The sequence below is a fragment of the Pinus tabuliformis genome, chromosome 9, assembly GCF_031772625.1.
Source record: "Pinus tabuliformis cultivar Carrire ecotype Pingquan chromosome 9, CPIR1, whole genome shotgun sequence".
Taxonomy (NCBI): domain Eukaryota; kingdom Viridiplantae; phylum Streptophyta; class Pinopsida; order Pinales; family Pinaceae; genus Pinus; species Pinus tabuliformis.
The window spans coordinates 1,590,837,027-1,590,909,115 of NC_142307.1; positions in this window are offsets into that span (position 1 = coordinate 1,590,837,027).

The following is a 72,089-nucleotide window of genomic DNA, read 5'->3' on the forward strand; positions in this document are numbered from 1 at the left end:
TGTATGGATATGGGGAATCATACTTATGGATCAAAGGAGTCCAGAAAATCACTAACCTAAGATGACCTTTAGGATCAAGCTTTTGGAGAGTAAAGGAGAACTTGTCAGATTGGTAATATAGGAAAAGGTGGTAAAAAACTAAAGAATACTTGAATACTCTCTCATTACTCATTCTAAGGAATTGTTCATGCATCTTATTAGCTATGAACTTGGCATAATCATACATGACAGCAGGGGGCTGTCCTGGAGTGAAATGGACATGAAGGCTAAGATGATTTCATCTATGTACTCACTGGTGGTATAACCTAAAATACTAGATATCATTGCTACAATGTCCTTGCCAAATTGAGAAAATATGGTATATATGTATGGGGGACGATATTGTGGGATATGTTTTTCCTCTACAATAAAGTTTGGAACATTTCAGCAAGCTTTGTAGTGGTTAGCTTGGGGAATCTGTCTAGTAGGTCTCCAATTGAAATAGGGGTTAAGTTTTTCCTTGGTTGTAGTTGCAGCATTTCATTGATTGACTCAACAGTGATGGTGAAAAGTATGGTTTGGTTAGGGGACATCACTGCTCTTTGACTGGGAATATAGTTTGCATGGAGATAATGGAAAATTTCTGGGAATATGTGTACCTCCGGAAAGTGATACTTGGGAAAATTAGACTCCTAAAGACCTATTTTGTCAGCATGGTTTAGGTATTGGTCTCTGTATTATGATGAAAAAGATGATACACATGCTTTTGTCTAATCAATCATCAAAATTCTGCAACCTTTCTTCTACTTACCCATCTACTAATCCTACCATTTTTACTTCTCTTTACTTGGGTGCATTTGAGCTAGCAAACCCTTATCAAACATTTTTCTTTTTCTTTACAATAGTAAACTAACTAAATCTAACCTTATTACATCCAAGGGCTCAGATTAAACAGTTGAGCTCCTTTTATTTACTTTACCTAATCTACTTATCTGCCAAGATTAAATAGTTTGGTGAGATTTTATTCTCTATATATGGACATGGAATTTAAAACATGAAATAGCCAAGTTTAAATATTTTGACTATCATGGATTGTGGAAAAGATTACAAGCTACACACTATCATTTATTTTGCACAAAATGTAAATAGTAGTGGATTAGTAGTTGCACACTTTCATGGTCTTTTCTTTTCTTGGGGTTCATATTTTTCATCTTTTTTGACATTTTTATTCTTTTTTGTCCTTTGATTATTCTTTTAGGACATACCCTCTTTACATTTTTAAATTTTTTGAATATGCAAAACATTTGCAAAAATCAAAGGTATGTACATATTACAAGTTTATTCTCAGTCATTCAAAAATTATGACTCCTTTTGGTATAGGAACCTAATACATAGAGCATACTTTTATCTCTTTTTCGAGCTCTGTTAAACATCGAAAAAGGAACCCCCTAGAGTCCTCTTTCAGCTCTTTTCAGACTCTCAAAATATGAAAATATTGTCGGGCGCTTGTCCTTTTCAACTCGTAAACGGATTGGAAACGACATCTAATCAGTATAAGTTTAACCCTTTTCTGGACTGAGATAGATTACTTACAAAAAAGGAATACATTGATCGAACATGGTCAATAGGTTCTCTCTTATATTATCTTACGCTTTTTCAGACTTGAGAGACAAATTTACGAAAAAGAACTTGTGGAGTTTTCTTTTTGTCCCTTTTCAAACTCTCTTAAAATGAAAAGGACCGAGTTCTCATTGTTGTTAAACTCGTTAAAGCCTCAAATAGTGACAAACTTTTCCATCATGAAAAGATTGAGTTTCAACTTCTCTAGACTCGTTAAAACATCACATAGCGATGGATTCACTCGAAGGGTAGAATTATACATCAAGCATATGTTATCCTCCTCAAGCTTGTTAAAAAATAAAGAGGTACTAGTCAACAATGACTAGGAAAAATGGGAAAGGGAGAAATCAATTTATGGTAGCAAGTTGCCCTCAAACATGACACTTTCACTTCATCTCTGTGACTATTTGGGTTGGGTTATCTGCTTGATGGTTATCATACCTATGGTCTATCACACCATCCATCACTTTGGTTTTGGGTCAATGTTTCCAATTCATTTAGTGTCGCCGACATGTTCAAGAGAAGTCACTCAGTAAACTTCATCCTTTGCAATACTCATAAAACTTCATTTTCATGACCTCCATTCCTAAACATTGTGTCATTAGCCACATTTTGTCTTCAAAATCATTACACTCATTTTTTGTCATTGATGGGGGATACATCAAGGCCCTCCTGCGACAAGTCGCTTCTTGTCGACATTAGCACATTATCCAAGAAGTTGACTTAGAAACACCCTTCCAATACCTTGAGGCTTGCATACATCAATGGCAAGTTTCTCGCTTCCAGTGACAGGTTGAAATTATAGGCCTTCGACCCCAATACTTTGTATGGTGTTCAACATCAAAACATCTATTCACGCCTCGCAGAATGTACTGTAGTACCTTGAGAATCATTATCATTATTTGTGATTTCTCTCGCATCTGTTAACAACTTACATCATTGGCTGGTAATCAGACGGTGTCTTTCCATGTTCGACATCAAATCACATTTTCACATGGTTAGACTCGTACTTGAGCAAATTATTGGATGAGATAGAAGACCTCAGATCTAGTTTCATCTATCCGGGCTGAAATTTCAGGAGAGTACTAAATCATCTGTACGATGGCTTTACACAGATGGTCATCTTATCATGGGTCTATATCTGTATATGACTATCTGAATTATGTACATGTAATGAAAATTTTATATGTTGAATTCCCTTATAAATTCATGAAAAATTCAAATATATCATGATATTATGCATTGTAATTGATGTATGTCACCATCTGCTTTAGATCCTCCTCATCACATCATAAAGCATATCACTCAACATTATCATTTTTCACTTCATGCTTTAGGGGGCAGCTATTACAGGTCTATTTGGGCACATCACTCCCAACGATCAGATCAATGTAAACAAGTTCTATCAAACCCTAATTCAGTTGCTACATGCCCTGTACATGCCACCTCATTGAGTGCTTTCATCCATGAGATTTTCCTAACTTCAAACCTTGCTGAAGTGCTTCTTGGGGTCACTAGCACACCCCTCAGCAGGTGTAAGTTCTCTAAAGAGTAGGTAGTCCCATTCAAGGCTGCATTACAGAGCACCTAAGCCCACTCAAGCCTGCGGTGGGTGAGAATCCTCGAAATGTTCATTGGATATTCCTCCTTTCTAGAGCCTTCTAGAAGGAACCCAACTCCTATCCTATCAAGATGAGCCCAACCTAGGATAGCCTTGGATCATCTAATCCTCTATCCTCTTATCAATTTGAAAATGGAAACTAATCATCCAATTATGGAAAACCATTAAATGCCATATTAATCACAAAATCACTTGCATTCATCTATAAATTGGCCTCCCATTATAGAGCCAAGAGAGCTTGGATATTATACAGAAATACTATTGGTTTAGAGACTTGAAATCATTTTCAAGTAATGTTATGTTGCTGGATTGATGTTGCTATTGGTGTGATGAGGGCTTGGACTAAGCTGGATGAGTGACACGAGATCTAACCACATTGGGTGTAACTTCTCCTTCTATCAATCAATAAAGTTGTTTGTTCCTTTTCCAATACTTTTGTCTATATCTATGATGAATGTATGTTCAAATGTTGTCGATTCCAGTTGTTTACAATAAATAGATCATATGCTTTGATTATTTCCATCTTCTGTTTATGTTTGTAGGTACCAATTGAGTAAATTCAGTTTGAGCGGGAGTGACGAGAGCAACTCAAAGGAGATCAAAAGAAGTGAAGGATCACAAGTAGGTTCTTTTATCTTATCTGTTTATTGTAGGAAAAGTTTAAACATCTTTACTTTAGTTGTTCTAAGTGTAACTACCCACTTAGGGAAGATATACTTATTTGTAGGTGTAAATTCCATATAACAACATAGTATAGTTGAAATAAGATACATAAGAATACCAACTAGTTTCTTTAATAAAGTTGGATCTACATTGGATCCTATATCAACATTGTTGAGCTTTGTTCCTATTGCAATTGAAGTTGGAAATGGTTTATAATTCATCATCTTGAACCTCTTCAACACATATATGGTATACCTTGCTTGAAACACAAAAATACCTTAATCTAAATAAGTGACTTCAATACCAAGAAAGAATCTCATTAACCCAAAATCAGTTATTTCAAACTCTTTCTTCAAAGTTGATTTAAACTCATCCACTAATAGATTCCTTATGAACATCATATCATCAACATATAAACAAATAATTATAATTTATCCTTGCTCATTCACCTTTGTATACAATGTAGGTTCACTACTACTTCTACTAAATACTTTATTGATCTTATACAAATCAATATTTCTATACCAAGATCTGGGAGCTTTCTTAAGTCCATAGAGAGCTTTTTTCAATTTGTAAACCTTATTTTCATAACATTTTATCTCATATCCTGGTGGCTACTCCACATATACTTCTTCTTCCAAAATTTCATTCAAGAACGTTGACTTTACATCCATCTAGTAAAGTTTCCATTTGTTTTATATTGTTATGGCTAATATGTCTCTAAATATATCTAGCCTCACAACTAGTGGAAAGGTCTCACCATAATCCACTCTTGGCTGTTTCGGAAATTTAGTTTCAACCAATCTATCTTTGTACTATCTATTTCTCCTTTCTCATTGAGATTTATTTTGTAAACCCATTTAACACCTATGTGATCTTTATCTTTTGGTAATTCTGCTAGATCCCATGCATAATTTTTCTCTATGGATTTCATCTCTTCATCCATTTCTTTGACCCAATTTTCATCTATCATTGTATCTTTAAAACACATCAGTGGAAAAGTAAATAATGAAAAAATTTAATTCACATTTAGCTCTTTATAGATATCTCCCAAACTTCTAGTCCTTCTAGACCTTATGGAATTATGTTCACTACTTGATTTAGTATTAGGAGTAGATGGAGTTGCTAGAAAAGATGACTCACATTGAATAGAATATACTAGAGTTCTTGTTAGAGGTTTTCTAATTGATTTTTGGCTTTGCAAATATTCTTGTACAACATTTTCCTCTACACCATCATCTACTTGAGGTACCATTGCTCAAAATATTATGGATTTATCAATGCTTCCATCCCATGCTTCATTTTCTTTGAATTCAACATCTCTTATAACTATCAACTTCTTTGTTATTGGATTGTACAACTTATATGCCTTGGAATAATAACTATACCCAATAAAAAATCATTTCTCACTTTTATCGTCTAGTTTTTTTCTCAACTTCTTAGGCACAAGAGCATATTCCACACAGCTAAATACCCTACAGTGTGCTACACTGAAACTTATACCTATCCATGCTTCCCATGGAACTTTGTTATTCACACTTTTAGTGGTAGATTTGTTCAAAACATAAATTAAGTTATCGCTTCCCCCCAAAAATCATTTGATAGACGTTTTTCCTTCAACATTCTTCTATCTGTATTCATGATGGTTTTGTTATTCCTTTCAACTACACCATTTTTTTTGTGATATATACGTTGTTGTAAATTGTCTTTTGATCCCATGATACTTGCAGAACTTATGAAAATAGTTTGAATCATACTCACCTCCTATGCGTGATATGACGAACACTTTGCTTCTATGCCATTTCCTTGAATTTTGAAACTTATCAAACATTTCAAACTTCTTCGTGAGTACAAAAAATTATTTATGTTGTAATCATCTATGAATGTTAGGAAGTAATAACTTTCTCCAAGCGACTGCAACTGCATTGGACCACATAAATATATATGAACCAACTCCAAAGGTTCCCTATGCTCCATAAGGCACTCCCCTAGGAAAACATTCTATGTGTTTCTCTTTTAGAATGCAACTCTCACATAAATTAGTTAGCTCTTGAATGAAAGGAAACCCCTCAACCATCTACTGTTGTTGTAATAATTTAAGGCCACCAAAATGTACATGACCAAAACTAAAGTTCCATAACCAAAAATCATCCAAGCAGGTTTCCTTTTTAGCAAATGAGTAGTCATTTATATCATACTTCATGGCAAGGGGAAACATCTTTTTCTTTGTCATATTTACTTTGGCAATCAACATCTTACTATGATATGTATCATATATGAAGTAATCATCTCCTTTAAAGGCTACAATATACCCTTTTTGAGTAAGTTGGCCAACACTAAGAAGATTATGTTTCAAACTCAGAGCATAAAGGTTCTTGGTATGTGTATTTTCTAACCTTGTTTAGTGAGGATGGTAACTGTTTCTTTTGACACAACTTTTACAATATTATTTGACTCTAGATATTAGCTTTGACTAAATGATCCATATCTATAATTACACTTATGTTTGTTAGCATATGATTTCTACATCCACTATATATAAGCCATATGTCATAAGATAATCCTTGAGTGGCATTATATGTAAGAAATAGTGATCATTCACACTTCTAAAAAGAATTGTTTGCACCTTTTATGTTAAGATCAATTTTATTCTTTCTGCATTCATGTGCTTAACTTCGACCCATATTATTACAATAATAGAACTTAATTTTTCATTTGTCATCCATCTAATTTGATTGCAAACTTTTGTTGCTAGTCCCCCTTGAATTGTAAGGATTTTGATATGATCTCCTTTCTTGTTATGAATCTTCTCCTTGATTATTACTTCTATTATTCTTGTCTCTACCTATTGATCTTGATACCCCTCTTCCTTGTGAGTTAGAAACGTATGATTTGAATGCATTTTCCAAGGATCTATCATGCATCGTTATTCAAGATTCAAGGGATAGCTATGATCCCAATATCTCATCTACTAATAGTTGTGACAAGCCTTTAGACTCTTTAATGGATGAAACCACCACATCAAATTTCTTAGGAAAGGTTCTAAGAACCTTCTCTACCACTTTCTAATCTGAAATCTCTTCACCATTCATCCTTAGTTTATTAACTATGTTTATAACTTGGGTCAGGTACTTGTCCATGGACTTAGAATCTTTCATCTTCAAATTCTAAAAATTTATCCTTAACATCTACAATTTCATTCTCTTTACCTTCATAAGTCCTTGATAATTAGTTTCTAAGATGTTCAACACTATCTTGGAGGTCTTTGGTGTAGAGATCTTGGGAAAGAGAGTCACATCCATGACATTTTGGATGACAACAAGCACTCTCACATAATGTTTTCTATTGATTCTAATTTGATCTTTCTATGTGTGCGTCAAATTTTTTTTATTACCTCATAATTGGCTCTGTCTATGCTTGGACTACAAGTTCTGTTGGGACAGGGTCCCCTAGGGCCAATTTTGGGGCAAAAGCCCAAGTTTTGGGGTAGAAATCCCAAGTTTTTGTTATGTAAAGTGTAAAGTCTCCTTAAATTGTGGTCGCGGAGCACGTAGATAGTAAGTGTCATAAAGGGATTTTCCCTTCTTTAATGTAAGTTGTGTCAGATTTAGTAGATCTATCCATGGTCCACGAACCATGGGGTTGTATAAAAAGGAGAGACTTATAGAGCCTAAGGGGATAAGAAGGGAGAGATCGATGAATATAATGGGTCATTATAAGTGAAGAGTGAAGAATATGAGAGTAGAAGAGAGGCTTTTCAACTGCGTGCGCAGAGGCCTGGAGTAGAGTCTGTAGCTCAGTGCGCGAACCCCTGTAGCTAAGTGTGCAGGGTTGTCTTGAGTCTGTAAGAAAATTTGAAGTATCAATAAAGAGATTATTCTGGAAATATCTGTGTTTTGACCATTTACTTCTGTTATGAATGAATGTGTTTATGTTATGATGAATTATGGGTTTATGATTTAACACTGTATTGATGCACGATTTTTCATGGTTTACATTGTTATATGAATGCAAGTACTAATATCTATTTACGCGAAGAATATCTTAATGCATGTTAAAGATATTAGATAATTAGGTAGATCTGGGTAAATATAGAGCTAAGGGTAATTACAGAGGCACGTAAGTAGTTGATTCACTTGTTTAGGGTCTGCGAAACATAGTCGTAGACCTTCGCGAAGGTATACAAGTTGATAAGAGGAAGTTATATCGATAAGCCTTAAGGGCTTATCAATCTATGCACAAGCAGGTTTAGGGCACAAAATGACTTCACAATCATCTCTGGGTGCAGAAACTTGGTTCCAGCATCCCCCCATACTCCTTCGGGTGAGACTTCAGTCCGCACTCCATGGGTTGATGCTGAAAGGGCCAATAGGATTTGTTAGGAAAACTTAACTCTGAACCTAGTTCAGGACCCACTAAGACAAAAAATGGTTATGTTGCCAGGATTGGGATATGCATAAAGAGATGTGTGATGTCGCATCACTGGAATCCAACAAAGAAAGAAATTGAAGATTGGTTGGGTAGAAAGATCCACGAATTCGTGACGCAAGAAAATATAAATCCACGATTGATGAAAGAACAATGGTTGGACAAGCATCTGTACACAGAGATACATGAAATTTTCTTTCATTATTTTGCGATTGAGCTATATGAGTGGATCGCTAAATTAGTGAACGGATAGGGAAGGTGGAGTCTTGACAGTCCAATGGTGTGGACCCCGAAGTTAGTGTGAAGAATGGAAGTCTCTAAAGATATGATCGCGCACACTGTCGATCACTCGCTTGATCATGTCATCGGAGTGTTTGTTACAAAGTTCATGGTTGATACCTCGGTCAGCTACAATGAAGCAGAGCGACGCTTATTCAAAGGACCACAAGGTAAGTATTTGAGATCTTTGAATACTTAGATTATAATTATCTTGTGTGAAAAGCAGGTTATGAAATTACCTTGATGTTTGGAGCTACACAAAGTAGAAATTTATTCAGGGATAAGTGGAGAACATGCCCTGAGTATAGCCCGTTGATTAAGCCTCCTCTGAGTGATGATGAAGGAGCGACACAGGCTTCACCGTAGAGCATTGTCCAGTTAATAAGGTAAGGGTTCCCATGAATACCCTGTCCACCCACACCACCTCCATCTTCACCACCACCGCATACACCTTCACCCACACCACAACCACCTCCACCATTGTTCAATATGGAGAATACAGTGAAGTTTCTCATTTTCAAGGGCTTGGGAAATGAGGACCCAGACCAATTTTGGTTCATTTTGAAGGTTGTATTGCAGGAGCAGAACATTACAGATGATTAGATGAAGAGAGCAATGTTGGTTACTGCTTTATAGGATTGCACGCTCACGTGGTACATCAAGTACTGTACCGATAACCCGACATCTGAGTTGGCAGGCATTCAAACTATGTTGAAAAAGGAATTCAGTAGGCCCAAATCTGAAGCGCATTCAATCATTGGATTCAAGGAAATCATGATGAAGCCAAGAAAGACAACCTGGGAGATAGATCAAAGATTGAAATGCAAGATCCACGAAGCTAACATGAATCCTATGGATGGGAAGCACCGCGAATGGTTTGTGGCTTCGCTCTTGCCTCATCTAAGGGTTTCTTTATCACAATAAAAGATTGGGACCCACGTGGAAGCCCTGGAGATTGTGATGAGATTACATGAGACACCGATTCAAGATGTTGCTTTCAGAGTGCAGCAAATTCACGCGGAGTTGTAGAACATTTGCCTAGAATTCCAAAGTCTAAAAAGGGATATAGAGGCTTGGCTAGAGGTGCATGAATAAGTTTGGTGTTTGAAATGTAAGAGTCAAGGGCATGATAAACATCATTTCCCTGTCTTCGCGAATTATGTTGCAAGAGGAGGCCCGATGCCTCTGAGACCAGAAGCTCAAGAAGGGCCAAGTACAGGGCCACCGCTATGGTGTGTTATCTATCAGGTAGCTGGAAAACATGTGAGAGACAATTGTCACTTGCTGTAGAAATTTGTACATATACCACAATAGCTCTTCTGTAACTTTTGTAAATCTATAGGTCACGATAAGGGCAATTGCCATAGCTATGAGTTAATGATGGAAAGAACTCTTGCGTATCAGATGAAAAAAGAAACACAGCCTTTGGATCAAGGCGTTGGGGGGTTCAAGGAGGATATCAAGGGTGAAAACAAGGCCGAGGCGGAGGAGGACCTGCGGGAGGTCGAGGACAAGTTATTTGCTATAATTGTGGAGGGCCAAGACACTACGCGCGAGAATGTACAAACCCGACGCTCTTGTCATGCCAATACTGTACTCAGTTTGACCATGCGGCAGAAGACTTCCCTGTGTTAATAGATAAGATGCACGAAAAGGGGATGCAACCTACCCAAAACCTGCAGATGATGAGGGCTAAATCCTGTGAAGAGGATCCTAATGTGAAAATAGTGCTTCGAAGTGGAATGAAGACTGGCAAAGATAAGGGAAAGCATCCTAAAGAAAGTGAATGGGTCTACAAAGCTCCAGAGGAGGAGGTTCGCTTTGACCTAGAACGCACAAAAGAAACCTTTATGGAAGTAAAGAAAATCTTCGCTGAGGATTCTACCTCAAGAAGTCAGGATAAGAAGTTTGAAGAAATGGACCCATCCATGCTTACTACCTTTTTGGAGACCTGTATGAAGCTTCTACGTGATAGCAAGGTCATGAAAGAATTACAAGTGTTTATCAATAAATGCGCTGGAAAAGAAAATGCTCCTAAGGGACCGTACGTGGTCAGGAAAATTGGTAAGCATAAGGCAAGAATAAGGCATGAGATGAGGATCACCGTGAAAATAGGAGAGTATGAAATGTACCAAGTTATTCTGGATCTTGGGTCAGATGCGAATGTTTTACTAAAAAAACATGGGAGAGGATGGGGAGATTTGCACTGCAGTGGTCTCCTATTCAATTGAGGATGGCGAATCAACAAAAGATTATCCCCATGGGAAGATTGCAGGGAATGACAGTAGATATTGAAGGCGCGAGCGCGCTCACTGATTTCGAAGTAATAGAAATTGTTAATGAAAGCAATCCCTACCCTGCGTTCCTTAGGATTGATTGGGCTATTGACATGAATGGGGTGATCAATTTGAAGAAGTGGACAATGTCATTTGAGAAGAAATCACTATGCGTAGTAGTACCTTTGGACCCTGCAGAAGCACCACGCTATACTAAACCGTCTGTGATTATGAAAGTGATGATGATTTGGACCAGATTTAGAAGATAACAATGCGAGATCAAGATTGGGTGAATCCGATAGTTGATGGATGTATTACATGGGACCGCGAAAGCTCCTACACATCAAATTCAGATGAGGAATTGGAACACTAATAGAATCGATTGCAAAAAGTATATATGCTATGTTGTAACATGATGACTAAATCACTGTGCTACGTATCGTCAGAGGTAAGAAGTTTGCCTTATTATTATGGTTTAACTGATGTTTATAAAGTTTTGGATGCATTTGAAAGGGAAGTGCCAGAGAAGCATCACTTCCAAGCCTTGGACTTGGTTCTTTGTGCTACACCCGCAAGATGGTGGGGTATGCATAAAGACAATTTTGATGGATAGCCCGAATACAAAAGGATGATGCGGGTGCAGTTTGGTCGCCCAAAGGTGCGATTAACAGACAAATACGATGGGAGGAGTGATCTGTACAATCACTTAGAAAAATGGGCTGATGGTTATGGAACAGAACCGCAACTGGAGTGGGTGCATCTGTTTTGTCACACTTTTCACGTAATACCAATGAATTGGTACTTGGAAACAGATCTCCGCCATGGCATGGAAAAATGGGATATTTTGAGACAGGGATTCATCATGACATTCATTTTTGAGGATGGATTCGAGTGAATCAATGAAGCACTGCAGGAGGTCAAGGAAGCAATCTTCAAAATCCTATAGGAACCCTTGGATTTGATTCAACCTGATTGGACCAGCCAGCTGCGCCATGTGCTAGAATGCTACAATGTGACAACTGAAAAAGAAGAGGATGATCCAAGGAAAATTAATATCCTAGAGGTAGAAGGTCACTGCGAAGTTGAGTGGCATAAATAGAGAATCCAAGTATCACCGCGCCACTGAAAGCAAGACAAGTGAACATTGGAACAGAGGCAAAGCCAAAGTTTGCAATGATAGGGGACTACTGGGATGATGCTACGGTGGATAAGGTCATTGAGTTGCTTTGCGAGTACCAGGATTTGTTCCCTACAAGGTTTTCAGACTTGAAAGGGATAATATGCAATTTAGGAGTGATGAAGATAACGTTGAAACCAGATGCAAAGCCCGTCAAGCTGAGGCCATATCGCCTTAATCCTAACTATAAGGAAAAGGTCTTGTTGACACCTAATCCTCACGATTGGGTGAATTTATGTAAATAGTTAAATTAGGAATGTGAACAGTCATCAGGAGATGAACTGAGCAGTCACACCCTTTGTATATAACAATAGCATACCTAATGAAATAAATGGAATCAGTTTTACTGCCTTTGGAGAGTTACTGCCTGGCCTGACATGGTATCAGAGCCAGTTCTCAAAATAAGTTGTAACTCCCTTCATTTTTTGCTACTGTGGGCTGTACGCTGGTCTGAGCACTGTCCACTGAGCGCTGTCCTCTGTCGTTCTGACCTGAGCACTATCCTCAACGCCTCTGTCCTCTGCGTTGTGATTCATTGCCTCAACGCCTGACCGCTCCTCCTTGTTGCTTGGTTAACGCTTGAATTGACTGTGTTACATTGAACGCTTGAATTGAACGCTGTTTCATATACGTTTGCTGTTGTTTCAAATGTGTTTGCTGCTTTTCGGTGAACTGTTATACTACCCTCCACGGACTAAACTCTGTTGAATCGACATACCACCATTAATGCTGCCTGAATGCGTGATGAGCCCAGCGGCAGAAGCGTGATTGTGAGCGCAGCGGAAGCGTTGATGAGCCCAGGTCTCTTCCCTTGTTCGTGGTGCTTTCAACGAATGCTGCTGTTTTCAAATAAATGCTGCCTGACATGGTTTTGAAGCTGTTGTTTTTAAATAAGTTCGAATGGTTTCAAATACATTTTAATAAGTTCGAATGCTACTATTGATTTCAAATACGCTTCGAATAATGTCATTTCAAATATGTTCGAATGTGGATCAGAACGTGTTAGTATGCTTGTGAGGTTTGAAATTGGTTCGTGCGTGATTCAAACCCGTGACCCACACGGTAACAATACTATATATGTCGTCCGCCATCCAATCTGAAATCGGTTTGTGCAGTGTTCTATCCCCAGAAATCACATGCTGTTAAGTTGGAAGAACTTGAATCCTTTTCGGGTAACCCGAATATTTTGTTTCTCTTTCTGCAATTCGGACCAGTGTTGAATGGTATGGCGCCCTATGTACATCTATAAATATCTATTTCTGTATCAAAGTTTTGTTAGTGCTTATACCTTCTTATTGGGTGGCGCATATCATGAATATTGTTTCATTGAACGAGTATAATATGGAGTGTTGAATGGTAACATTTCAAATGCGCAGTTTTTAAATCATTTGAATGGTATCGCAGTTTTTTAAATTACTGCTCAGTTCAGTTTGGTGCGGTGACCAACATATGTTCATGTCTGTAAGAATAATAATATATTATATGGAGTGATAATATATTATTTTGAATGAAGTGGAAGGTATAACATATATACTGTTTTCTATCAGCAGAAGTAATTTTTTTTCTTACAGAATGCATTCAATCATCTCCATGGTAGGAATAGTTCTCACTGGCAAGGAGAACTATCCTGAATGGTCCCGGATGATAAAACACACCCTCATCTTCAATGAGTTGTGGAAAGGAGTGTGTGTCGGAGAAGGAGACAATGACCCAGTACAGCCTACCTCAGACAAAGAGCTCGTCATTTGGGAAAACAAGAACAACAAAGCTTATGCATTAATCGCAGCATCTGTAAATGAAGAGGTGAGTCGCCATATTTTGTCATATTCAACTGCCTTTGAAGCCCTACAAAAGCTGAAAGAGCTCTATGACTCACATTCTGCACTTGAAGTTGTCCAACTCATGATTAAACTCTTCACTCTTGAACTGCAAAATAATGATCCTCTTGCTCTTGCATCTGAAGTAAAGTCTATAATGCATGATATCAAATCCACTAAGGTTGAATTGGATATTCCTCTTATTGCTTTTCTCAAGGCACTTTATCCTACTTACTCCAATTATCTTGAGTCATTGCAAGCAAATGGAAATCTTAAAGATATAACCTTTGACTCTCTTGTGAAAAAGTTTGCTGAAAGAGAGAAAGCTTTCGGAAAGAAGACAACCCCTGAATCTTCTAAAGAGACTGTGTGCCTTGTTCATAAAGAAAAGCATCTTGCTCAAGATTCTACAAGAGGAAGAGGTGGACGAAGAGGAAGAGGAAGATATTTCAAAGGTAGGGGGGGGCACACATTCTCAAGGAGAAAAGGCAGATTTACACTGTATTTGGTGCAAAAGAAATGGATCACATGATGCCTCTACATGCAAGCTACCATGGGAAAAAATTGAGCAGAAAAGAAACCAATAGAAAGGTAAAACTGATGATACAGACAAAGGTAAAGCACCTGAATCCACTCACCATGTTGAGGCACAATGTAACATTGGAGTAAATGAAGATTTGTTTAATGCTTCACTTGCTTCATGGAAAAATGATTGGTTGCTTGATTCAGGAGCAACCTGTCACATGACTAATAGAAAAGATTTTTTTGAAGATTTCACTGACAATGTTGATGGAGCAGTATACTTTGCAAATCAATCAAAAATCAAGCCATCAAGGCTTGGCACAATCAGGCTTAAACTGCCTGGTCTTCCAGACTTTCTTCTGGATCATGTTCTATATCTCCCACAGCTCAAGAGAAACTTGCTGTCCTTGGTCCACATCCGCTAGCAAGGTCACTCCATTCATATGTTTGATGGCAAGCTTGAGGTAAGAAAAGCATCTGACCACTCACTTGTCATGAGGGGAATAGAAGAAGAAAGGCTTCTCAAACTGCAAGGAACCTCTGCTCATGCACAACATTTCTCATATATTTCTCATCATGAAGAAGGTACACTTCCATCAAGTTTATTATGGCATGCTAGATTTGGACATTTAAACTATGACAGTCTCTGCTTATTGAAGAAAAATGGTGTTGCTGGTTTGCCTACAATTCCTAGGAAACATAAGCAATGTGATGCTTGCATTCTAGGAAAGCATAACAAACAATCTTTTCATGATTCACATTCAAGAGCACATAGGAAGCTTGAACTCATTCATTCAAATTTATGTGGTCCAATGCCTGTTCCTTCTGCAAATGGAAATAAATATATCATGACATTTATTGATGACTACACCAGAATGTGTTGGTTTTATTTATTGAAGAACAAATCTGATGCTTTTCAAACATTCAAGAATTTTCATAAATGGATTGAAAATGATGCACAATCTCATATTGGGTCTATTCACACTGATAATGGAAAAGAATATACATCAAATGAATTTGAAAACTATCTTTGCCAACATGGGATCAAACTTCAAACAACTGTGCCTTATAATCCCCAACAGAATGGTGTAGCTGAAAGAATGAATAGAACAATCTTGAATATGGTACGATCCATGCTTTTCTTCAAAAATGTAAAGATAATGTTTTGGGTTGATGCTGTTCTATGTGCTGCATATATAAAGAATAGATGTCCATCTAATGCTATAAGAAACAAGACTCCTTATGAATTGTGGTATGGACATGTTCCTTCGGTAAAACATCTCAGGGTCTTTGGTTCCACCTGTTATGCTTTGATACCAAAGGTACATAGAAACAAACTTGGTGCTAGAAGTCGTAAGTGTTTCTTCCTGGGGTATTCAAACACCTCCAAAGCATACCGCCTCTATGATGAAGTAAATAAAAAGTTTGTTGTATCTAGAGATGTAATTTTTCTTGAATCATCCAAATCTGACAATGTTGTTGAGCGGCAACTTGATCACTTGGATAGATTCACAAAAACAAAATCATTTCAAGAATTTGATAATCAAATTCCACATCTTGAAGGGGGGATTCCTATTCTAGATCAACATGTGGAATCTTCTTCTGAAGAACACTCTCCCCCGAATGAAACTTCAACAACGGATGATGCTTTAAGTGATGTAATTGATAGAATTGGGAGACTCAATCTTGATTCAGTCCCAACTCAATCACCAGAGAATCCTGTACCATCTCAGAAAGGTCCCCCAAAGTGGCTGACAAAGACACTTGAAAGTGTTCATCCTGATGAAATTGGAAAAACAGGAACCAGAAATTCAAACCGGCAAAATGGAGGTGATGTAGATGACTCTAATTCACCTGTTGATATGAATGTTTCTTATGATTGTGAATTGAACTTGTCTACAGATTTTGAACCAACTTCCTTTAAAGAAGCTGCTTCTCATGATGAATGGAAAGAAGCGATGCAAAAGGAGTATGATGCCCTCATAAAGAACGACACTTGGAAGCTAGTTGATCCTCCATTTGGAACCAAACCAATTGGCTGCAAGTGGGTCTACAAAAACAAGTACAAATTTGATGGCTCACTTGACAAGCACAAAGCTAGGCTTGTGGAAAAAGGTTTTGCACAGAAAGAAGGGGTCGATTATGAGGAGACTTTTGCCCCCACAACAAATGGGCCACCATCCAGACACTCTTTTCACTAGCAGCTCAGAACGGTTGGAAAGTCCTTCAAATGGATGTAAAAACTGCTTTCTTGAATGGAGATCTAAAAGAGAATGTTTTTATGTCCCAGCTTGAAGGATTTTCTGTGAAAGTACATGAACATAAAGTATGCAAACTTGTGAAGTCCTTGTATGGCCTCAAACAAGCACCGCGAGCTTGGTATGAAAAACTAACTGAGCATCTTCTAAAACTCAACTTCAATCATTTTGATCTTAATGATGCAACTTTATTTGTCAAGAAAGTTGGCAAAATAGTTGTATATCTTGTGGTATATGTAGATGATCTTTTAATGACAGGGAACAATGAAAGCTATATTGCATCCATAAAGAAGGAATTGGGGAAAAGTTTTGAAATGACTGATTTGGGCTATGTTCATTACTATCTTGGCATTGAAGTAACCCAACATCCAAAGTCCATATTTCTTTCTCAAAAGAAATACATTGGAGATTTGTTAAACATATTTGGCATGACAGAGTGCAATCCTCTTACTACTCCAATGGAACAAAACTTAAAGCTCACATCTATTGAAGGAAAGGAATTTGAGGATGCAACAAATTATAGACAGCTTGTAGGAAGTCTCAACTACCTTACTACTACCAGACCAGACATTTCATTTGCTATTGGAATCCTCTCCAGGTTTATGCAAAAGCCTTGTGAGGGACATTGGTCTGCTGCAAAAAGAGTTCTTAAGTACTTGAAGGGAACTCAAGACTTTGGAATCAAGTACAAACAGGTGGATGACTTCAGTTTGATCGGATACTCTGATTCAGACTTCGATAGAGACAAAGAAACTGGGGTATCTACTTCAGGATATGCTATGAGTCTTGGATCAGGAGCTGTCTCCTGGAGACCACGCAAACAATCAGTTCCAGCAGATTCCACAACAGAAGCAGAATACGTGGCAGCAGCTGAAGCAACAAAAGAAATTGTGTGGCTTAGGAAAATTCTTGAAGATTTGCAGGTAAAACAAGTACAATCAACTCCACTCATGATTGACAACGCCTCTACAATAAAGTTGGCCAAGAACCCAAAGTTCCATGATCGAACAAAGCACATCAATACTAAATATCATCTGATCCGACATCATGTTGAGGCCAAAAAAATCCATCTTCGCCATTGTGCCACAAATGATCAAATTGCAGACATCTTCACCAAAGCGCTTGGAAGAGAAAAGCTTGAAAGATTCAGAACGATGCTTGGACTCACCAACATCCCTTCAGATTAAGGGGGGAATGTTGACACCTAATCCTCACGATTGGGTGAATTTATGTAAATAGTTAAATTAGGAATGTGAACAGTCATCAGGAGATGAACTGAGCAGTCACACCCTTTGTATATAACAATAGCATACCTAATGAAATGAAGGGAATTAGTTTTACTGCCTTTGGAGAGTTACTACCTGGCCTAACAGGTCTGCTTGGAGTTGGACAAAATGTTAGCAACGGTATTATTGAACTAGTGGAGGAGTTCAATTGGATAAGTCCTATGGTACTTCCAGAAAAGAAGTAGAAGAATGAGATAAGGATCTGTGTAGATCTCGAGAAACTGAATGATGCTTGCATTCATGATCCCTTTCCAAATCCATTCACGGATGAGGTATTGGATAATTTTGGCGAATAGGAAGCATATTCATTTACTGATGGGTTCTCTTGATATCATCAGATAAAGATCGCGCCAGAAGATAGGAGTAAGATGACCTTCGCGACTGAGTGGGGATGCTTTTAGTATAATGTAATGCCTTTTGGACTGAAGAATGCACTGGTGATCTTTTCGTGTGTATTCATTACGGCGTTCAAAGAGTTTAGTCACAACTTTTTGGAAGTATACTTTGATGATTGGACAATGTTTGGACTAGTGAAATTGATGGGCCTCTAAATTAGAAATAAATTAAGGCCCATACCTCTAAACTAAACATTAATTTAAGGCCTATGACCATCCTTCAGTACATTAAACCTCTGTCTATGCATTAGATAATGTATTTTTAACTTTGATATATTCATTAGGAAGCTTTATGAATTATTGGATATTTCTGCCTAATATTATTTATTTTTGTGGAATATTATGAGAATATTTGGCAGATTATGAATATTTGGAGGAGGAGATAATTTAGGGACTTTCTCCCTACTACAAGAGGATCATTAATAAATAATAAATCAACAATATATTATGTAATTATGGCACATATTGTGGAACTCCAACGATTGAGAAAATCTAGGAATGTGTTCCCTGCCATTTATTGCAGATTCCTAGTAGTGGGGATGAGATCCACTAATCAAGGGATTTTGGTGGGGAAAGATTCCTCCATTCATGGGGAATGATTCCTAATCATTTTGTATAAATACCAACTCCAATTTTCCTCTAGGGAGGGATTTCCATTATTGTTCTTATGGAGAGAACTCGTATTTCTCCAGCTCCATTGTATTTTCTTGCAGGGATGTAATTGTGTTGATGAAATAATGAAGATCGGTGTCATGTTCAGCTTCTAAATATTTTTCTCCTCCATAGATCTCTGATTTTCCTTGGGCTTGGCCATCTAAGGAGCCTCAAATCCCTTTTGTATCATTTTCTTTCCTTCTTTTCACTTCTTATTCACATGCATCTCTTGTTTTTATTTCTTTCTATTTCTTCATTTAGTATTAATAATTTCTTGTTATGGGATTAAGTTAAATGGTTAATGTAAGTTCTCTTGCAGGATCAAAAGCATCATTTCATCCTTGGAAAATATTTGGAAGGTCTTAATAATCATTGAGCTACTTGGATTAGCTTTTTTACTCTCAAATCTAGATTTCTGGAACTCCTTTGTGGCAAATAACAGTAAATTTATTTTATTTTTTAGAGAATTCTAAAGTGCTTCAATCAAGTTGGTTCTACTTGCATTAGATCAAAAAAAAAATTGGTTCATTACAAAAATTACTCCATTGCATTTTCACTTGATTAGGTTATGCATTTTATAGATTTACTAGCTCACTAGTTCTCGAATTTCTAGATTTTCGACTAGTAGTTTTTTGCTATTTTTAGCATGGGTTAATAGAGGTATTTTTGAGTGATTCCACTTGGAAATGGGACCTAAGACATCATAATTAATAACAAAATTTGTCCCATACAATTTGGATTTAGTTTTCTTGGTCATTCGATGAGTTATAATTTTGTATAGTAAATCTGTAACATCTTGTAGTAAATTAGGGAATCCTATAGGAAATCTTGTAACATCCTGTAGCATATTGTAGGAAAGCCTATTTTGAGCCCGAATTGAGAAAAATCATCATTGAAACTAGGATTAAGCCTCTACTTGAACTCCATGCCATCAAAACCATTTTAACCCTCTTTCTACACACTTGTCTCCACTGCCAAAGATCAAGGAAAGTTTAGCATTTGCATTTATAAAGCAAAAAGATTTAAAAATTAGTTCTTTTATATTGACACATGCACACATCAGTTAGTACTCTGTAGATTATATTTCATGCTCATTTAGTTTAAATCATCACATGTGATAAATAGGGTTAAGGTAGGTTTCTTTTACATTTAGTTCATGATCTTTATGCAATTAGAATAGGTATCTTTTCTTGTACTTTCTTTCTTGCAATAGGTTAAGGTTCCATTTCGAACATTTCATTTTCTACAATTAGTTTAGGATTTGACTTCAATACATGCACTCCATTACATCATGACAGCGAATGTAGGACACATTGTATGCTGCACATATAGTGCCGATACCTCTTAAATTTTTACGAACCCTGGGTTGATAATCAAAGTTGGTAGGCTTGGGAGTTGCAGCATTCTTATTGAAATACCGAGGCTCATCACTTTTTGGCGCCGTTGTCGGGGAGGTGTCAAAGTATGCATCGTTTTCTTCCCTAGTTGATTCATTTGTTTTTACTTTTTGCAAAAACAAAAAATATTTTCATTAGGCATATTTCATTTCAAAAATAGAGAAGTGCATTGCATTAGTGTTTTCATTCAATCATAAAAACAAAAAATCTCCAACACCAACCCACCCCCCCATTTGATCACGTGCAGTAAGAGCCACATCACCATTCACTTTTACAAGTAGAAGAAGAAGATATGACAAAGAATGTAGAAGAAATGGATTTCTCATTCAAGATACTGATATCAATGTGCACATGAAGAACATCCCTCCATCTTTTATTCCAAAATTTCATGGCTATGGTCAGAGGATCTAGAAACCTTTCTTTTTGAATTTGAAATTATTTGTAGATCTTATGGTTACTTATTAAAAACCCAAAAATTGAGATTGTTTCCGGCAACATTGAAGGATAGAGCTCTTAAATGGTTCATGAGTTTAGGGACTAATTCAATAAGGTCATGGAATGATATGCAAAAGATATTTCTAGAAAAATATAAAGATCATGATCTTAAAGAAGAAATCTTTAGAATGAATCAAAGAGAATATGAGAGTCTAGAAGATCTAATAGAGAGTTTCATGTATAATGTTAAGAGGACAAAACTACATCATGTAGGATCTGACACACTAAAAGCCCTCTTACTTAGAACAATTAGGGATGAGTGGATTGATCTCATAAGTAGAGGTGATGTATACCAATTATCATTTGATGAAATTTGTGAAACATGCAAACACATATCAAGAGGAAGGGCAAGATTAAGTCAATCAGCATCAAGATCGGTAAGTCAAGCTAAACTTGGAAATTATTTTGATGACTTTAAAATAAAAATTATTAGCAATCTAACCAAACAAGTTGAAATGTTAAGAATGTAAGATGAAGAAAAAGATGATGCTGATATTTGTGATGTTAAACATTATCCATCACTACCAAGGTTGAATAAATTTTACCAAGAGGATAATGGAGCAATTCAATTGCCAATGTAGCTATTTTATGTCACTGCAAGAGGACCATGGAAGCCTGGTCAACTTAGTATGATGCAAGAGCCTGATTCACAATCTCAAGGTTATGCATATCCACCTCAAAGTAATTGGAACACACCCTTTCCTTAGAAACAATGTCCATCTCAACCCCAAAACCAATCTTGGCAATAAGGTTGGCAAGGAACTCATGGAAGCCATCCACAATATCCTTAGTATTTTCCTCAATATCCTCCATACCCAACTCCATGTTATCTCTACCATTCATCTCCACCACAACCACATCCCCAACCACATCCATCTCAAATATCCACACCCACTCAACTACCTATACTGCGATTTCCAAACCCACACATTGAAGTAGCTCAGTCCACTTACAATGCTGAGGGACAACACTTCCAAACATCTCCTCTTGAGATCAATGGTATTCACCATAGCTAAGGAATAGTATTGCAAAAAAGAGATTATCTTTATATCATTGAAGGACCACATCCAGAAGAACAAAATTCAAATGAGAAGACCACAGAACCATGGGCTGCAATTGATGAAGAACAAACATCAAAATTAGAGATTGAGAAATCTTCCTCATGGTTACCATCAAATCCTCCATGTATTCAAGAGAACAATCAGCAAAAAGAGGATGATTTGAAGGTCATGGTAGAAGAAGATATGAATAATGATCCAGATCAGAAAAGGGGACAGAGACATCACAAATATATTGAAATATGGTTCCAAACAGCCACTAAGTTGCAACAATACTTTCTTCTTCAATTGTGCTTGTATTCATCAAAGTCAAAGCATTTGATAACTCAAATTCAAGTACCTGTCAAAACATACGTTTCAAGCCTACACAATAGTTTTTTATCATCTTGATGTGAACATGGCTCCATTGGAAGTCTTATTATACTTGAAAGAGATTCTATTTTTCATGTAGAGTAGGGTAGAAGAAGAAGAAAAAGTTGAAAAATAAGAGAAAAAAAAAAAGTAAAATCTTAGGGGAAAACCTCCTTTGAGGCATCTGAGATTGGCTCACTGATGGAAAACCTCCATGAAATGGTGAGTGGATTGAAAAAAAAAAAAAAACCTAGGTGAAAACCTCATTTGAGGCGCCTAGGTAGACCTACAAGTTAAAAACCTCATTGAGGAGGCTAGTAGGTGTGGAGCACCTGGAAGGTACACTTTTGACTAGCAATCTAGTGGTTTTTCAATAATAACTGTAACCTTTTTTTCATTATGAGTTCAAAGAAGATAAAGGGTTTTGATAAAATGTGCAACAATCGATAAAGGAAGCTCAAGTGCTAATGATTGACTTTTTCTATGCAGGAAGACGTGGGAACAAAGGATCGGCGATTGAAAGCAAGAAGCAAAGGGAAAATAACTACTGTCCCTCCAACAGGGAACCGGATGCGGACAAGATCAAGTAAAATTAGAGCCAAATAGCCCATAGAAAGAATGCAGGATACTGAGACGGAGAACGCAAGAAGGGAAAGAGAAGAATCGAACGATTAGCGAATCCCTCAGGATCTTTGATCTTGAGGGATCGCTACTTTAACTTATCTTTTGATTATCTAGATACCTCCGTCATTTCTGTTATATAAAGGCACCACGCCATTGAGCGGGGGAGGACTATTTTTGTAATTCTAAGTTTCAGAACCAACTGTAATCATTGAGTCTCGCTGAGACCTGACTTTGTTATACTTTTGTTGATGCGATTAATATAAAAGACTTGGTGTTCATTTCGTCTCTGCATCTGGAGTAACTTAAGGCAGTGTTCCATTGGCAGCCAAGGGCCCAGCTCCGAAGGACACTTGCTTTTGTATTATTATACTGTGTGGTTTGTTTATTTCCATTATTTAAGTAATCTGATACATCTTTTATGTGATATACTATGCTTCATTATAACTGATATCTGAATGAGTTCTTTATCTCATGTCTCTGCATTGTATAAGTGGATCTATTCGAATTGCATCTCTCAGCTATTTCTGTAGCGGAATGTTGGTATGAATGTTATTGTTATCAGATCCATGTGAAATAGTATTTGTAAGACTTGAAAGCAATATTACTTCATTCAGAAACATAGTCATATCATCCATTACTCTCAGATTGCTGTAGTAGTAGAGAACGTGTACATACGGTTGAGGATTGTTGTTCCATTTCTTTACTGTTGTTCCATTTCTTTACTGCTGTTCCATTTCTTTACTGTTGTTCCATTTCTTTACTGTTGTTCCATTTCCAGACTGCTGTTCCATTTTACTTTTCGCTGCTTGATTTACCTGCCTTTGTTGTTCTTAGTGTGAGAGCAGGCCTAAGGCTGTAGTGAGCCTCAGCAAGACGCTGCTTAGCCCCAGACCTATAAGTCCATGCTCTGATTTCCTTTCTTTATCAGTTTCTAAAGGGATGGGTTATTGTTTCCGTACCCTTGACTGATCAACTGCCTTGTGTGATTTTATCTTTTGGGTTAGTTTCGTTATAGCTTAGCATCTGTTTCCTTTCAAATCATTAGGACACTATACTACCGAGCATTACTCGGACAAATAGCCTCGGATTGAGCTACTCCTTGCAATAACAAAACGTTCCCGGATTGACTTATTAATGTGGAATAATTAGCGGTGTGAGGGACCCTAGTTACAGCTCTACATTTTGGCGCCGTTGCCGGGGAGGAGTAATAGCCATTTTCCCTTTACAGAGTAGTGTGCAAATCTGCTAGGGGGGAGTTGGATTTTAAAAACGGAAGGTAAGAACCTGCGTACGGAGCATGTAAAAGCCCTGCTCCACCGTCCGCTCTCTTAGTAGAATTGCTGGTTGATAGGATTTAGTAGTTTTTAGAGTGCATGACTAAGCAGAAAAAGCTAGAAAAGAATACCAAACCCCCAGCCAAACCTGAGAAAGCCAAAGGACCGGTGACCCTTGGCCGAACGACCTTCATAGACGAAATCTACAAGAAAACTGAATCTCAGCCGTCAGTAGGCCTCAGAAAGATTCATTCTAAGCAGCCTACTAGTTCCCTTCAGGCTACAGCATCACCATCTGGAGCCTACACTGAGGTGCATAGTCAGACTGTTGAACAGGACTTCCAAGAAGTTGAAAATCCTGTGTCAGAACGGCTGCAAGAAGGGAACTTAAGCAACCTTTGTGAAGGAGAAGGGGAAACAGGGGAAATAGAGGAACCGAAATCTCCTTCTAGGATAATCCAGCTGTTAAACAGCCCAGATAAGGGAAGCGCAGCCAGAATTAATACTGAAGGCACCCCATTCCTTCAGATAGAAATCCCAGATAAGGGAAGTGTCATTAAGACAGCCCCTGCCAAGGCCGCCCCTTCTCAACCTAGGAACACCCTCCTAGAAATTCCGGAAGGTTATTGGCACATATTCGATCCCATGGCGCAGAATCAGCCAAATACCCAAACTTCTACATTGCAATATCCTATAGTAGATTCTGCTGCAAATGCCCCCATGAAGGCAATTCCTCTTCAACACATCCCAACGTTTCACGGACTCACATCAGAGGACCCTGATGCATTCTTATTTGAATTCGATGTGTTATGTAGAGGGTATGATTACACCACTGACCCCTAGAAATTAAAGTTGTTTCCCTCTACTTTGAAGGGAGCAGCTCTGAGATGGTTTATGGGTCTAGGTGGTGGAGTCATAAACAATTGGGAGCAAATGAAAGAGTCCTTTCTCAAGAAATATCAGGATTACTGTAGGTCAAGAGAACTGAAAGACGAAATCTTCCAAATGACGGCCAGACCAAATGAAACTCTAGAGGAATATGTAGAACGCTTCCAGTATAATTTACAGAGATCCCCCTATGCATCATTACCTCTGCCTGATAATGTGTTGAAAACTGCATTAATTAGAGGTATGAAAGAATAGTGGATTGAAACATTGAATATCATGGGAAAAGGAGATATTTACCAAGAGAATTTTGCTGATATCATTAATTTATGCATTAGGAGTTCAAGAGGTAGCACAAGGATAAAACCAACAGAATATGATAGGTTTGTTAGAGATAACAAAATATCAACAGAAGGGGTAACACGTGTAGAACTTGGGAATTTATTAGAAAATTTTAAAACTGATATCCTAGGGACATTAACTACTCAGCTTGATATTGTGCAGGCTAAACAAAAGCAAATGGAGGCAGAGCAAAATCTGGCAATTTTCTGCCCCCGATGCAGAAGAAAACACAGCCACAAAGAATGTCCGCTAGATACAGTTCAAGCATGTGCTATCTGTACGAAAGACCACCTTACTGAAAGCTGCCCCTCACTTCCTGGATTGAAGGCTGTATACAAGGAAGCAGAAGAAGAATCAGAACCAGCATACTTTGTTAACCAACGTCGCCAATGGCAACCTAGGCAATCAGGTATGTTTTCGGATCCAGCTTCTTCTTTTCAACCTCCACAATACAATGCTCAGCAATATGGTATGTGGCAAAACCAATCTACACCCCCAGTCCTGAATTGGTCATCACAGCCGTTTCCTTCTCCGAATCCATGGATGAATCAGACAAACCAATTCGGATGGCCAAATTTTCCCTACACCCCACCATATTGGCAGAATAACTCATATCCTCCGCAATGGATTCCCCCTACTTCACAAGGTTCACCCTGGCAGACCAATTGGCCAAGATCGACATATCAGTCAACAGGAACTATTCCACTCCCTCAACCAACTCTGCCAGCCTTACAACAAAACCCCCAGTCTAATTTAAGGCCGCAACTCCCAGCCCAACCCAATCCCAATCCTAATAATAGACCAGTCCAATCCATCCAAATCATAGACACATCAGAAACTGGACTTGACCTAAGGGAGTGCAATGACCTTCAGTTACGATCTGGACGTATCATAGAAACAGAGGGAGACAAAACAGTTCACATTGAAAATCAGTTCCCAATAGAACAACCACCACAACAAGAGGGTGTAAATAAGGAACAGACCCATCAACAAACAAATACATCCTCTCCTCCTTTCCCGGAACGATTAGTCATACCACGACCAGTGCAACATCCAGACTTTGACATTCTGGGAGAGTTACAAAACCTGTATATAAAAATTCCATTCCTCCAGGCCATTCAAGATATTCCCATATACGCAAAAACTATAAAAGAACTGTGCATAAAAAAATCAAGGAGGAATATAACTACTAACCCTAGAGTCCAAGTAGTTGGAACTTTATCCGACCTGTTATCAAGAAAAGAGACACCTATCAAATACGAAGATCCCGGGAACCCAATTGTAACTGTCCAAATCTATGGTCAAACCTTGACTAACGCTTTAGTCGACTTCGGAGCTGCAATCAATATTTTGACAACTTCCACCTCCCAAAAGCTTGGCATCACATCAGTAGAACCTACTTCTACTTTGTTAGAATTGGCAGATCGATCTGTAGTTCGACCCGAAGGTACTCTATATGATGTCATGGTTTCCGTAGATTCCTGGGAATATCCAACTGATTTCCTGGTAATTAATCCAAAAACCCGACTAGATGGACATCCACTAATATTAGGAAGACCTTGGCTTGCTACTGTCGATGCCTACATTGGTTTCCGGCAGGGAAACATGACTATAACTAAAGGACCAGATGTTAAAAATCTAGTTCTATATCCTCCAGCACAGCCAAGCCTGCCAATGATCAAAACCAATCAGTATCCTGTGTCATACCTTACTAACAATATCAGAGCCCCATTGACTGTACAGAAGGCTTTAGATTTTAAAGATCAAATAGAAGATGATGCTATCAATAACTTCATCAGTCAAACCGAATCTAGATCTCACACACAGTGTTTTATGATAGAGGCAGCATTTGATAGTGAGCTAGAAGAAGACCCTTTAAAAGATCCACATGACCAAACAATACCAGTAACTGTTGTTGCCAATAGTAAAGTAGTGGAAATTGAACCTGGTAAGACTCTAAATATTAACGTCAACCTTACACCAGATCAAGAAATGAAGCTTGTTAATCTGTTACAAAAATATAAGGGAGCATTTGCGTGGGATTACCCTGACATGAAGGGGATTGATCCTCAATTATGCACCCACCACATTTATATAGAGAAGGATGCAAGACCTGTTCGTCAGCCACAAAGAAGACTCAACCCCCATCTAAAAGAAATAGTAAAAGCTGAACTTCAGAAACTTTTAGATGTTAATTTTATTTACCCCATCTCCGACAGTAAGTGGGTCTCTCCCCTAGTGGTGGTACCCAAGAAAAATGGGAAATGGAGGATTTGCGTGGATTACAGGGAGTTAAATAAGGCCACACAGAAGGATCACTTTCCCCTCCCATTTATGGATCAAGTACTGGACACTTTAGCAGGGAAGAAATTTTTTTCTTTCCTGGATGGCTTCAGCGGATATAACCAAATCCAAATTGCCCCTGAAGATCAGGATAAAACTACCTTTACTTGCCCTTGGGGAACGTTTGCCTATCGAGTACTACCCTTCGGCCTATGCAATGCCCCTGCTACATTCCAAAGGGTTGTTCTCAGCATCTTTGCAGACCTAATAAACGACGGACTTGAGGTGTACATGGATGACTTTACACCATATGGAGATGATTTTGACCCAGCTCTAGATACCCTAGAAAAAGTCCTACAACGTTGTATCGCTACCAGACTTTGCCTGAGCCATGAAAAATGTTACATGATGATGACGGAAGGGCTCATTCTAGGGCACTACATCTCAGCAGCTGGCATCCAGGTAGACCCGGCTAAAATTCAGATTCTTTTGCTCATCCCTACTCCCACTACTCAAACAGAGGTACGCAGTTTCCTTGGATTTTCTGGATATTACAGACGATTTATAGAACATTATTCACGCATTGCTGCACCTCTATATGCTTTAACTGGCAATGTTGATTTCTTGTGGACAGAAAAATGCGACCAGGCTTTTAAGGAATTGAAGAACCTGTTATCAACAGCTCCAGTCCTTCAAGGACCCAACTGGAATTTGCCATTTCAAATCTCATCTGATGCCTCGGACACAGCAATTGGTGCAGTCCTGGGGCAAGAAGAGGATAAGAAGCCATATGCTATTTACTATATCAGCAAAAATTTATCCTCTGTCGAACTCAATTATACTGTTACTGAAAAGGAATTCGTGGCTGTAATACATGCTGTTAACAAATTTAGACATTATATTACAAGCTATCCTGTTGTGTTATATACAGATCATTCTGCTATCAAGTATTTGGCAAATAAACCTGTTACGAATGCTAGAATAACCAGGTGGTTGATCTTATTGCAGGAGTTCGACATCACAATCAAGGATCAACCTGGCAAGGAGAACCCTGTAGCTAATTTCCTCTCACGGATACCGAAAGCAATTGAAACAGCAGCAGTGGAAGATCAATTTCCTGACGAGCACCTTTTTGTTGTTGCTGTTCGAACACCCTGGTATGCAGATGTCGCCAATTACCTCGCAGTCGGTAAGCTACCAAAACACTTAACCCCTCAGGAACGCAAGCAAATTGTTCAGAAGAGCACTTGGTTTTCATGGATTGGAGGCCATTTGTTCCATACAGGGGCAGACATGCAAATCAGAAGGTGTATTCGAGAAGACGAAATCTTCGACATTCTAAAAGCTTGCCATGACGGGCCATGCGGGGGACATTTCGCTGAAAAAAGAACAGCACATAAAGTATTGCAGACCGGATACTATTGGCCTACAATTTTCAAGGATGCGAAAAAATTTGCACAAGCCTGTGACAGCTGCCAGCAAGCAGGAAAACCTGGCCAAGCCGATGAAATGCCTCTGAGACCACAATTGGTCATTGAGCCATTTGAACGATGGGCTTTGGACTTCGTTGGGCCCATCAATCCATCATCAAATCAGAGGACATACATTCTGGTGGCGACAGACTATGTTACTAAATGGGTCGAGGCCGAATCATTACCTAGGGCTACAGAAGACTCTGTGATACAATTCTTGTTCCATTTGTTTGTACGTTATGGACTTCCGAGAGAATTAATCACCGATGGTGGACCACAATTTGTTGGAAATAAATTAGCTGCAACACTTAACAATTACCATGTCCAACATAAGATCACTACCCCATACCATCCGCAGGCAAATGGGCAAGTAGAAAGTAGTAATAAGGTAACAAAAACTATTGCATCGCATCGGCGAGATTGGGCCGCTCGACTACCTGAGGCACTGTGGGCCTACAGAACCACATGGAGAAGTACTATAGGCTATTCACCTTATCAATTAGTGTTTGGAAAGCAGCCAATTTTCCCCATAGAATTCGAAATCCGAACGCTACGAACTGCACAAGAAGTCGGCCTAGATCTGAGTGAGGCACAAATCAATCGATTACAGCAGATTAATGAATTGGACGAAATCAGGCTCTCTGCATTACAAAATACAGCATTGATTCAACAACAACGAGCTAAATGGCACGATGCACTTATCAAGAATAAAGTCTTTCATGAAGGAGACTGGGCTCTGTTATATGACTCTCGGTTTCAGGATTTCCCGGGGAAACTCCAGACTCGATGGTTAGGACCATACAAAATCCAGAAGGTACATGATAATGGGACCCTTACCCTGATCACAATTGACGGTTCTGGATATGCATTCAAAGTAAATGGCCACCGAGTTCGCCTTTATCGAAAGCCACTCACTCGGGAATCCTTCTGTCAACAGCTGCGACAAGATACTGATATGAAAATTTTAGGAGAGGAAGCGAAATCTTCCTCACCTATAGCTTAAGAAATTCATTTCATAACTTGTACATAACATCTTGTATATATGTTTCCTTGATTTTTTTTTACTTGTATTCCAAGTGTTTTTGCTGTTCCTTTGCGAAAAGGAACAACACTTGTGTGATTTTGCTGTTCCTTTTCAAAAGGAACAGCTTTTGAGTGTTTTTGTTGTTCCTTTGTGAAAAGGAACAACACTTTTGCTTTTTGTTGTTCCTTTGCGAAAAGGAACAGCACCTGTGTGCTTTTTGCTGTTCCTTTGCGAAAAGGAACAGCACTTGTGTTTTTTGCTGTTCCTTTGCGAAAAGGAACAACACTTGTGTTTTTGCTGTTCCTTTGCGAAAAGGAACAGCACTTGCGTGTTTTTGTTGTTCCTTTGCGAAAAGGAATAGCACTTGTGTGTTTTGTTGTTCCTTTGCGAAAAGGAACAGCACTTGTATGTTTTGTTGTTCCTTTGTGAAAAGGAACAGCACTCGTGTGTTTTGCTGTTCCTTTGCGAAAAGGAACAACACTTGTGCTTTTTGTTGTTCCTTTGTGAAAAGGAACAGCACTTGTGTTTTTTTGCTATTCCTTTGCGAAAAGGAACAACACTTGTGTTTTTGCTGTTCCTTTGCGAAAAGGAACAACACTTGCGTGTTTTTGCTGTTCCTTTGCGAAAAGGAACAACACTTGTGTGTTTTGTTGTTCCTTTGCGAAAAGGAACAACACTTGTGTGTTTTGCTATTCCTTTGCGAAAAGGAACAGCACTTGTGTGTTTTGCTGTTCCTTTGCGAAAAGGAACAGCACTTGTGTGTTTTGTTGTTCCTTTGCGAAAAGGAACAACACTTGTGTGTTTTGCTGTTCCTTTGCGAAAAGGAACAGCACTTGTGTGTTTTGCTGTTCCTTTGCGAAAAGGAACAGCACTTGTGTGTTCCTGCTGTTCCTTTGCGAAAAGGAACAGCACTTGAGTGCGTCTTTGCTGTTCCTTTCTCAAAAGGAACAGCATTTGCGATTTTCGGTTGTTCCTCTCAAAGAAATGGTATCCTACGAATGAATTCTTCTCTCAGGAATGCCATTGACATGTTTTCGCCCTTATGGAGGATGCTTTGCGACCATGGTCTCCTCAATCTTTTAGATACAGCAATGAACTTATGCGGTGAACATAAACCATGAGATACCGAAATCAGCACATCATAAATCGCTATCACTATGAAGCCAGTATGTATAAAAGGACAAGAGGAGGGACGTGAACTTTTCATCTTCGCTGTCATTGTCATTTACCGGTACCATTGTTATTGGTGATCTTTATCATGACGATTTCCCTAAAAATCTTTTTTTTGATCACTACTTGGGAGTAAGAACGAACGATTTATATCTATCTGTTGGGATCGTAAGACTTCTTCCACCATTCCCCGCTCTTAAGGAGTGCGGAACCACCCTGATGTGAAAATAAATAAGAGAGGTGCTCTGCAAAAGAAAACAAAATATGAAAGTTGTCAAATGCAGGATAGGGGGTCTCATTCAGAGCCGGCCTACCATGATCATAAGGGTGGAAGCGAAGTGGCATTCCCATAATGGCCACCACACCAGGGATATGGTCCAAAGGTAAATTAACAAGCAAATCTTGGAACAGGAGGTCTCATCGCGAGCCGGCCTGACCACGTTTCGCGCCTACCTTGTGAATGGCATTATGGCTATCTGGTCACCAAGCCAGCATAATGGCCTGCATTTTGACAAAGCACTCTTCAGAATATACACAAAGGATCATGGTTCCGGAGGGTGAGATAAACAACTCTGCCAAGGTTATGAACACCTGTTGGCAGCAAAGCTCTGTTAATGGCATCGAAGTCGTAATATTTACACCAACAGGTATGATATTAAATCTTTCTGTCTCTTATATCCTTTGCATGTATCATATGTCACACCCCGATATATCTATCGCATGAATATTACCACCGATCATGGCAACGGAACTGACAATGACTACTGGAGACTTCGTACAGTTGACAGACGTCCAATTCCCCAGTTCCTCATTATATCACGCAGGCTTATATAAAACGCGATCCACCTTTTTGCCTCGGTTTCGGCATTTTGTTGTTTTTTTACAACATGGCATAATTTCATATGATGTACTTGATGATTGCACTCCCGACTGGCTGCTGCTCCTCTCTTTGACGGCTGTGGGCAGCCTATCAGATCGCGGGGGGGGAAGTAACCTCATTACTCCATGGATTACGTGGCTGCATACCATTCGGGCAAAATAATGTACAAAGGAATGGCATGATTTAACGGTATGATGCTTCCATCCCACGGAGACTGTCGTCCACGATCTTTTCTTTTTGTTGCATGCCTTGTGTGATCCTTTCCAAAATTGGCATCGATCATCCTCTCTGCGTCGCAAATACCGCAAACAGTTGTTGTTCCATTTCTGAGTTCCATTTCTGAGTTGAATCATGGGTGGAAAGACGGTCCGGAGCGAACCTCACAAGCTGACAGTTTCCGCTGCTGCTCGCAAAATCCTGGAAAACGCAGGATGGTTGAATTACTTCAACCGCCTGCAAGAATCAAACGAAGCAGTAGCGTTGGAATTCCTGCAGAATTTGCAGGAAAACTACTCCGTAGTAGGAGGAAAGCGGATAGAGGTTACAGAGGATATCATCGCGGAAGTCTCAGGATTACCAGCTGCTGGACCCATATGGACGCCAAAGAAGGAAAGATTACAAAAAGCTATGGAAATTTTCCAGGACGAAGGCCAAAGCTTGACAGTCAAAGGGAAAGGAGTTCTGCCGGCAGCACTAGGGGAACCCTCGACCGAGCTAGCAAAGACAGTACAAAGCTATATCACCTGCGAAGGGAGAAAAGACGTGGTAAGACCTCGTCACCTGAAACTCTTAGTTGTTTTAAAAGGAAAATGTTCTGTAAATCTCCCTGCACTTTTAAATTCGTTACTACATGGCGCGGCCCAAAGCCTGAAAAAGGCCCAGCACATAGATACAGTCGTTAGCCACCATGGGCTGATTCGGTTGATAGTGAGCCACGGTCTCACTCAACAGCAAAGCACTTGGGAGGAATTGGTCGCAATAGTCGAAGGAGGATCGGCTGCACCACCCCCAAAACCTGAACAGCCCTCTAGCACACCGGAACGATTAGAGAAACGCAAGAAGTCAGCAGCAGAAAGACATGCCGCTTCAAAACGGAAACAACCTCCCGATACGCCAGAACAACCAGAGAAACCCGCAGAACCTGCTGATACACCCGACCAACCTGAGAGGCCAAGGAAGTCAGCTCGGCTGGCCCGGATACGAGGAAGGTTGGAAAGAATTCAGGGAACAACGGCCCAGCCAATTGAAATTGCGGATGAACCTCTAGAATCAGAGGGAGGACCCTCCGAAGGAAATGCTGAGCAATCAGAGGCCGAGACTGACCAGCCGGAAGGAGAAACTGAAAAAGGACATGAACACTCTGAGGGAGAAGAGGCCACCAAACAGGGCAATCAGGAAGAAGAAATTACACAGCCAAGGGGTAGCCCGTTGCAAGACCCTCCAGGTGAGGAGGAATTGGCAGCAGTTCTGGCCAATATGGGAGAATATGGCCAAGCCTCCAGCACAGGAGGTGTCCCTGACGGTCCCACAGAAGAAGAATTACCCGAGGAAATGCATGCAGAAGAGGCAGGGGAAGAAAACTTGCCTCGTTATGATAATGAAATGGAAGATAACAATCTGGGACAATCTATCCCCAGGATGCCGGAAGATATCACAGATAAAGAAGAAGCAAGCTTGAGAACCAAACCCTCTGCCGAGACAAGGGAAATTGCGAAATTAAGAAAGAAGCAGCAGAGGTTGCTGGGCACTATAGCCAGACTCCGGCAGCAAATTCGAATGCTGAAAGCCAGTCTGAGAATACAAAAGACTGCAGGGAAAAGGAGGAGGACCACGGTAGCAAGAACCCCGAGGACAAGAATTCGCTTTGATGGACGAAACCCCATCAGGAGACCTACTGCCGAGGAACAGTCTGCTGTTCCAAATAATAATGAGGAACAGGGTGTTGTTCCAAATGACATGGAGGAACAAACTGTTGTTCCAAATAGCGCGGAGGGACAGACTGCTGTTCCATCTGGCCTTGAAGAACGAATGGATGTTCCAATGGAACAACAAGAGGCTTCGATGGCAGGAAGACCACAGCAACCCTTCGTTCGCATTAAGAAGGAAACAGAAAGCAAAGAAGTCCAAACAGAAGCACCACCCTCGGGCGTAATTCGGGTCCTAAACTCCAAGCAACGTAATAGGAAGGTCCAGGTTAAACTTCCAGCCTCTATGGCTGTGTGGAAGAAGGACCCAAAAACCAGAACCTTGCATAAAATGATGAAGGAAGCCCAACAGGAAGCCGAGCAATTGCGAGAACAGACAGTCCCCAAGGAAAGATACGAAGAGCTCCAACAGCAACTTCGAGACATCAGTCAGTCTGAGAGCCAGGCCTTTGAAAGATGTCAGAAGGAGCAGGAAAAGGTTGCTAAGGTAACTCGTCGATTAGATAGTGTTGTCAAGCAGATGGACACCGTGTGTTCCTTATATAATGACGTTTTGACTTGTAGGGCCCCTGCTAAAAATTATGCTTTATTTTTGCTTGAACGATATCTGAGATTAAAAATAAAAGCCGTTAGGGCAGGAGCACCTATCCATATCAACACTGTTAATGATTTTATAGACTATTGCAAGCACTATGGAGTTAGAGTTCAAAGGTTATTATGTGAGTTTTACCTGCACAATCTTGTGCTAGACCACGAAACTGATTTAAATCCTGCCCCTTTTGTTGGCGATATACAATTCCAAGCCTTCATCTCATTTGGGGTTAATCAGGTGAAATGGCTCAGAGCTTATAACACCTTTCAGAGACAAGAAAATAGCCTAGACTTGTGGATACGAGCTGAACCTAGAGACCCAGTGACGCTATGGAGAAAGCATAGGAGTCTTATAAGGACCCCAGGTGTCATTGAGATAATAGGACCCATGCATGAAGACTTGATCCGAAATGGTCTGGAATATTTCCTAACTATTAAAGATCTTGCCCTCGATGCTGCAAAATTTCGATACCGGACCTCTAGTCCAAGCATCCAGCTCAGGGAACCATTCAAATATGAGAATTTTGAGCTGGCTGCCAGCCGATTGAACCTTTATGGGGAATGGATTCTGCAAGCAGGGCCATCCTGGTTAGGGTATCGATTTCGCAGTCCAATTATTTGGCACCCTGCACCCGGATATCAGGCCTTATATGAGATGCCTGCAGATCAAATAGATCAGTTCTTTGACCATCTAGTTGCTCATCATGGTTGCCGGCCTCCTCACGAGATCCCTTCTCCGGCCTATTCTCTCACCGCCTTGCATCTCAACTACAATGTTTTCATGAGGCCATGAAACAGGGTAAGCAGGGGGGTGTGTGGAGCACCTGGAAGGTATGCTTTTGACTAGCAATCTAGTGGTTTTTCAATAATAATTGTAACCTTTTCTGCATTATGAGTTCAAAGAAGATAAAGGGTTTTGATAAAATGTGCAACAATCGATAAAGGAAGCTCAAGTGCTAATGATTGACGTTTTCTATGCAGGAAGACGTGGGAACAAAGGATCGGCGATTGAAAGCAAGAAGCAAAGGGAAAATAACTACTGTCCCTCCAACGGGGAACCAGATGCGGACAAGATCAAGTAAAATTAGAGCCGAATAGCCCAGAGAAAGAATGCAGGATACTGAGACGGAGAACGCAAGAAGGGAAAGAGAAGAATCGAACGATTAGCGAATCCCTCAGGATCTTTGATCCTGAGGGATCGCTGCTTTAACTTATCTTTTGATTATCTAGATACCTCCGTCATTTCTGTTATATAAAGGCACCACGCCATTGAGCGGGGGAGGACTGTTTTTGTAATTCTAAGTTTCAGAACCAACTGTAATCATTGAGTCTCGCTGAGACCTGACTTTGTTATACTTTTGTTGATGCGATTAATATAAAAGACTTGGTGTTCATTTCGTCTCTGCATCTGGAGTAACTTAAGGCAGTGTTCCATTGGCAGCCAAGGGCCCAGCTCCGAAGGACACTTGCTTTTGTATTATTATACTGTGTGGTTTGTTTATTTCCATTATTTAAGTAATCTGATACATCTTTTATGTGATATACTATGCTTCATTATAATTGATATCTGAATGAGTTCTTTATCTCATGTCTCTGCATTGTATAAGTGGATCTATTCGAATTGCATCTCTCAGCTATTTCTGTAGCGGAATGTTGGTATGAATGTTATTGTTATCAGATCCATGTGAAATAGTATTTGTAAGACTTGAAAGCAATATTACTTCGTTCAGAAACATAGTCATATCATCCATTACTCTCAGATTGCTGTAGTAGTAGAGAACGTGTACATACGGTTGAGGATTGCTGTTCCATTTCTTTACTGCTGTTCCATTTCTTTATTGCTGTTCCATTTCCAGACTGCTGTTCCATTTTACTTTTCGCTGCTTGATTTACCTGCCTTTGTTGTTCTTAGTGTGAGAGCAGGCCTAAGGCTGTAGTGAGCCTCAGCAAGACGCTGCTTAGCCCCAGACCTATAAGTCCATGCTCTGATTTCCTTTCTTTATCAGTTTCTAAAGGGATGGGTTATTGTTTCCGTACCCTTGACTGATCAACTGCCTTGTGTGATTTTATCTTTTGGGTTAGTTTCGTTACAGCTTAGCATCTGTTTCCTTTCAAATCATTAGGACACTATACTACCGAGCATTACTCGGACAAATAGCCTCGGATTGAGCTACTCCTTGCAATAACAAAACGTTCCCGGATTGACTTATTAATGTGGAATAATTAGCGGTGTGAGGGACCCTAGTTACAGCTCTACAGTAGGCCTAGAAGAAAAAAAGAAAAAAAGAAAAAAAAAAATTGCTCTATATATATCTCTCATGTATGCATGTACTCTCCAACATCTGCAAGAAAAAAAGAAAAAGAAAAAAACAAGTTGGTACCAAAAGAAAAAAATTCATCAAACCTAGTCAAAAGAACTCAAATTTTGACTTTCTCCTCCTCTTCTCAAATGCTCCAACAAGGCCAAGGCCATGCCAATCCATCACCCTCATCTATTTCCATCATCCACCCATCATTCTCAAGCTTTTCCCATTCAGTTTGCTTGTTGTTCTAAAAAAACTACAGGAAGGCTCTGTTTTACTACAGGAAACAAAAATACATAAAGCAGAAATTTGTTTTTGCCATAACTTAAAAACCATGCATCTATTTGCCAAGTTGTTTTAGGGGGAGATGCATATGGATGATGGTAACATGCTCAAGAAATTTCAGAAAATTATAGTGCACATTTTTTGAGAAATCAACCTCCATCACCTACAAGCATTTTTTCATTTTCTCGATATCCGTATATCTGTTTAATAGTATGCTTCATGTGGAGGTGCATATGGATGATGGTAACATTCCCAATAAATTTCACTAAATTCCAGTGCATGGTTTCCAAAAAATTGGCCTCCATCACCTTCAACGATTTTTATATTTTCTCAAGATCCATGTACCCATTGACCAAATTTTTTTTATGGGGAGGTGCATAATGATGATGTCAACATGCTCAGAAAGTTTCAGGTCAATCCATTCTACTGTTTCGGAGATATGGACAAAACAAGTCTGCTACAATAGGTTGTCTTGAATTTTGAAAATATTGTTTGTAGATCAGTAGGAGGAGGATCAGAGCAACAAGAGAGGATCAAAGGGGACCTATACAGTTCATGTTTTCATTTCTCCATTCCACATCCTTCATCATTCCATCATTCCCTCCATTTTTCTACTCATTTAGCTCAGTTTGCAAGGGTTCTGTGTTTTCTACAGGATTCCCTGAAAACCTACAGGATGATCCTATAGGAATTACAGTGGCTTGGGAATCCCAAAAAAAGTAACCCTAGAGCAAGGGGATGACCTGCTTATGTCAAAAAAATAAATTTCTACCTCACCAACTCATCACCATGCCTCTCTCCACCATGATCACCCCTGCATTCATCCAATAAAGTCAGTTTCAAAAAACTTACAGTTTTCAAAAAAAAAAAGACAAAAGAGGATGAAGACAAAGAACAAGGGGACAACACCTGAAAGATATGCCTCTCATTCACCAACCCCTATACCCCTTCTCTACCCATGCCAACCATCCTCATGCTCCAGAAGTGAAGAAATGATTAAAAAATTTGAGGGAGAGGCAGCTACAGGACATCCTGTAGCAGTCTGTTGCACAAAACAAAACATCACAGGTTGTAGTCAGATTCAACATGGAGATCCAGAGGTCAAAGAAGCTCCTCCAAAGCTTAGCACTAGCATCAAGATCATTAGCATCGCCATCCAGTACCTGCACAACAAGGAAAAACATTAGAGATAAAAGGAAGAGAAAAGCACATGCAACAAATACAAGCAAGGACTTCATTCTCCAACAAACAACACCTACAGGAAGGTCGGGAAGAAGCTACAAGAGGAAATATGATGGAGAATTGGGTCAAATATTCTTTAGGAAGGTTGATATAGGTCCCCAACACCTACTCACCAACATCAACTCAACAACAGCATGCATGTCTCTCCAACAATCATCAAATAGGTACAGGTATGCAATATTCTTAACCTCTTCCCTTGAGCATGTTATAGTTATAAATTTGTTGCCAATCCATGAGATATGAGGTTTTATAAGCTAAAAATGGGTCAGCAGTCTTAGCCGCCTTCAACTAGTTAATTGCATCTCACTCCTTCACTCATGCAATGTTGAAAATTCAAATTATGAAGGATAATGATTTCAAGGAATGAGGACAACAGTTAAAAGAAGAAATTTTTGCAAAGGCCAAGTCACCACATCACTCCAAGCCCTCCATCCACTTCATATTCACTATCTACCTATCATTCATCCATCCCATTTGATAATTTCAAGAACCAAAACCTACACTATGTCTCACCCTGAAAATTTCTTGGAAAAAACAAACAGAGCATCCTCTCCATTTTCACAAACCTACGCTACTCCCTTTGAGCCTTAGCTTCATCATCAAATCCCTCTTCATCATTTCTCATCACTCCCATACAATTAGAATACCCTAAAAGAGGAGGAATGACTACTACAGGAAGGTAGAATGTTGCTATAGGAAGGTAGAATGTTGCTACAAGAAGGAAGAAACAAACAAATTATGCTAAAACCCAAGATGGCAGAGCTTAAGAGAAACCTAATCAAAACAAATAAATCCAAGGCCATTAGGCAATCATCTAGGCCACAAGAGAGAAGAAGTAGGCAACAAAAGGAAACGAGGCATTCACCATGAAAACAAAACTCAAATTGCAGTGATGAAAAGATGTTTTCCAAGAGGTCTCCAATCTCTTTCTAGCTTTTCTCCAATTCCTAAAAATGGGAAAAAGGCATGGGAGTCAAGTTGAGGGTTTGTCCTAGGCTCAGAATATCATTTATGCTCAAAAAGGGTTTCTTGTAGCTTTAATAAGGTTTCCTATATTTTTTACAGGAATTAATACAAGATGTCCTAGTTCTCATCTAAAGGTAGTTTGAAGGTTTTTAGAGGTGTCCAAATGGTGGAACAAGGTAGCAAAAGGTTGATAAGGATATGGAAGACCTTGCTAAACTGAAAATTATTCAAGAACCCATCTTGAATAAGGGCAAGAAAGAAAGTTAATGGTCTCAAGAAATAATGATTTTTCTTTGCACAAATATGTTTTTCAGCTTATAATTGCAGAACTTACAGCCAAGATTCTTAATGCACAAGAGAGAGGCCACCAGGGCCATGAATGAAGCAAAATGAGGTCACTAAGTTGCTCAGAGGATAAGTAATAGTTTCAACAGGGGGTATGGTGGGCCTCTAAATTAGATATAAAGTAAGGCCCACTCCTTTAAACTAAACATTAATTTAAGGTCTATGACCATCCTTCAGCACATTAAACCTCTCTTTTTGCATTAGATAATGTATTTTTAACTTTAACATATTCATTAGGAAGGTTTATGAATAATTGGATATTTGTGCCTAATATTATTTATTTTTGTGGAATATTATGAGAATTTTGGGCAGAGTATGAAGATTTGGAGGAGGAGATAATTTAGGGACTTGCTCCCTACTACAGGAGGATCAATAATAAATAATAAATCAACAAGATATTATAGAATTATGGAACATATTGTGGAACTCCAGTGATTGAGAAAATCTAGAAATGTATTCTTTGCCATTTAATGCAGATTCCTAGCATTGGGGACGAGATCCACTAATCAATGGATTTTGGCGGGGAAAGCTTCCTCCATTCATGGGGAATGATTCCTAATCATTTTGTATAAGAACCAAGTCAAATTTTCCTCTGGGGAGGGATTTTCATTAGTGTTCTTGTGGATAGAGCTTGTATTTCTGTAGCTCCATTGTATTGGTGTCATGTTCAGCTTCTAAATCTTGTTCTCCTCCATAGGTCTCTGTGTTTGCTTCATCTTGGCCATTCCATGAGCCTCGGAGCCCTTTGGTATCATTTTTGTTCATTCTTTTCACTTCTTATTCACATGCATCTCTTGTTTTTATTTCTTTCTATTCTGCATTTAGTATTAATGATTTCTTGTTGTAGGATTGAGTTAAATGGTTAATGTAAGTTCCTTTTTCAGGATCACAAGCATCATTTAATCCTTGGAAAACATTTGAAATTTCATAGTAATCATTGAGCTACTTGGATTAGCTTTTTTATTCCCAAATCTAGATTTCTGGAAGTCCCTTGTGACAAAGAACTGTAAATTTATTCTATTTTTTAGAGCATGCCAAAGGGTTTCAATCGAGTTGGTTTTACTTGCATTAGATAAAAAAAAAACCAGTTCATAACAAAATTTACCCCATTGCATTTTCACTTGATTAGGTTAGGCATTTTATAGATTTACTGCCTCACTAGTTCTCGAATTTCTAGATTTTTGACTAGTAGTTTTCTGCTATTTTTTAGCATGGGTTAACAGAGGTATTTTTGAGTGATTCCACTTGGAATTGGAACCTAAGACATCCTAGTTAATAAAAAAATTTGTCCCATCCAATTTGGATTTTATTTTTTTGGTCATTCGATGAATTATAATTTTATATAGTAAATCTGTAACATCGTGTAGGAAATCCTATAGCATCCTGTAGGAAATCCTGTTTTAATCCCGAATTTAAAAAACTCATCATTGAAGCTAGGTTTAGGCCTATACTTGACCTCCATGCCATCAAAACCATTTTAACCCTCTTGCTCCACACTGGTCTCCCCGGCCAAATATCAAGGAAAGATTAGCATTTGCATTTATAAAGCAAAAAGATTTTAAAAATGAGTTCTTTTATATTTACACATGCACACAACAATTAGTACTCTCTAGATCAGATTTTATGCTCAGTTAGTTTAAATCATCACATGTGATCAATATGGTTAAGATTTGTTTCTTTTACATTTAGTTCATGATATTTATGCAATTAGAATATGTTTCTTTCATTGTACTTTCTTTCTTGCAATAGGTTAAGGTTCCATTTCGAACATTTCATTTTCTGCAATTAGTTTAGGATTTGACTTTAGTACATGCACTCCATTACATTATGACAACAAAGGAAGGACACATTGTATATTGCACATATAGTGCCGATACCTCTTAAGTTTTTACGAACCCTGGGTTGATAATTAAAGTCGGTAGCCGTGGGAGTTGCAGCATTCTTGTTGCAATACCGAGGCTCATCACAAACACCATGTAGCTAGTTTGCACTTGATGTTGGATACGTGTCTGAGGTATCAGATTGCGATAAACTTGAAGAAGTCTTTATTTTGCATCCCTTTTGGAATCTTTTTGGGTCAGATAGTGTGCAGACAAGGATTAATGGTGGACCCAGCTAAGATTGCAATTATAATCAATTTGGAGGCGCCAAGGAGTGTTAAACAGCTGTGCGTAACACTAGGTCATACTGGTTATTATCGAAAGTTCATCAAGAGTTATGCTCAGATTATCGCACTGATGGAGAAGTTGTTGAAGAAGGATGCTACATTTTGTTCGAATGAGGAATTCCAGTGGAGCTTGGATGTGTTAAAGGAGAAAATGGTCACCATGCCAATCCTAGCCTTCCTAGATTGGAAGAAGGAATTTCACGTCCATGTGGATGCGTCATGTATCGCGTTGGGAGAAATGCTGACGCAGGTCAGTGAAGGGGAATTAGATCACTCGATAACATTCACGAGCAGGAAGCTGACGAAGGCTGAAAAGAACTATTCGAAGACAGAGCGCGAATGGTTGGCTATGGTGTACATGCTCCAGAAGTTCAGACATTACTTACTAGGCAGACACTTTAAGATGTATAAAAACCATTCTACATTAAAGTACACGATCAACAAGTTTGTGTTGGGTGGGAAATATGTAGATGGCTACTGCTGTTTGAAGAGTATGATTTTGAAGTCATTGTGAAGCGAAGGAGATTGAATGTCAGACTAGATTATCTGTCGCGCATTGAAACAAGAGAGGAGCCTACTAATTTGTAGGAAGGACTTCCTGACGTACAGATCTTTGTGGTGCATGTGGTATACATCATCCACTTCCTGACTATGGAAACACCTCTAGAAGGATACATGAGTCAACAGAAGAAGGAATTGGTGGTACACGTGACATATTTTACTGTTATTGCAAGTCACTTGTATAAAATGGGATCAGATGAGATATTACAATGATACATGCCTGATTTTGAACATAGCAGTATCCTAGTTGAAGCTCATTGAGGAGCTGGGGAGGCCACTTTATAGGAAAAGCGACAGCGCAAAAGATTTTACGCATTAGGTTGTGGTGGCAAACCTTGCATAAGGATTCCAAAGCATATTGTAGGGCATGCGATGCATGTTAGAAAACCGATAGGCCATCGCGTAGGGATGAGCTGCCTTTGAAACTGCAAGTGTTATTGCAGCCATTTGAAAAGTGAGAAATTGATTTTGTAGGACCGATTTAGCCTCCAGGAATGAAGATGGGTGTGTGATATATCATCACCGCGATTGAGTATTTGACTAGATGGGTGGAGGCGCAGCCTATAAAGGACTGTATAGGGAAAAAACAACAAAGTTTCTATTTTAATATCTGCTAACCAGGTTTGGTTGCCCGTAGATTTGTAGAAATTTTGAATAATAAACACTTATTCACAGAGATTATCCCGATTATAAACTATTGCGGAATACATGCATAATAAATAATCTCCTCTACATTGATCATCAATTTAGCAGCATCAAAAACAATGAAACATCAATCACATGCACACATTAACATAGTATGTAACCCCGGGGAAAGCTTACAGCTGAAAACCCCACACTATATGTATATTAATGATTGAGAACATGTAACAATACATAGTACAATACTCCTCTCAAGTATCCAGCACTATCTCCACCTGTTACACACAATATAGCTCAGATCTGATCTCTAAATCTCCCCCGCTGCTTTGCCTACCTCCACTGCACAATCCTGCAAGAGAATGAATGAATCCAAACTCATTCCAAGTTCTATTTACCTTGGAGAATCACTCACACTGGAAATCACGTGAGCACAGGCTATATCACTGGGCATATGTTGTGCAATCCTCATGGGCATACTCAATATATTGCTTGTGCAAGATCTCATGCACAACTATAGTCACAACTGATAGCAATCTCAACCTCTAACACATGTCTCCACTGAACTGTACATGCACTGAGTTAACTGATGTATTCTTCAGTTGCATTATGAGTTAATAATTAGTGAATTAATTAATAACTAATTCCCACAACTCATCACTTAGTCTATTGGCCAGTTAGACTAAATACAACTAGTTCAACTAAATCAAACTGAACACAACTCCATCAACTCCACATCCAAATCCACAGAACTCAACCACATGAGTTCTAACTGATGTCATGCATGCAATAGCTCAACTGACCCACAAAGAAATCGTATTTCCTTCTGACAGCTGCATGTGCCACATCCGTAGCTCAAACTGAAGTGCTCCAAGTGGATAAGATAAAGTTTAAAGTCTAAATATTATTATGAGACAATAATATTTGACTTTTCTATTTTTGACTAGTAGTCTAAAAATAGACTCTGATCACTCCTGCTATGATCCAAAAATAGAAGTCCATCTATTTTTTCCCAACATGACCAATAATCCATAAACAACATTCTGCAACTCATAGACCATGATCCATATGTCTAAAAATAGACTTTGCACCAAAACTTGCCTCTGGGACCACTTAGTGAAGGCGACTCCTTTCCACTAAGCTCCATCATCTTGTTGCATTCTCAACAAGCATTTCTTGTTGCACACTTTTCAACACTCCCTCTCAACAAGAAAGGCTTCCTCTCAAACCTGATCCTGTTACTCTAGAATGTTCTACATGCAACACATTTGCCCGATCCACTTTGCTCCAACAACACTTGGAACAAAAACACTCCCAACTGACCACTCTGTTGGGCTAGGAACATACTCTGATGCTGAAGCTCTACCTGCTGCTGACAAGTGCTCCCTCTCTAACATCTACACTACTGCAACATCTCCATGCATCTCGCACCATTGCACACCTCTCTGTGCCACCTAGCACTGTGCAAAACACTTGTGCCTCTCGCATTGCTGCAGCCTGCATGCTATGCGCTGTCCTGGGATTCCCTGCACTATCGCTCTCTCTGCGCTCAATCTGCATCTGTCTCTACCCAATCAATCAGTTCCTGCTACTCCACATCGGGGCTCCCGTAGCAAGGTCTCATCCAAGAGGTTGGGTACCTCAAGGATCCTGCCCCTCCTTGGGACGATCAATCCACATCACCCCACCTCCTACTTGGAGGTATGGCTGCATGCGATCCCTCTGCCCACCTGCCTTGAAATTTCCCCCTACTGGAGGTCTCTACATGAGTAGATGTCTCTACTCGATCTCCTCTCAGCTTCCCTTGTTGTGGCTGCTCCACAACCTCCTAAAGCTACTACACCAATCGTGGCTCCTCCACAATCGTCTGAGACTTCTTGTGGCTCTGCATGTTGAGAGGTAATATACGCTCCCTCTCAACCACCAAGTCTCCATCAGTTGCCTTGCTGCTCAAGGCTTTGCATGCATCTACATACAACTGATAAAGGTTCTTGACTCGAACCCCTATCTTCCGGGTTTCTCCAGTTGTCTTGCTGCACAGGAAAGCTTTTCCCTCGCTGAAAACAACATCATATCCCTTGTCTTCTAACATCACCACAGAGATAAGATTCTTCTTCAATCTTGGAACATGCATCACTTCCTTAAATACGAAGGGTTTACCAGACTCCCTCTCAAAGGAAATGGTACTGATACCGATCACACTGTATTTACCTTCGCTCATCTCGATGTGCACTCCAAGATCTTTCTCATCCAGATCAGAAAACAAATCTCGATTTCATGTCATGTGAGAAGACGCACCATTGTCCAAGAATGTTATAGACATTTTTGTGCCTTACAGCATAGAGCATGAAATGTCAATAATCTGAGGGATCCAAAGTTTCTAAACATGTTGTTCCTACCCCTAGAGGAACAAGGTCAGCAAACCACAGCACTTCAGATTAGTTCTCCACTGAAAAACACTCAAAAACAGGTCAATTTTGGATCAAAGCAGCTGCTCCACTGGGCATCTGCGCTGAATGTCAACTGCTCCATGGTGTACCTGCGCTGAATGTCAACTTCATCAAAGGCTACCTGCGCTGAGCGAATTTGGACATGTGGAGGAATCTTTCCTCAATGTGTCAGTGCCCAAGAAGCTTCCAAATTGACACTTGGATCAGAAGATTCGCCTAATGATGAGTAAAGAGGTTCTAAAACTCCAAGTGGAAGGTAGAATCTCTGAGTGGACTCAAGAACTAAAGAACAACTGGGGTTGAAGAGGACAATAGTCACACATCAAGCTGACTTATCTTCACTCCAAAACTCTATATAAGGATCTCATCCCATGGGATCTGGAGGCCGGAACTTTGTGCAAAGAATTGTTGTTGGTTTACAGTTGAGAGTATTGGGTGATTGCTTGAGGGAGGTGAAGAGGAGATTTCTTTCCATCGGGAAGGTGATGCTGGATTGGACCTCTTATGGTTGTATCACCGCCTGAACCTTACTTTCTTCCATTAATAAAGCATTTGAGGTTCTTCTATTCGCATGTGTTTCAATGATGTATTGTCTTACTTGCGTATTTGATTTATGCTAATCCTTGAATCAATTATGAATGCATGCTTCTTGTAGTTTCATTTTCTCGTCTTGTTTGCAGGATCTTGTGTAGCTGGGCCCGTGAGAAGACAAGGAGTTGGGAGCAAGCAGCAAAGAGAGAAGATTGGATCGACCATTTGCGCAAGACATCGGTAAGTGGATCTCTTCCTTTCCTCTTTTGCATGTCATAAAGAAGTAACCTTAGACAGCTTTGCTTCGGTTGTTGCTAAGGAACTATCACCCTTAGAGTGGGATAGGGTCATTCCGTGTTGGATACTTTTCCCCACAACAGACTGGCGACTCCGCTGGGGATCGTGTCTTGTTGGTAGCTTGTGTTTCTTGCTATTCATTTCTTAAACAAAGGGAGTACCGAATCAAACTGCATTCGAGTCATTCGAAGGCAAAGTAGAGGGCAGCTACTCTAGCTCAGTTCTAGGCATGTTTATGATTTGAAGAGCTGATCCACAAGGACTCTTATTAGCTCTTTTTGATAGTGTTCATCTTCCTTTAATCATCCTCTAGTGTATACTTGACTGATAGCCTCTGATTTGGCCAAAAACCATTGATTTTTGAGCAATCTGTGACCCGGAACCAAAGAGAGACGAGAGTTTTCTCTTCAGTGCAGCTGCAGTGAAGGCTACCTGCGCTGCAACGCAGGTCCCGAAGGGGCTACCTACGCTGAATGTCAAACTGACAGTGTTCTACCTGCGCTGATCCAGTCTTGCATTGTGCAACTGGGGTTCCCTGCTTTCTGTTGCCCAGTTTTCAGTATTGTTTTTGCAGCCTGTTGTCAACCTGTATACCCATCTGAAACTATCTTTCTTTGCCATCATTCCGCCTCAGTTGTATGAAGAAACTATGATTGTTCTTGTTGTATTTCTTATATTCATTTACAGTTTCCCATAACGAAAGTGAACTAGTCTTGCTATGGCCTCTTGAATCTAGACCTGTGATAAAGTGTCGTTGTGATTCTAAGAGCTAGTTTATTGCTGCTCATAGCTGCTTGAGCATTTGCTTTCGTTATATGGTTCGAATTTCAGTATTTCTTGTGTCGAAACGAGTGAATCTTAAGGTGTTCTTTTGATTATTGGACAAAAACTTGTTTTCTTTCGCTTGAAATTGAATTCGAAATTATACAACAGCTTTCTTTTTGTAATACATCAACATTAAGGAAGAAGAAAAGAAATACTTGCATTGTGCATGTGCATTTTGACAGTTTGCATGTCGATTTAGGAAAAGTGCATCAGTGTGTGCTCTATGATCTGTTTGAAAAGATGATGTCTTTCTTTTCCCTCAGTAGTTGAGATTTTCATATGTTGAAAGAATTGAAAAAAGCTTGCTTATCATTCTTAGACTGCATTTAGGAGTTGTATCATACATCACGTGGTGATCCATAAAGGCAAACTGCTAAGCAAGATCAACCTAAAACGAACTGAATTTACATAACAACGCTTTGAAACATAACGAAACACAGTAGAGGTCTAGGTAGAGACGTGTTCCGGCGTCGTTAAACATAGTGACTGTCGATCTCTACGAAGGTGGGTGATTCCTCCTGAGGGACGATAGCACTAATACAGACTTGTGCTCCCGCGTACCGTCGCGTATATTGGGAGACCCCTATAGGAACAAAGCCTTTATCCATAGGAAGCCGTGTCGGCCGCCCTACTGATCGCGATGCAGTGAACACAGCATTCACGAAGATCGACCACTCGTACCGTAAGACGTATTCTGTGGTTTCGCGAAAGGTTTGGCACACCCTCTGCCTAGAACTCCAGAGTAGTTTCTTTTGGCCTTTTTCAAACTCTATAACTGAAAAAGTCCATCCGAGCATTTGTCACTTCGGGCTCGTTAATACATCGAAGGAGACTAGAGTCATCTTTAGCTTTTTCTCGACTCTTAAAAAGTGAAAAAGCAAGTTGTGTCTAAAGCGTCGTCATATAAAATTCATTCTAAACGGAACATAATCACCCCTTATTCCTGTGTTGATCTTGAGGTTGAGAACATGGAACACGCCAACCAAGGGATTCCACATGATGGGAACCCTAGCCCTTTCTCCTCTTGGGGAGAAGTTGGTGCGCCCCACATGGCCACGTTGTCGCTTCCAGGACTGACAATTGGCCTGCCAGTTTGGCTATTCTCAACCACTGTAGTTCAGACCACCACGGTTCCTGAACAGTCGAGTCAACAGTTAGACCAGTCTAGAGCTGCCCTCCAACCTTCCACTTCTTACAGATCTTCCTCCGATCCTTCCTCTTCGAAGGGTCGAGCCGCCGAAAGCCGAGCTCCCATAGAGAAGAATAAGGATTCCGATCCTTCCTCTTCGAAAGGTCGAGCCGCCGAAAGCCGAGCTCCCATAGAGAAGAAAAAGGAGAAGAAGAAGAAGGAAAAGAAGCAGAAGGAGCCAAAGGCGGCTGGGGGCAAGCAAAAGACATCTAACCAAAATCCACACACGGCATAGACCAGGCCTAAGCCGCCATGTGTCATATGTGAAGGAGACCACTTCCACCGTGATTGTCCCAGTATTCCCCGAATACTAAGGGACTGGTCCCCTCGTTTGCACAGTTCGGAAGCATCAACCTCTGACAGCCAGGTTGAATGCTTACCATCGACCAGCGAAAGTGAAGGTTCTAGACGACGAAGGGGAATGAGATTCCCCTGCGAACTGTGTGAAGGCAATCACACCCTCTGCCGTTGTCCCTTTTTAGACGAAGCAAAGAGAGTTTTGGAAGATCAACCAGTTGCACAGTTGCTACTTCCTCTTGGATATCAAAAACTCACGCCAAGTCCTTCGTTGGTTGAAAATACGGCTGCCCCGCTCGTGGGGCCAGCTGAAGCGTCAGTCACTGAAAATGAACCTACTGAATCCGGACCGGACGAAAGTCCAAAGGTCGAAACGGCAGTTGACCCGGTTCTCCCTTCAGAAGTTTCGTCTTCAAATGACACCGTCACTGAAGATTCATCTTCGGCTGACACCCTCACCGAAGAGAGTAAGGATGACACCATCCAGATTCTTTTCATCAACACCGATTCTGATGAGCATCAGGGCAATGCGCCCACTCCTTTACCGCAGGAAGGAGCATCGTCAGGATCATATCCGGCCGTATATTCGGTCCCACCACCAAGCAACCTGGTTGTGTCCTTTGATTGGAACCAACTAGGCAGACCCCAGTTGCCAGCCAGTATACCATTTAGAATTATAGTCCAAATATACAAAATGGTGATGGCTGGAACTATCGTTGATGAAGGGGCATCTGTGAGTATCCTGTCCTCTATTGCTTGGAAAGCACTGGGTTGCCCGGCGCTTTTGCCTGAGATAAGGAATCTCTCGGGTTTTGACAAAGGAACCAGTCGACCATTAGGGATTCTACCTAATGTGCCTATTACATTGAAAGGGAAGGCTGTCAAGATGAATTTGATGGTCGTCCAAGGACCCTTGGATTATAACCTATTCCTTGGACGAGACTACATATATTGCATGGAAGCAATAGTCTCCTCACTCTTTCGAATAATGTGTTTTCCATACGAAGGAAGAATGGTCAAACTCGTAGACCAACTTTCATTTCTGGGATCACGCATCGCAAATAGTCACATACCTATCCTGAATGGTCTTTTCAATCAAGAAAGGTCTCTACCTCCGGTTCTTCTTCCTGATGAGTACGAGTGATTCGGGAAAGTAGGGCCGGAACCCAGGGGGCATGCATCCTAGTCTGCTGGGGTCAGAAAAAACCTTGGGTTTAAAGTAGAATTTTCGCTGGAGAATATGACTAGTCCGTACCCCGTCCCCTCCTTCATCTTCGTAAGAGTAAGAGCCGGCAAGAAAGTCCGGCTCTCATGAGGAAGAAGGGGCAGTTAGGAATGGGGTTGTTCTGGAAAAAGATTCTTTTGTTAAAGTTATGTGGGAGGACGGGGGCCCGTTACTCACCCTTGTCTATCTTAGGTAGGCATCGCCGAAGAAAGTTTCTGTTTGAAAGGATTAGCAGAACGATCTTTGGGTAACCTGAAAGAGGTAGGCCTCACCCGTTGAAAACAAAAGTTTTTAACGGAAAAGTAGGGGCGACCTTGAAATTAGACTTTATACCTGGGGGCATGCAAACCTCTTGGAATGCAAGCACGGGCGACTTTTTAGTTTTTTAGGTAGATCTAACCCCTCTAACCCGTAGGATAAGTCGATACCCAGCTTGCATAAAGAGAGTATATGGAGCAAAGCATAGCGAGATGAAGCTCCTTAAAAAATAGCGAGCAACCTACCAGGAGACCTTCCTACTTTATGACTGGTAAAAACGAGCAGTTTTGGCAAAGTTCATGCTCGTTAAAAAATAAACGCAAAACCGAGCAGTTTTAGCAAGAGTTCATGCTCGTTAAAAAATAAATGCACCTGTGAGCAAGCTTCCCCCAGAGTTCAAGCTCATCAAGAAAAAATGAACCGGTAAATAACCATTTGAGACCGTAAATTCATCAGCCATAAAAGCCTTGGTCGTGTTTGCACCGTCACCTCCACTTTTCATTTGGCCGATCATTCACATCCACTTGATTGTTTACCTATTTTGAGGAACAGCTGCGAAGAGTGATTTCACCTAGCCATCCTTGTGACACTGCCGTGATTGGAAAATTCCAACCTGTACCTGGAATCTGCTGCTATCCCTGTTTATCACTCGTTCCTCAAAATACGAGTCTTCTTTGAGCTCTTTTCACTGACTTGTAAAATATGAAAAGTTTGCCGAGTTTTGGCCTTCCAGCTCGTTAAAAGGACCGGAAGAGCTATCCCTCCTCTAGATTTTAATCTTTTTGGACCTGAGGGATTATTGCACAAAAAGATCGAGCGCTTGTCTAGTTCGGCTCGATAAAGCTATCGAACATTCATCTCTTCTGTATTGTTTTATAGTTTTTCGGACTTAAGGGATTAGATGACGAAAAAGGACCTTTGGTGTTAACTTTACGTACCTTTTTAGACTCTCTAAAAATGAAAAGGACCGAGTTGTCTTTGTCGCTAGACTCGTTAAATACATTAAATAGCGACAAACTTGTCTTTAGACGAGAACGAGTTTCCCTATTGCTCGGCTCGTTAAAACATAGGGATGGGCTTGCCCGAAGGGCAGGTTATAGAACAAGCATATGTTATCCTCCTCAAGCTTGACAAAAATAAAGAGGTACTGGTCAGAAATGACTGGGGAAAAATTGGGAGAACCTCAAAGCTTAATGGTAGCAAGTCGCTCTTGAACATGACACTTTTGCCTCCGTAAAAACATCGGGTTGGGTTGTTTTCATTCACCGGTCCCTTCACCATGGTCTCGCCATACCATCCACATTTGGGGTAATGCTACCGATCCATCACATCATTGTCGTTATATGTTCAAGAGATGTCATTCAGAGAGTGTCAACCGGGTCCCATCCACTGCCATACATCATCTTTCATCCTTTCACGACCGCCACCCTGAATCATATTTCACAGATCATTTTCACCATCATCACAATTACTAGCTCCATTCCGTGTCACTGATGTGGGATTCATTAAGGCCCTCCTTTGACAGATCGCTTCTTGTCGACATCAGCTCATTATCCAAGAAGTTGATCTAGGAACACCCCCTCAGTACTTTGAAGCTTGCATGCCTCAATGGCAAGTTTCTCACTTCCGGCGACAGGTATACATTAATGACCTTCGACCGAGAGACTTTGCGTGGTGTTCGACGCCAAATCCTATATTCATGCCACGTGAATTGTGCTGCAGTACCTTGAGGGTCATCATCATTATCGGTGATTCCTCTTGCGCTTGTTAACAATTTACATCATTGACTGGTAATCAAGCGATGTCTTTCCATGTTCGACTCCAAGAAATTCTCACATGGATCGACCTGTACTTAGAGTGAAGATCGGACAAGTTTGAAGACCCCGGATCTAGTTTCATCCATCCGGGCTGCGATATATATTCATGAGATAAAGACATAGACATGTGCAGCAGATGATCATCCTACTAAAAGGATGATAATTTAAGCAGAGAATTATCAGTCTACTATGAGAGGATCGTCTGTTTATGTACAGAAAATGTATTTATAAAGCTGAGCATGGGAAATGCCCGCATCAGCTAGATCATGAAAGCAGTATGAAAAATAATGTATTGTATTGTATTTTGTTACAGGTCACCTCCCGACGATTGAATGAACTTCGGATCCTCCCAATAAAGCATTTCACCCGATAAACGACCTCATACTTTAGGGGGCAACTGTTATAGACATTTTTGTGCCTTACAGCATAGAGCATGAAATGTCAATAATCTGAGGGATCCAAAGTCCCTAAACATGTTGTTCCTACCCCTAGAGGAACAAGGTCAGCAAACCACAGCACTTCAGATCAGTTCTCCACTGAAAAACACTCAAAAACAGGTCAATTTTGGATCAAAGCAGCTGCTCCACTGGGCATCTGCGTTGAATGTCAACTGCTCCATGGTGTACCTGCGCTGAATGTCAACTTCATCAAAGGCTACCTGCGCTGAGCGAATTTGGACATGTGGAGGAATCTTTCCTCAATGTGTCAGTGCCCAGGAAGCTTCCAAATTGACACTTGGATCAGAAGATTCGCCTAATGATGAGTAAAGAGGTTCTAAAACTCCAAGTGGAAGGTAGAATCTCTGAGTGGACTCAAGAACTAAAGAACAACTGGGGTTGAAGAGGACAACAGTCACACATCAAGCTGACTTATCTTCACTCCAAAACTCTATATAAGGATCTCATCCCATGGGATCTGGAGGCCGGAACTTTGTGCAAAGAATTGCTGTTGGTTTACAGTTGAGAGTATTGGGTGATTGCTTGAGGGAGGTGAAGAGGAGATTTCTTTCCGTCGGGAAGGTGATGCTGGATTGGACCTCTTATGGTTGTATCACCGCCTGAACCTTACTTTCTTCCATTAATAAAGCATTTGAGGTTCTTCTATTCGCATGTGTTTCAATGATGTATTGTCTTACTTGCGTATTTGATTTATGCTAATCCTTGAATCAATTATGAATGCATGCTTCTTGTAGTTTCCTTTTCTTGTCTTGTTTGCAGGATCTTGTGTAGCTGGGCCCGTGAGAAGACAAGGAGCTGGGAGCAAGCAGCAAAGAGAGAAGATTGGATCGACCATTTGCGCAAGACATCGGTAAGTGGATCTCTTCCTTTCCTCTTTTGCATGTCATAAAGAAGTAACCTTAGATAGCTTTGCTTCGGCTGTTGCTAAGGAACTATCACCCTTAGAGTGGGATAGGGTCATTCCGTGTTGGATACTTTTCCCCACAACAAAGAACCATACCGATCCCATCACACTTGATACCAAGCATGCGATCAACGAAAAATCCAGCTCAAACTGCGAGGCTAAGGCCTCTCCCACTACAGATCCAACAGCTTGCTTATTTTTCTTCTTCTGCAGACAATCTGTGGCATCTCCATTCTCAGCTTTGATGTTTATTAGTTTATCCTTGAGCGCCATTCCACCAGCTCAAAACTCAACCTCTTCTGATCTAAAACATGTGAGAACAAAGTATTTCTTGTACAGAGATCGACTATATGGGCATTCACCGGATATCTCACCTTCCAAAAGAAGGATGAATCCAGAAGCTACCTGGCCCGATTACAGACACTGCCTGAAGAAATAAAATGTAAACACTTTCTAAACAATAGATCTGATGATCAATACCACTTTGATATCCTATAGAAATTTTTCTACAAATCAACCAGCTCCGATACCATGTAGAAATTTTGAATAATAAACACTTATTCACAGAGATTATCGCGATTATACACTATTGCGGAATACATGCACAATACATAATCTCCTCTACGTTGATCATCAATTAAGAAACATCAAAAACAATGAAACATCAATCACATTCACACATTAACACAGTATGTAACCCCGGGGAAAGCTTACAGCTGAAAACCCCACACTATCTGTATATTAATGATTGAGAACATGTAACAATACATAGTAAAATACTCCTCTCAAGTATCTAGCACTATCTCCACCTGTTACACGCAATACAACTCAGATCTGATCTCCAAATCTCCCCTGCTACTTTGCCTGCCTCCACTGCACAATCCTGCAAGAGAATGAATTAATCCAAACTCGTTCCAAGTTCTATTTACCTTGGAGAATCACTCACACTGGAAATCACGTGAGCACAGGCTATATCACTGGGCATATGTTGTGCAATCCTCATGGGAATACTCAATACATTGCTTGTGCAAGATCTCATGCACAACTATAGTCACAACTGATAGCAATCTCAACCTCTAACACCTGTCTCCACTGAATTGTACATGCACTGAGTTAACTGATGTATTCTTCAGTTGCATTATGAGTTAATAATTAGTGAATTAATTAATAACTAATTCACACAACTCATCACTTAGTCTATTGGCCAGTTAGACTAAATACAACTAGTTTAACTAAGTCAAACTGAACACAACTCCATCAACTCCACATCCAACTCCATAGAACTCAACCACATGAGTTCTAACTGATGTCATGCATGCAATAGCTCAACTAACCCACAAAGAAAGCATATTTCCTTCTGACAGCTACATGTGCCACATCCCTAGCTTGAACTGAAGTGCTCCAAGAGGATAAGATAAAGTTTATAGTCTAAATATTATTATGAGACAATAATATTTGACTTTTCTATTTTTGACTAGCAGTCTAAAAATAGACTTTGATCACTCCTGCTATGATCCAAAAATAGAATTCCATCTATTTTTTCCCAACATGACCAATCATCCATAAACAACAATCTGCAACTCATAGACCATGATCCATATGTCTAAAAATAGACTTTGCACCAAAACTTTCCTCCGGTACCACTTAGTGAAGGCAACTCCTTTCCACTAAGCTCCATCATCTTGTTGCATTCTCAATAAGCATTTCTTGTTGCACACTTTTCAATAAGATTTTGATGAGATATTGTGGCACACACTTCCTTAATTAAATGATTAGCGTGCTAACAAAGGAGTTCCAATTTTATCATCAAAAGAGCATGCCATATCATCCTCAAGCCAATGAGACGATGGTAGTGTTTAATAAGATATTGGAGAATGCACTAACAAAAGTTTGCAATGCGCAGAGGAATGACTGGGATGTGCACGTACCCACTGTGTTATGGGCTCATAGAACTACCTATAAGAAGCTAATTGGAAAGACACCTTTCAGGCTAGTCTATGGCATAGAGGTTATGATGCCTATGGAGTACATTGTTCCTAGTCTACGCATAGTGGCGTTCACGGGAATAGTGGACCACGGAGTCTTAAAAGAGCGGCTCGTGTAACTGACAGAGCTCGAGGAAGGTAGCTTCTTGGCTGGATTCCATCAACAAGTTCAAGAGGAGAGCGAAAAGGCGTGGCATGATCAGTACATCAAACTTTTCACCTTCAAGATAAACAATTTAGTTTTATTATATGACAACAAATTTGATAAGTTTCCAGGAAAATTTCAAATTCATTGGCTGGGGCCGTATGTTATCAAGGAGATTACTGACGATGGAGCAGTTCAGCTTGTGAAATTCAATGGAGATCCGTTTCCCGGAAAGGTAAATGGAAACCTATTGAAGCCATACACCGGGGATCGGCCATATGACTATATGACAGTAGCATAGTCTTAGTGCTCCAGACCGCTACAAGGAGGCACAGGACTATAAACTACATTTCTCGGGTTATAGAGCTGTGCGACAAAGGGTCTATGCGGAACGAGAGGATGTCATAGTAGCTATAGAAGCATGCAAGGAGCTGCTCTATAGGGGTGGAGACCACGCAGCGTAGCGACAAAGTGATCGTTACTGTCACTGTTCATGATTTGATTGCCAGAAGATGGTTGGGAGGAGCGGGCAGCCAAAATTTAAGGCATTTAAGGCTGAAATCAAGTGTGAAATCTGTGGAAATCTACCGCCAATCTCGCATTTATGAACAGATTTTGGGGGAAACAGTCGAATTTGAATTCAAAATTTCCTATAAATTACAGATGGTTGTCCAGCAAAAACACTTTGCATTCTGAGAATTTCTGAGTTATGCTATCTTTCATGTGCTCACTTTTAGAAATTATGTGCAAGCCTTGTGTCTGAGTCTGATGAGAACCTCATTAACAGCGTCATGTCTACACCAACTGATACCTGTAGTATTGGGGGCATTGTCGCCTCTGAGGGAGTTTCCCCTGAGGTCATGAGTATGGAGGTTCCTGCAGAAGTGCCTAAGGCGTCGAGGTCACCTAGGCCGAAGCCTACGCCACCAAGAGAGGTTCCAAAGCCGAAGAAGGATAAAAAAAAGAAGACGCTGCTATTGTGTGAGTCACCAAGGAAACATGCAGCTACACAGGCGCAGTGGAAAGAAAAGGTGGCTACATAGGAGAAAGGCAAAGTGGTAGACCTGGAGGCTGAGGAGGGCGCGGAAGACATAGATATTGAGGGGGTAGACCCTATTTCGAAGTTGCCAGAGTACATCCCTCCGCACCAGGGTAGGGTGAAGGTCCTGAAGGACAGTTCCTCCTAAACACACCCTTACTGCCAGAAAACATGACTTTTGAGGGTCCACACTTGGCATGCATCACACATCTAAAGCTCAAAGATTGGGATTTAGGGGACATTGAGCGGTTCCCCCACCTGGCTACCAATACCTTCATGAAGAGAGTGTTCTACAAGGATTCTGGTGTCACTGCGCTGGAGCGGGTGGAATGGATTTGCAGGGTAAACAACGAAGGATTGTTGAACTTGCTATGGGTGCCTCACTACCACCATGCCCCTATAAATTTGACAGTTATTAAGTAGTTGTTGTGCCTTGTGCATGACAGGTGCTTGTGGTTGAGTGAGCCCATATCGATCACTGATATGCTGATCCATAGGATCACATTACTCCCTCATTTAGGACTGAATCTGGCAAAGGCATTTGGCGAAAAGACGGGCGAGTGCGACCTCGCCAAGAAGATGAAGGAGAAGTTCAAACTTGTCAAGAAAGCGCACGAGTAGTATTACTGACCTCGCGATGAAGGTGGCCACCCAATTTTGGTTGGAAAAGTGATGAGAAAGTACCGTGCTGACGAGGTGTCAGCACCAGTGGTTTCATTAGTGGCCCAGTGCGTGAAGGGCATATAGTTTAACTAGGTGCGCTACTTGTGCAACTAGTTCCTCGCGAACTGCCGAGAAGCACAGGACCAAAACAAGACTTTCCATTATTCCTTACTATTATTGTCAATTGTGCTGGTCACGTGGGAGTTACTAGAGGATAGCCAGTTTCCTCCAATTGAGACAGATTTACCAGAAGCAGTGAATTTTTCTTCCCTATAGGCCACAAAGGACGCTACACGGGTTCGAGAAAGTAAAGTTTTTTGGGTATTGATGGAGATGAGCATTCATATGGCCATCAACTGAAAGCCATGGTTGTCACCAACCCTCTTTGAGCAGCTATCTGGGTATGCAGAGTTCAAAGCGGACTTCCATCGTGTTTACATCTAGGTGCGAAAGGATCTAGACCAGAAGTGGTATGATCTTTCCTACTTGGCTACGGATGATGCCATTGCATAGGTCCTTAAGCAATGGCCAGTAGATTGGCACACACCATCAAATTTGGTTGTCGGGACTAGCAAGTCCGTGGAAAAGCAGAAAAGGAAGCGGTCCGACTAAAGGTTCAGCAATTGGCTGAAAAGAGGAAGAAGGAGACTGAGGAGAAGGCCTGTGCAGAAGCAGAGCGCACCGCCAAGGAACAAGCAGAGTAGGAAGTGTGCGGTTCTGACAAAAGTAAGAAACCTGCTTCGCCCCAAACGGAGGACGAAGAATAGTCGGAACAAGGCAGCGGATATCTAGAGAGCACTCCTTTCCGCATAAAGTGACATAGAGAACAGGAAAAGGAGGGGCATTGAAAGAAGACCAAAGCATCCAAGTCATCACTAGATCGAATCACCTTGACAGAGGGTGACTTGGATGATATTGGAGACAAGGTAAGGGACACGACAATGGAACTGCTGCAGCAGTTTGAGAAGTAGTAGAAGCAAGCATTGGTAGCCATACAGATGGGTTTGCACAAGCTACAGATCCAAACAACTAGACTACAGGAAGATGTAGGGCAGAGCAGTGCAGAATCGACTAGTTTGGCGTCAAGGACCACTCAAGCAGCAGAGTTGGTTCAATCCTTGGATCTTCGGGCTGTCGCGCTACCTGATAAAGCTCTGAGCGCAGAGGTGGATGCTGACAAGGCTACTGTCAGCACTCTAAAGAATATTTGTCTGAAATCGATCATGCTCCCCAGTGAATTCCTTCACACGTGACAAAGGTCCTGACCCAGGTTTAGAGTTATGTTTTCCAAACAAATCCCTACACTACTGGCCCTTTCAGCATCAACCAGTGAAGCGCGGAATGAAGTCTCACGCGAAGCAATATGGGGGGATGTTGGAACCAAGTTTCCACACCCAGAGATGATTGTGAAGTTGTTTTGTGCCCTAAACCTGCCTTCGCATAGATTGATAAGCCGTTAAGGCTTATCGATATAACTTCCTCTTATCAACTTGTAGACCTTCGCGAAGGTCTACGAATATCTTTCGCAGACCCTAAAAAAGTGAATCAGCTACTTACACGCCTCTGTAATTACCCTTAGCTCTGTATTTACCTAGGTCAGCCTGAGTATCTGATATCTTTAACATGCATTAAGATATTCTCCGCGTAAACAGATATTAGTACTTGCGTTCATATAACAATGTAAACCATGTAGAATGGCGCATCAATACAATATTAAATCATAAACCCGTAATTCATTATAACATAAACGCATTCATTCGTAACATAAGTAAATGATCAAAACATAAATATTTTCATAATAATCTCTTTATCGATACTTCAGATTTTCTTACAGACTCAAGACTACCCTTTGCACTCAACTGCAAGCGTCCACGCACTCAGTTGTGGATTCTACTCTAGGCCTCTGTGCACACAGCTGGAGAGCCTCTCCTTTCTTCTACTCTAAGAATATTCGCTCTTCACTTCTAATGACTCATTACATTTATCGATCTCTCTCTTCTTCTCCCCTTAGACTCTCTAAGTCTCTCTTTTTTATACAATCCAATGGTCCATGGACTATGGGTAGATCTACTAAAGCCGACATAACTTACATAAATGAAAGGAAAATCCCTTTATGACACTTACTATCTACGCGCTCTGCGACCACAAATTGCGGAGGCTTTACACTTTACATAACAAAAACTTGGGCTTCTGTCCCAAAATTAGCCCTAGGGGACCCTGTCCCAACAAGTTCCAAAACATGCTTAGAACGTAACCAAATATGCATCTTAATGGCCCAAACTTCATAGTCATTCCCTATTAAAAATGGAAACAATAATTGAGAAAAATCTGCTTAATCTTAAAAATAAAAATAAAAAAAAATCAATCTCCAAACACACCATTTCTTCAAAAATAAATCTATTTTTTCATTTCTCAAACACAATAAAACAAAAATGTTTTAAAATCCAATTATAATATGCTATTTTTCCATGTTTAACAAAGGAATAACCTTTAAAAAAATATAATACCTATTTTTGACCTTTCATATTAAAAAAATAAGTTAAACATGTTACCAACACACTCTTCCTTTTAAATTTTGTGTTTTTCCACTAAAAAGGTGTTTTACATTTAACTTTTAACTATGCTCGAATTTCCGATCCATAAATAGACCTAGCCACTCACCTTTTATTATGCGAAAATCGATTTTTTTTTTAAGGAACAGTTCTCCTCGGCCTTACATTTTTCAAAAATGACTTGAAACATGATTTTAATACAAACACAGAAATTATTCATAAAAAGAAAGAGGATTCAGTTAAGACTGATATCAAGTTGGGTTAAATAATATTGTATAAGTCATAGAAAAATGAACAGTTAACATCTCACTAAACAGAATCTCAGAAAAAGCACACACCGTATGTATATTATTCTCCAGGTCAATTCCCAGAAGACAATGACAGTAGTTTCAATACTAATTTCGAGAATGAAAAACCAACATCCCTCAAAGCAAGAAACTATTTATAGTTTCTGTGGCTGCTTGGAGAAAGGTTAGCTTGAAGATCTTGATCTGGTAAACACATTATTTGCGATAACATTTGCAAAAACATAATTGTGGTTCCCGCAAATGATCGTTGCTAGTTTTCCTTAATTTCTTTAATGAAAAATCTCTCAGAGATGGTGAAACTATAAACGAATCTATGATTCAAAAGGGATCATAAATATAAGCGTATACCGTAAAGGGGTTTGTGATTTGTTTAATTGGTTTCTATTTGAAGTTGTTTGAAATTTCTCAGAATGATTTGTGTTATTGTAATTAATTAATTGGATTAACTATGTGAATATGTATGTTTAGTTTGAAATAATAGTTTTATAATTTTAATTTAATTATTAATAATTTTTATAATAATTATATAAGTTATATGGTTTATAGTTAAGAATAGGTATTAATTTATAGGAAACATTAAAATACTTCATACGATTTGATTGTTAAAATTTTAAAAAATTAAAGACAATAATTTAATATTAATTTTATTTTAAATTATTATTAATTATAAAAGTTATCTATATGCATAAACATAACATGGAACAATATTCTTAATCATTGAGTTTTACTTCACTTTATTATCAAGATTTTGTAAATAGACTTACAAAAAAGATAAAAGTGACATAACTACTTTGGAGATATATCTCAGCATTGATTTAACCTTCATGGCATATTCTAGAATATTCATAATAGTGATTGAGACTTATCTCCAAAGTAGTTGTGCATTTTTTTACACTTTAATTAAATTGATTAAGTAAAAACAAACTGTCATATGAACAAGTGTCATATAAAGTGAGTTATGATTTTTTGGACATGTGGTATTGATAAGCCATGGTATTGGCCCATGGTAATGTAACAAATTCTACTTATAAATTAAGAATTTCCATTGTAAAGTGGGGATAGATCTCCACTTTTAAAGGTCTTGTTCCATTTTTTTATGTGTTTAACTTATATATTAATTATTTATGACTTTAGTTTTTATGATTTTAAAATTTTAATAACATGAGATGTATTATGAAATATGTGTTTTGATACTTATTATGATAGATGATTATCAACATTTTGAAGATGCAATGAAAGATAAAAATTGGGTCAAATCAACCTAGGAAGGGATGAATTCTATGGAGAAAATAGATACATGAGATCTAGTAGTATTACCATACGATAAAGATTGTATAGGTGTTAAATCAGTTTTAAAAACAAGCCTCAATGAAAAAGGAGATATAGAAAAATACAAGGTTAGATTGGTAGTAAAAGGATTTGCACCATAACCTAGAGTGGATTATGGTGATACTTTGCACCGGTTGTTAAGTTAGATATAGTTAGAGCTATCTTAGTCATAGTAGCACAAAATAGATGAAAATTTTAGGAGATAGATCTAAATTATGCATTTCTAATTGGAACTTTGGAAGAAGATAGTCATAGCACAAAATTATTTAAGAGATGGATGTAAATTTTGCATTCCTAAATGGAATTTTGGAAAAAGAACTATATGTGCAACAACCACGAGATACAAGATAAAAGGTCATGAAAATAATTTTTGTAGGTTGAATAAAGCTCTTTATGTTCTTAAGGAGGCTCGTAGAGTTTGATATAGAAGGATTGATTCGTATGATGAGTAGTGGATTCAATAGAAGAAACAATGAATATACATTGTATACAAAGGTGAATGAGCAAGGGAAAATTTTTAAAATTTGTTTGTATGTTGATGATATGATATTAAAAGGGAATCTATTAGTGGAAAAGTTTAAATCAATGATGAAGAAAGAGTATGAAATGACTGATTTGAGGTTGATGAGATTCTTTCTTGGTATTTAAATTACTCAATTAGATTCATATATTTTTGTGTTTTAAGCAAGGTATGTCATGATCGTGCTGAAGAGGTTTAAGATGATGAACTATACACTAACAACAACTCCAATTACAACACAAACACAAGCTTAGCAAACTAGATATAAGATCAAATGTAGATCTAACTATATTCAAAAAATTAGTTGGTAGTCTTATGTATCTTACCCATTAAACGAGACAATATGTATGTTAGTTTGATTTTGAGCTTCATAGAGATTCCAAGAAAGTAGCATTGGCAAGCAGGATATTTTTTTCTCATATATATTGTTGGAATAATAAGATATGACTTATTATACTACAATACCAATAGTGATCCTCAGATATATTGTTGGTATAATTAGATATGACTTATTATACTCCAATACCAATAGTGATCTTTTAGTTGGTTATAGTGACAATGACTTTGCAGGTAGCATAGATACTAGAAAAGTACTTTGAGATATGTTAACAATGTAAACTTTGAAATGGGAACTATAAACTCAAAACGAGAAATCTACCCAAAAAACCCCGAAAAAACATGAAAAACGGTGCTAAAACGAAAAGTGTGTATACTAGAATGACGGCTTTTTTTTAAGGTCAATTTTGAACATGTTTTAAAAATGGTAGTGAAAACGAATTTTTTGTGCAAAAAACCAGCCTGAAAATGAAAAGTGCTAATAATGGAATGATGGATTTTTTTTTAGTGTTAATTTTCAACATTTTAAAAAAATGCTAGTAAAACCGAATTTTTATGTGCAAAAATTGTGCAAAATACACCCTCAAAACGAAAAGTGTTGAAGACCAAATAACACTTTCTTTTTTTTGGGTAAATTTTCAACATTTTGAAATAATGGTGTAAAGTATTTTGTTATTACTCCGTAAAACATTAAAATTTCAAAAAAATAATGAAAACATAAAATTAAAAGTAAAAACAATGAAAGAAAACACAAAAAAAAAATACCAAAACGTAAATAAAAATATATATTAAAAAAAAATAAACTAACTATAAAATTAAGTAAAAATAGGAGATTTTTAAAAAGCATTAAAAAAACTAAAAAAATAAAATAAAATTAAAAACAAATTAAATTAAAAAAAATAGAAAAATGACAAAAAAAAAATTTAAAGATACAAAAATTAATATTAAAAACATTTTCAAAAACCCTAAAAAATAAAAATATGCTGAAATTAAAAATAAAATAAAAACCTGATAAACAATGAAAATTTAAAAAAAAATCATTTTTTCAAATTAAACATCATTTTCAAAAATGCATTAAAATTAAAAAAATCTAAATATATTTTTGATATTTTTTAAAATAACAATCAAAATATTTAAAATATATATATTTCACAAATATATATAAAATAAACAAATAAATAACATTTAATATATATATATATATATATATATATATACAATAGACATATTTAACAAAATTTATTTTTTATTAAAAAAAAAACAATTTTATCGGCCACTGCCCCCACGGGCAGCTGAGTGATGGCTATTCGATTCCAAGGATCGAATAGCCATTTCCTGGGCACCCCCCACGGGAAGTTGGGTGGTGGCTATCCGGTTCTCGGAATCGGATAACCACCACTCAGCCGCCTGTGAGGGTGGCTAGGTGATGGCTATCCGATTCTGAGAATTGGATATCCACCTCAAAGGCGATCAAGTGGTGGTTATCCGATTCCTAGAATCGGATAGCCACCACCTGACAACCGGTGGAGGTGGTTATTTGATTCTCGAAACCGAATAGCCATCGCTTGACCGCCTGTGGGGGTGGCTATCCGATTCTGAGAATTGAATAGCCATTGCCCGGATGCCTGTGGGGGTGACTATCCAATTCTTGGAATCAAATAGCCATCACCCAGTTGCCCATGGGGGTGGCTATCTGATTCTCGGAATCGGATAGCCACTGCCCGGCCACGTGGCTATCTGATTCTCGGAATCGGATAGCCACTGCCTAACCACCCGTGGGGATGGCCGGGAAGTGGCTATCTGATTTTGAGAATTAGATAGCCACCGTCCAGCCACCCCGTGGCTATCTGATTCTCATAATCGGATAGCCACCACCCAGCCACCCGTGGGGATGGCCAAGCGGTGGCTATCTGATTCTCAAAATCGGATGGCCACTAATCGGCCACCCGTGGGGGTGGCCGGGCGGTGGCTATCCAATTCCGAAAATCAAATAGCCACCCCCATGGGCAGTCGGGCGATGGCTGCTTGATTTCGATTGCAGGAACTAATACTGTTATACGTTCAATATTTGTAATATGTGATTTTCGCATTAATTTAAAAAAAAATGATTATTATTTTTTTGACATGAAATTCATAAAAATAACTATTATTTAACCATTTTTAGTTAAACTTTTGGTATGAAAATTGTGATTTTGACATGTCAATTCTAGTAAAAAAATATCAAAAGGTGCACTTTTTTAGTTATATTTATATTAAAAATAGTTATTTTTATTTCCATTGTTAAAAAATATTCTTCATGTGGATTGAAAAATTAATTAAGGATATATAAATATGTAAAATATCGAAAATTCAAAATATCAACCTTCTAATTTAAAAATACAAAACAATAAAAACCTCATTACAAAAAAAATAAAATTAAAATAAAAACAAAAAAAATATGAAAAAAACAACCACTTCAAAAATGATTAAATTTACAAAATAATTATTTACATTTCATACATTAGAAAATTTAAAATGAAAAAAAGGTCTTTTAAAAAAAAGGTCTGATGCAGAATCACCACTTTTTTAAATCAGCATGAAAATCACTACTATTCTAAAACTCATTGTACATAAAAAAAAATAAAGTGCCAAAAACTATGCTCTAAAAAAACATGTGTTCTGCATCACCCCTTTTCAAAATCAAGTCACTTTTTTGTTGTATTTACGAAACAGGTAACAATACCAGTTCCCATTTCAAAATTTACATTGTTTGTTTTTCATATTGGTTTATGTGTGATTTCTTATGCATCCATAAGACATTCCATTATGACTATTCTTGAAACAAGAATATTTAATAGTAACAACAATATCTTGTCAAGTGGTTTTGTCATGCACAGTATAGATACTAGAAAAAGTACTTTGAGATGTGTTTTTCAAATTGGTTTATGTGTGATTTCCTATGCATTCATAAGACATTCCATTATGACTACCTCATCATGGAACAGAAATATTTAATAGTAACAACAATATCTTTTCAAGTGGTTTTGTTATGCAAAGCATTGGAAGATTTAGGACAAAAACAAAAAGTACAACTACAATATATTGTGACAACTCAATAATGCCTTGGTCAAAGAAACATGTTTTTATAAAATAAACAGACATATGAAATCTTATAAATCACAACACAAAACACATGAAATCTTGTAAATCACAAAGCCATTGACTAGAGATGTATTTGAGTTTCATGCAAAAATGTATTTGAGTTTCATACATGTTTCAACTAAGATTGCCATATCTATTATTAGCGGTTTTGAATCTCTTTAGTCATACAGCTTCACGCAATTAAATCAACACAATCCGCTCTAGAAGGAAAACCCATTGTGATTTTGAAGTGGTTACTAAGACTTGGGATTTGGGCTAACTTTGGGATCTCAAAGAATATTATTTCCGTGGAGATCAAATTGGAACTCTATTTTCGCTTGGGTAGACACTAGTAAAAACGAATGCTTACGTTATTGGATGTTTATTTGTTGAAGTTCTCTATCTATCTGGTTTATAGGAGAGCTCGTTTATAGAATCGCGCCAAAGTTTTGACGAGAATGTGTCGGTTGTGTATTAATACATTAAGGTCCAACCAATCAACCACGAACAGATACACAAGAGGTTCCGTCACACATTTGTTGTTCAGCGTAGCAAGAAAGGGATACATAAATACGTGTATTTACGTGTTAGGAGGGCTTTCAGGACGAAGTAGAAAACTACGGTTCTGTTCTAGAAAATGAGATTAGTTGAGTTTATCCCCACGCCTTTGTAAATTATTCGTATTTTTGTTTTGACATGGTGAGAAATTCACGTTTTTAAGATTCAACGTATCCTGCAAATTCAATACGATATTTGGAATATTCCATGTTAAATCACATCACCCCTGACACGTCTTTTATTTCAAGTATACTTCTCAGTTGGAAAGCAAGCATACCTGACTTTTCAATTTATTTATGCATTAAAGCTTAACTTCAACTTACAAATGAGATATTGGGAAAAAATTCAGTTTTTTGGTTTAGATATTTATGTAAAAGATCAAGATATGTTGCTGCCATGAGTTTATCTAAATTTTGCTTGAAAATGGTTAAAATGACATATTTAATTACATGGGTTATATATATATATATATATAAACAAACTACGTTTTACAATGTTTTATAAATATTTTTTATGGCTTAAAATTTAATAAAAGAAATGGTTGGAATATTAAAATTGATTATTTTTTAATGGTTTAAAGTTTAATAAAAAATTGGTTGCAATATTAAATTTGATTAGTTAAATATAGGTAAACTAAGATTTCTTAATTTTATATTTTTCTATATATTAAAATACATTTTAAAAAATCAAAATATTCATATAACAGAAAACAAAATAGAATGGGAAATTTATCATATTTCAGTTACTATAAGTGGGGATATCTATCATGATTATTATTAGCTACTATTACCAAATGCAAATTGATTCGTTATTATTATTCAAAGAAAACTATGTCACCTCATTTAAATTGATTCGTTATTATTATTCAAAAAAACTACGCCACCTCGAATTACCCATGATGATCTTAAAAAAATAAACTTTCACCCTACCAAATGTCAATGAACTCCCAAAAAAACCTAAATATAACCATTAAAATTCACCCATCCACAGTTTTGAAAATGTGATCCCTTCCTTAAAAACAACTAAATTATAAAAAATGTGATCCATTAATAAAAACAACTAAATTATAATTTTAAACTACCTATCCAATGAAAAATCCGTTTCACGGCTACTCTTCCAAACAACCAAACGAGTGAAGAGTTGTGATTGACTCGCTAATGTCAATGAGCAGAGTGTATGGCAACATACTCTCAACGTTTGGACGGTGGATGTCTACACCAGGAATCCTTATTTTTATGTCGTTGGTTAGGTTGTGATTTAACGCTTCACCACAAGTAAGACAGAATAACTATTTTATACGATTCTTAGCCACTAATTTCAATTCCCAGAAGACAACGACAGCAGTTTCAATACTAATTTCGAGAAGGAAAAACCAACATCCCTCGAAGCAGGAAACTATTTACAGTTTCTGTGGTTGCTTGGATAAAGGTTAGCTTGAAGCGACCATAAATATAACCATGATCCGTAAAGTGGTTTGTCGTTTGTTTATTTGTTTTCTACCTGTTTGGAATTTCTCAAAATTATTAACGTCATTGTAATTAATTGTCTTAATCATGTTAATACGCATTTCTATTTAATTATTAATAACTACTATAAGGGTCATATACGTATTTCTATTTAATTATAAATACCTACTAAGGGTCATATCATTTAAATAAGGAAATAAAGAAAAACATCAATTTATTCGTAGCATATGATTGCTAAAATTTTAAAAATTATAAACAATAAGTAAATTATAATTTTATTTTAAATTATTATTAGTTATAAAAATAATTAATTTATAAACTCTATATATTTTTAAAACAAACACACAACAATACTTTTAATTATTGAAATTTATTTTATTTTACTATTAAGATTATTGATTAATCTTTAAATAAAATAAAAGAAGTAAAAATAATATGACTACTTTGAAGATAAATCTCAATCATTGATCTGTGTATATTTTTACGAAATATTCTAAAATATTTCATATATTATTATAAGGATTTAGCCATCATAGAATATTTTAGAATATTCATAGTAGTATACACAAATCAATGGTTGAGATTTATCTCCAAAGTAGTTATTCTCTTTTTACTCTTTTAATTAAATTGATTAATTAAAACGAAAGTGTCATATAAAGTGAGTTACGGTTTTTGGACATTTGGTATTGGTAACCCATGGTATTGACCATGGTAATGGTAAAATAGGGGTAGATCTCCATGGTTAACAATCTTGTTCCATGTTTTTTTTTTATGTGTTTTACTATATATTATTTATTTATAATTTGGTTAGTTTTTATGATTTTTTAATTTTAACAACTTGAGATGTATTATTAAGTGCGTGTTTTGATAGTTATTATGGATTGATGGTTATCCACAAATATCTACGATTTTCTTTATATAATTGTGTCATTTTCTTTATATAATTGTACAAGTTACATATTTTTTTAAAATCTATATTTGTTTAACTTATATATTGTGTTTTTAATATGTTGTGCCAAATTTTTATTACAAATTTTTATTTTATGTATGTTTAAGAGTTAATAAAAAAATATTATTATTCATTTACTTGCATTATATAAAACATCTTAATTTTGTTATAATATCATGGGTGAATAACATTGATTAGCAATACTAAATGCCCAAAAAACTATATCTCATTTCATATGACACTTGTTCATGACAATTTATTTTTTAATTTATTAATTTAATTAAAAGAATAGAAAGGGCATAGTTATTTTTTGAGATAAATCTCAAACTTTATTTTGTGATTACTACTAAGATTTCCTAAAATATTCTATAAAAGTCACATCCCACCATCCACCTAATAACTATTGATACTTAAATTAAAATTCTAAAAATCCAATTTCAAAATAAACACATCTATTATCTTAATTTAAAAAAAAATCATATTCTCTTTAATTTTTTATCATAATCTAACTTTAAAGTAATTAAATCAAATCGGAGTTTTTTTTGAGATATTTAAAGATATTGTTTTAATATTGGTAGATTTTGGATCATAATTAAATTTTAATTATTTTCGAAAAAAAATAATTTATTCGATTTGATTTTGGATTAAAAGAGAATTTTTACTTATACAATCTTGATTGTAATGCAATTTTAATTTTTTGAGCATCACTCGATACAATGAGTGCTAAGTGAACTATTCAAAAATCATTAGAAATTAGTCAGTTACGACTACCTCTCATGGAAATGGTCATACGTGAATGGCTTACTTAATGCAGTTGAATCCCAAAATAATATAATGCACTGTGTAAAACCCCCTAATACTTAAATTCAAAAAGAGTGAAGGGATCTCTACTTGAATGGTTCATGAGGCACAATACTTGCTAAGGTTTTGCAAATGAGGTGGCAAGCTAAGTGGGCTTGGTTGTGGGGAAAACTCCATAGTTAAGTGTGCTTGAGCCAAAGGCAAATCTGGGATGGGTGACTGGTCCGTGTGGCTCTAGAGACACATACACGACAAAGAAGGCTTATGGAAGCTCAAAAATCAAAGTGATCAGAATTCTTTCAAACTAGGACCAGAGCGTAGATCTCGTCGTCCTGATCGCAACAGTGTGAACGTTCATGAACCCGAGCTCGTATGAGGGAGAACGAGTCAGTAAAAGTTTTGGTCAAAGTTGGACTATGGGCCAGGTTTAAGTGTCCTACAATTTGACCGAGCCCGGGGCTTGAAACCTAGCTCCCGAAAGCGGTCGAAATTGTGGCCTCGTTAATTTGCCCAATATCCCTTATTTTCTAAAGATTTGAAAAAACACCCCTATTGTATAAAAAAAAAATTATAAATGAGGTGGTGGGCCAGAACCCTTGCCACCCACAAACTACATAACAAATTATTTTTAAAAAAATGGGTCGATGGGCCATGATGCCCACCGACCCTCCAACCCGCATTTAAACATTAAACATAATACTTATGGGGTGGACCCGGCCCACACCCCCAACCCACTTAACAATCATATGTTGTGTTAAAGGAGGGGCCGGTGGGAGTTGAACCCACAGCCGACGGCTGACCCCGCCCACGCGACGGCCTCATATTTCACCACCCTATAACGATACAACCAAGCCATGTGCGCATTTAATGTTCAAACAAACGTGCCCTCCATTAATGCTTGTACCAACGCCCATTCCGAAAAAAACAGTGCGACTCGTTTCAAATTAATACACGGCTGCGAAGGGTATGGGGCGGGCTACCCAATGCGGACCCAACCCCTAACAAAAGATATGTTGTGGTTTAAGAAAAAAAACAAATCGTGTATTAAAACGGAGGGGTTGGGGTTTGACCACCCGACCTTCTCCTTATTACTTGGGCATTCATACCAATCGACTTAAACGACATTTCTTGTTTAATCTGCCACAAAAATTTATATTAACCTTCATTTCATCAATGCGCCCAAGCATGGAGGAACCAAGAGCGCACACAGAAACCGAGACATGAATTTTTAATTAATTTTGCAGGTGGAACCATGATCCTGAAAAAGGGCAAGCAGAACCATGATTGAGCAAAAGTCTCAGGAAAGTGAAATTTTTGCAGTGTCCAAATTGGACAAATTTTATGTTGATCCTACACCTCTCAGCGACACGAACCCGATGGCGTAGTGATTTTCCTGATCTGAGCAGCATATTTGCAGAGGACCCAGAGGAGGGAATCTTTGAAGAATCTAGGGGGAATCTAAAAGATTCCTTAAGCCCCAGATTTCCACTTTCTCAGAATTCAGAAATTTGACAGTCGATTTTGCATTATTCAACACCACAAATCTGATGGTGTGTTCAGATTTTGCATTTGCTCATTTCATTTTTTGGCCACTTTTCAAAGTGGAATGCAGGTGTCAGCATTCATGTCTGAGCGGTGCTTTCCATGCGATTCGACGCCGTGAGATTAATGGTACAGCCAGATTCAGCAGTTTGACATCCTTTTCTTCAAATGGCCTCAGGATGTGAGGTATATGCAGTATTTTCATGTACTTCTTTTGTTATGAGATGCATTGTGCTGCACAGATCCCTATTTGATGTTTGATGTGAGATCTTGTTTCTTACTTGTTTTCATGATTCCTGCTTGATGTGATGCTGAATCATTTGTGAGATGCACTTGTTTTCATGATTCGTCATGTTTTATTTGAGATCCCTTTGTCGTCATGTTGATGGAATACTCATGTTGTTTCCATGTATGTTTACATTGAGATCCCTTTTATGCCATGTCGGCAGGATGCTCATTATTATCATGCATGAGTTTATGTCATACTGATAGGAGTCCTTTTAACTGAGAGTTCTTGTAGCAGAACATCTCTTGGAGCCACTCCTACGTGAGGGCATTTTCCTTGTATGATAGTGACATCATCACTATTGACAGCACTTAATCCAACGGCCTACACCATCTTGACATCGGGGCCCAGAGACGTAGTCCCTCCTGGATGAACTCTGTTATCAACGGCTTATGTTTTCATGTGTTGATGAATGTCATGTTCCTCTTCTTTATAGCATGCAGATGTATTCGTTTATGTTCTTTTAAAAATGAAATTTAACACATCACTAAAGTAAAAGGTCTTGGAAGGGTCCTTTGTCATACCCAGACCCGGATCAGTGACCTCTTGGGAAGTCTTGGTTACCAGGTATAAGCTCCGGAAGTGATGATTGGCACTATGTGATTCATTTCACTAGTTTCAATCCCACTTCTTCACCCCTCTGAGCATCACCTGATGCAATGAGTGCTAAGTGAACTATTCAAAAATCATGAGAAATTAGTCAATTACGACTACCTCTCATGGAAATGGTCATACGTTAATGACTTACTTAACACAGTTGAATCCCAAAATGATATCTAATATAATGCACTACGTAAACCCCATAATACTTAAATTCAAAAAGAGTGAAGGGATCTCTACTTGAATGGTTCATGAGGCACAGTACTTGCTAAGGTTTTGCAAATGGGGTAGCAAGCTAAGTGGGCTTGATTGTGGGGAAAACTCCAGAGTTAAGTGCGCTTGAGCCAGAGGCAATCCCAAATGGGTGACCACCCGAGAAGTCCTG